The sequence below is a fragment of the Sciurus carolinensis genome, chromosome 7 (assembly GCF_902686445.1).
Source record: "Sciurus carolinensis chromosome 7, mSciCar1.2, whole genome shotgun sequence".
NCBI classification, from domain to species: Eukaryota; Metazoa; Chordata; class Mammalia; order Rodentia; family Sciuridae; genus Sciurus; species Sciurus carolinensis.
In genome coordinates this window covers 114,399,477-114,462,366 of record NC_062219.1, presented here as the reverse complement: position 1 = coordinate 114,462,366, position 62,890 = coordinate 114,399,477, and the positions used below count along the sequence as shown (strand labels likewise).

Sequence of the window (62,890 nt, the reverse complement as noted above, 5' to 3'; positions counted from 1 at the left end):
GCACATTTTTAGCCGAATTCTAAGGATTCTAATATGAAGAAATTGTCTCACCGGGCAACCTGCATTTGTTTTGTATGCATTTCTTATGATAAAATTTAGAAAGTCAGTGTTTGCATCTTAGAAGTTACTTTTATAACTATGGCTGTGGTTGGTATTCATAGACTTCTTACCGTGAGCACTGATGGAATTTATATACAGGCAGTTCCTAACTTACAATGGTTCAAGTTGTGATTTTTCACCCTTGCAATGGTGTAAAAGTGCTACGTATTCAGTAGAAACCATGCATAGAATTTTGAATTTGGATCTTTTCCCAGCCTAGTGATATGCAGGAGATCTTCTCTCATAATCCTGGGTGGTAGCAGTAAGCCACAGCTCCCACTCAGCCCCGAGATCACCTGGGGAAACTACCGATATTCCAGAGAGTACTGTGTTGCCAATGTTTTTAGGTTATTGAGTTTTGAGTTCTCACATCCCATCATGTCTACAAAATACATGTGTGTGTACATGAGATATTTAATACGTTAACATAAAACAGTCTTTGTGTCAGATGATTTTGTACAACAATGAGCTAATGTATTTTGTGAATATTTAAGGTAGTTAGGCAAATGATGTTTGGTAGGTTACTTGTATTAAATGTATTTTATTTACTTTTATTTATTTTTTCATTATATTTTTTGACAGTGGTAAATTTTTTCATATATGTACGTAGGGTAATAATGTCTGTCTCATTCTACCATTCTTCCCATACGCATTGCCCCACCCCTCCCCCCACTCCTTTCTGTATAATCCACAGTTCTTTCATTCTTCCCTACCCACCCCCACTATGGATCAGCATCCACTTATCAGAGAGAAAACATTCAGCCTTTGGTCTTTTGGGATTGGCTTATTTCACTTATTGTGATAGTCTCCAGTTCCATCTATTTACCTGCAAATACCATAATTTCATTCTTCCTTAAGGCTGAGTAATATTCCATTGTATATATGTGCCACATTTTCTTTGTCCATCTGTTGAAGGGCATCTTGGTTGGTTCATAGTTGTGCTATCGTGAATTGAGCTGCTACAAATATTGATGTGGCTACATCACTGTAGAATGCTGATTTTTAGTACTTTCGGGATAAACCTTGGAGTTTATAGCTGAGTCAAATGGTGATTCCATTCCACATTTTCTTAGGAATCTCTATACTGCTTTCCAAAGTGGTTGCACCAATCTACAATCCCATCAACAATGTATGCGTGTATCTTTTCCCCCCACATCCTTGCCAACACACATTATTGCTGGTATTTTTGATAATTGCCATTCTGACTGGAGTGAGATGCAATCTTAAATGCATTTTAACCTATGATATTTTAAACTTAAAATAGGTTTATCAAGACATAATCCCATGGTAAGTAGAGGAGTACTTACTCATATTTCCTCTTCCCCACCATTCAATTAATCATATTATCTTCCTTAGTATTTTCCTTTGTACTGTTGAATATACATTTCTTTCTGCCAGATTCTAAAACATTCTAAATGCATTCAGAGCAGAGTAAGTTTTTCCCACTGGCTGTTTTTAGTCTTCATTCTCTCTTTTGTCTGCTTCCTTTCCCCTCTAGTTTTTAATCATCTTAGCCAGAGAAAATTAGGGCCTAGTCGATTGATGAGTAACCTGACAGTTGCCTCCATAAAGAACAGAAGTTAAATAGGCTCTGTCACAACCTGAGAGTTTCATCACAGGAAACAGAATATCCTGCCCAACCTCCCTGAAAATAGTATCCCTAGGCTTACACAACCTAGAACCTGGAGTGCAGCCCCTGACCTTTGACCTTTGCCTGGGTCAAAGCTTAGGGTTCCTCCAGCTGAGGAAACTGCTTTTGATGTTGTGATTGTTCTTGTTTATAGTACTAGGAACTGAACCCAGAACCTCACACTTGCTAGGCAAGTATTCTATCACTTAGCTACATCTAGGCCTATACCCCTCACCCCACCATTCTTTCTTTTCTCTCTCTCTCTTTCTTTCTCTCTTTTCTTTCTTTTTCTTTCTTTCTCTTCCTCTCTCTCTTTCCTTCTTTTTTAAGACAGTATCTCACCAGTTGACCAGGTTGTCCTTGAACTTGCAGTCCTCCTTCTCAGTCTCCTGAATAGCTGGGATTACAAGTATGTGACACCACACCTGGTCAGGGAAAACCTCTTTATGCTAAATTCTCTGTGATTGTAATATGACCAGGTTCCTGAGTACTTCACCCCCTGTATTTAAGTTGTACATCCTAATTTGGGCAGATGTTTTTAAAAAAAACAGTTTCAAAAGAAATCCTGGCAGAGACCTTAAAGGCCTTTCTGTTTCCAGCCTGGACTAGCTTTCATTCACTCTTGAACATGGCACCCCTCCCCCTCCTGCAGTGCCTTTTCTCCACTGGGCTTTTCCCAGTCTCCACAGTTCAGACCAAAGGAACCAGTGCTACCAGATGACCACAAAACCAAGAGAGCCTGTTCTGGTAAGACTGATGTCTGCAAAGGTCTTTTATGTCCTAATGCTTGAAATTCTTTGTCCTTACAGGGAACAGATTTGGTGTCTATCTTTATTTCTGTCCTTATTCCTGTTCCTCTTCAGTCCCTTCTCCCATATTTCATCTGTCCTGGGTCTCCTTTAACTTATCACTAACTGCCCCACTGTCCCATCATATGCTAGCAACATGATACTTGTTCAAAAGAGGCGAAGCAGAAAGCAAAAGAGCTTCCTTGGCTTAAGCAAATGAATCTACTTTCGGGCCTCAAAGAGGCAGGAAATAGGTTCAGAGGAGTCTTTTTGGTGCCCCTTGACTCAAACTGCACTGCAGTGTTCTGACCAGGGAAGAAACCACTGCAGGACAGACAGGAGATCATGTAGCACAAACTCTGGAACAAAATATTTTTGGTTCATAGACCAAGTGATTGTCAAACTTGTTCCCTTTCCTTCCCAACTCAACCATTAAGTTCACATATCATCATTTAGGGTTTATTTAGCCTGATGTGTAATGGCAGAGGAAGCAGCAGGGGGCAGGGGTCTTCCCCAAGACCCCTTAGTCGTATCTGAATATCACATTCCCTATCAGTAATGTGAGGATATTGGATAATCCCTAGTTGTTCATAGGTTCTGAGAATATAGGGTATGAGCTGGGGGGATGAGTGCACAGAACCCCAGGGTCGGCCCCTGTGTGTGCAGTGTGGTGAGCAATTCAGCTGGGTGGAGTTTGACTGTTAGACAGATCCTGAACTGGCTCACAGGAGGCCCCTCCACTCTTGTCCCCTCCTGGGAAGATAACTGTGGCATATGTCACAGACTCGGAAGAGGGAACCTTAGGAGGCAGAAGGGGTGAGGATGGGGATGGAGGTTTTCCAGGTAGGGGGTCAAGAGGGAAGATGGTGTAGGTGGCATTGTCGAAGGAAGGTGGCGAATCAAGCCCAACATAGGGTGTGTGCAAAGGCAATCCAGCAGCAAGTCCAGAATCATCGATGCGGTGGACTGAGGAGGGCTCCTGCAACAACAGCAGGCGGGTCAGGCAGAGAGGATGCCGCCCGTGTCCAGTTACCTGCAGTGGGAAGCCTGGGAGCACACTGGACATCCAGCTCTCCATCATGCGCACACGCTCTCTCTCTCTGTCTCTCTCTAATCCTAATATGTCTGTCAGTGCAAGAGGGCTTTGCTTTGAATATTTTCAACACCAAGTTACTCCCCAGATGTAGGAAGGTGAGTTACCAGGGTGATCACTGGGGCCAAGTTTACAGCATTTAGGGAGAGGACTGGGCCTTTGACTGGGTCTCTCTCCTTTCTCCACCTTATCATCCTGGGACCTCTCAGTGATTGTGGGAATTTGGCTGTGGACTTGCAGAAGCCTCTTACCATGCCCGAAACTCTCTGGCTCTGGAACTGGTCACAGGTATCAGGCCTGTTCCCTGGCAGGACAGACAACAGCACACAGTCTCTTCCAGGGTTGACCCCATTCCCTCACTCCATTCAGAAGCTCTGAAACTTTTTTCCTAGTGCATATTTGCCTTCCCCACTTCCACCACCAACCCTCTACCCTTCTCCCAGACCCCTCTCCCAGTCTGCCCTGTCTCTCCCCACCCATTTATTGCTTCCATATACAGCCTCCCTCTTAGAACCCTTTCCTACCTATTCCATCCCCTTTCCCCTCATCCCACCCCCATTCCCCAACTCCCCCCCCTTCTTTGCAATCCCATATTTCCCCAGGCCTGCTCCCATTGAATCTCCCTCCCTCCCCTTCATCCCTCAGCTATGGGAATTCTAGGGTGTGGGTCATTAACTAAAGCCCAAACAGGTCTCTCTGTAGGGGAAGGGACCCAGACTCCTGGCCTCATCTGCAAAACCAGTTGACCCATAGAGCCAGCCCAGCAGAGGTGGGTAGACAGCTACTGACCTTTCCTTTTGGCCATGACAGCAAACAGCACCACAGCTGCCACCAGCAGGCCCAGCAGGAACACAGCACACCAGATCAAGGGAATGCTGAGGGACAGAAAGTAATAGGGCTTAATCCTGAGCCCTGTGGGGAGTTGCTAACCAGGAGCCCTGGAAGAGTGAGAGAAGAGCCACATTCTTGGGGAACATGGTTGAGAGGACGTGGAATGGGATGAGGAGGGTAGACTCAGTGGGACAGACACATTATCAGCGTCTCCTGGCTGAAGATCCACTAGGATGAGGGACCCATTGCTGAAGGGTAGAGAGGTTGGTCAGTTAGTTTGTCTGTTGCTCAGAAGTTCCCCAAAGGTGGAAGGAATCTTAAGTTTCCCGCATTTGGGCTGGGGCTATAGCTCAGTTGGTAGAGTGCTTGCCTCGCAAGCACAAAGCCCTGGGTTCAATCCCCAGCACCACCAAAAAAAAAAAAAAGAAGAAAGTTTCCCGCATTCAATTTAATCTAGAGCTCAAAACAAGTCATATCTTCCCCAGTCACCTTCTCCCAGCCACCCCAGTCCAATCTTGCCAGTACCTCTTCTGCTGGCTGAGTTCCCAGGGACTGGCACTGCCTGCAGGGTCCAAGGAGGGGTCCTCGCCCAGACTGCCAGTCTTATGGGTCTCTTCTTCCTCCTCTCCCAGGTCAGGAACTAAGTCAGAAGGAAACATTTGATGAGCATATAGTCATCGTGGGCGGGCTTCCATGCCTTGTTGAGGTCTGAGGGACTAGGAAAACGGAGCCCAGGAAGGAGAAGTCCTGAAAAAGGAACACAAAGAAGATTCTGGGATGTTCCTTAAGGGCCTCTCATTCTGTGGGTCAGGGAATGGTACTAACCCTTTGTATCTGTACCGAGTTGCAAATATATCCATCTTTCCTCTGCCATCAGTCCATGTCCCCCTGAGTCTCTTCTCTGTCTTCTCCATCCCACACCCCTCTACTCTTACCAGTTCTGCTCAGACTATGTAGAAACACCACTGAGTAATCTCTGCCTATCTTTCATTCCCATCCCAGGAAACGTTTCTCCAGCTCTCGTCCTCAATGGTGACCTCGTTCCTGACTCATTAGCCTTAAACAGGGCCTCCCCACATACCTGCGACCCTGTGATCCCACCCGAATGCTGGACGAGCCCCATCACAAGCTCTGCCCTCAGGGTTCCAGGGACTCCAGGTCAGCACTAATGTGAGGCAACACCAGGGGACCCTCTGAGGGCCTTGCTAGTACCCTAGACTCAACTTTGTGGCAAGGCTTCTGTGGTCCCTACAAAGTGCTTGAATTCTGATTACAGGACTCTTCCCAGTGAGGCTTATCACAATTTGTCTTTTAGGAATTTAAAAGAATTCCTCCACCACAGAGTCAAGGAATGAGGAGGACAAAGAATAACTAGGATTGACCGCTGCCTTTGTATTATAGAACAACTCAAGATGAGGGGGTTCCAATGACCATTTAGTCCACTCTCTTATTTGGGGAAGGGAGAATGCATTTTTAAATTTTATTCTTTGGAGATTAGACACAAATTTAGAAAAGGAGGACCAAAAAGTGAAAAAAAAAGAAAAATCAGTATCCATAAGAGAAAAGTAGCAGCAGTCTCTGCTTCAGGTAGCTGACATTTTTCTCTAGGAGAGTTTTTTTTATAGCATTTTATTTTCTGGAAAAAAAATAATATTGACGTGTTTAATAAATTCTTAAATACTAGAAAGATATGGGCCACGCGAATGAAATGTAAAATCAAAGTGTTTTTTATACTGAAATTAGGGTGAGAATTTGGACCTAAATATTAATGACACTTTTTCCATTTTTAGAACTGAATGAGTTGAAGTAGTTCAGTTGTACCCCGCCTGTAGGTCAGGCACCTACTAGATGCTCTGTGAAGACTTGTAAGATTAAGATACGAATTCAGTAAATTTTAAGCCATCAAACTCATTACTAAGAAAGAAAAACCTGAAAGGTCTAAAAATTTTAATTTGTTCGTGCTCAAATTCAATTTTGTTTAAAACATTTCTAAGGAAAAAAAAAGATAGCATTGAGTCTGTGGAAAGTGCTGGAAAAGAGGTAAAAGCCATGGGCTGTGAGGAGGAGCCGCCTTCTGGCAGGGGAAATATCTCAGACTTCCCAGCCAGTTCAGCTTCCGCCCCCTACACAGCTGCCAGGAAGATATCGCCCCCAGTGCCTCCCCACAGGGGCCCTGCCCCTCAAGGCCCCAGAGCCCTGACCGCAGGGGGTGCTGGGAGGGCAGTCAGAGGGTGCAGGTGCGGCCAGGATAACTCACCTGAAGGCAGCACCTCCAGAGAGACCGTGTGCACTGTCTGGGGCCCCATGGCTCCCTCCACCACACAGCCGTACTGCCCTGCGTCCTCCTCCTGCAGCGTGACCATCTCCACCTGCAGCAGACCCCCTCCCAGGTCCGTGAGAAATATGCGCTTGCTTCCTGGGGCCGAGCGATCCACCACTGAGGACACCAGGGGCTGGCAGCCCTCAGGCGAGAACCGGCACCACACCTTCCGAGCTCTGAGGTCCTGGAGCCGGTAGTGGCACTGCACCAGAATGGAGCCCCCCACAGGCACCTGCAGTACCTCGGGGAGACTGCCAGCCGAACCCAGAACTAGGGAAGGAAAGGAGGTGGGAATGATGTCAGTCAGGAGCTGGGCCACCTCCCAGCCCACCCTCTAGCGTGGGATAGAGAATCTGCAGTAACCCGTTGTCCCTGGACAGGGAAGGAGTGCAGTGCTGTCTGAGACTCACCTGCTTGTCCCAGGAGCAGCAGCAGGAGGAGGCTGGGACCCATGACTGGGCAGGCAGATGCCAGTTCTGGGCTTCGCCTGGTCACTGACACAGCATTCCCCTGAGGGAAGGAAGCATCTGTCTCAGCTGGTCACATGGGGCTCTCCGTGACCACAGAGTGGGAGGTGGGGACGGGTGGGCACCTCCAGGGCTGGGGATGGGGAGCTCTTCCAGACCCTGGTTGGCTCCGAGCTCAGGAACTGCCCCTGTGAGGAGGGGCAGGCAAGGCTGGCGAGAAGAAGGGCAGAACCTCGAGCAGGGGCCAGCCCCGGGTGAGGTGAGGGCAGGTCGGCAACTGCAGGGCAAGGGAAGGAGGGAGGTGGTCTCCGGGGTCTTCCGAATCCGAGGATGCAGAGCTATAAAGGAGGACAGGAAAGTGCCCTACTGATGGCCCAAGGCCATCCGGTTTTAAATTCTTCACAGATGGCCCCTCACCACCCAGACCCTCAGGACGCAGGCCCTCCTGCAGTGCAACCTCCCAGCGGAAAACTCCACCTCTGGCGCACCTGGATGGGGCTCGCTTCCCGTCTTGCCTGGACGCGCAGGGCCTTTCCTTCTGGATCCATGTCCTCAGTTCTGGAAAACAGATTATTTCTTTGACAGTTACTTCTCTCTGTTCTTTTTCCTCCCTCCAGTTTTCTATGACTTATTAATAAGTCGCATATGGAATCATCTGTATTCATCTCATTTTCCCATCTCTGCTCATTTCCATCTTTGTGTCCACATTGTTCTGCCTTTTAGGAGATTTCCTCATATTTTCCTCTATCCCTTCTTTTGCTAGCATTTGAATGTTCATTCTTTAATATTTTTAATTTACAAGATCTCTTTTTTTATTCTCCAGACATTCTTTATTTATGGCATACCACTTTTGTTTCATGAATGTTTTGTCCTCTCAGCTGGGAGACAATTTTCAATCCTTCACCTTTCTGCAAAGAGGCGTATTGAGTGAGGGACACTGACCATGCTTTGCTGGAGCGTGATGAGCAGCCATCTTGCCTTGGGACGGCGTCACCTGCAGAGAGATTTGTATCCTTCCCCTTCCTCCCTGGAGAAGATTTATTCACGTTGGAGAATAAGGTTCTCTCTCTCTTTCCCTCTCTCTCTCTCTCTCTCTCTCTCTCTCTCTCTCTCTCTCTCTCTCTCTTTCCCTCCCCCTCCCTCCTTCCCTCCTGCTCTCTCTCAAGATGGACTCACATGCCAGATACTCTATATAATAAACTGCAAATCTCATAATTTGGGGGTCCTGTCCTGTGATGCAAACCCACTGCCTGCACAGGACACACAGGTGTTCATTCATGCTGCCCAGCCCCTGGGCTGAGGAACAAGGGCAGAAGGTGACTAACAAACTGGCCCTGGGCACCAGGGTGGACAGCGGCTGTCACGGAGATGAGAGCTACCTGCCGGGATGCCTGGGTTGGGGCACGCTGCCCCGATCTCCAGGGTGAGGCCTAGAAAGGACTGGAAAAGCCTCTTCCCTCCCCTCCCTCCCCTCTCTTGTCCTTCTTTCCTTCAGGCACAGGGGAGTCCAGAAAGGGAACTGGCCCTGGGAGCCTGAGACAGCCAACTGGGGTCAGCTGAGCCTAGTGAGGCAGGTAAATTGGTGCCCCACCAGCCCTGCCATCTAGGGCTGAGGGTTTCCCTGGGACCTGGCAGAAAGTTCCAAGCAAACCAGCTATTTTTCTGTTCTGCCAACACATGTCAGGTTTTCTGTAATTTCCTCGCACAAAAGTTATTTTCACACCTAATAAGCCACCTGGGGTGTTTTGTAATCTTAGCAGGATTGTGTTCAACATTTAACTGAATTCCTCACATGAATATGTTCCACTGCTGGGACGGAGGTGGCCTCATGTTGCTGGGCATGACAGGGAGGAAGGTAGTGTTTATTGAGGATGTACTATGTGCCGATGCCTGGCCAGGGATTCTCACAAATGTAATTACTTTTAAGCTCGCAACCCCGTGAAGTAGGTCAGGAGTGGGAGTGGGGAGTATTTGTTTATTTATTTGTGTTTGTGGGTGAGGACACGGGCTCAGAGGGTTGAGGAACTTGCTTAAGATGTCTTGTTAGGAGGCAGAGATCAACTGAGACGCCACGATCCTGTTCCCTCAGTCCAGTGTGCTCCTGAGCCCCAGGCTGGGGTTCCAATGGTGATCCCAGTCCAGAGGTGGGTGACAACGTGGCAAAGCAGGAAGGAGGAAAGGCCAAGTTCTCTGAGCACCGCGCTCGAGTGCCAGGCACGCTCCAAGGGCTCCCAGGCCGATTTTGTCAGCATGGTGCCCACAGAGGGAGCAGGCACAGAGGACCCAGCTCAGTCGTGGCCCTTAGAGTTTGTCCAGAATCTGTGGGGATGAGGCAACCGGCCCAAGGTGAACTGATGAAGTTTGATGTGCCGCCAAGCCAGAGAAGCCAAAAAATCACAGTGTGGCCCAGAGTGCTGGCGCTCCCTGGCAGGGGCTGGGGGCAGCCTGAGGCGGGCAGGCGAGGCAGGGCTGGGGTCCATCTGGGACCAGGGGAGCGACAGGAGGCTAGAACATGAGCTCTGGACTGGGCACCTTCTCAGTGAGTCCCCGTCCAGCCTCAGGAGGCCGCGGCCAGAGTTGGGGCCCACCCTCAGGGAACCTCACCCCACTTCCCCCTCACACCTGCATGTCGCAGAGGGAGGTGGGGCTGCTCCCCCTGCCTGGAACACCTCCGTCGTGCGCGCCTGGTCCACTTCCTCCCCTCCTTCACGGACACCTCAGTGGTGCCTTCTGACGGCCATCCCCAGCCCTCCCGCAGGCCAGTACTCTCCCCCCGCTTTGGTCTAATGTTTGTCCCTGGCACTCTGTGCCCTGGGCAGGCCGTCCAGTTCCTGCTGTATGGTGCTGTTGTCTTTCTCCCCTTCTCCCACTGGACAGTGAGCGCCATGTGTCTAGGACCCTCGACCTTTGTCTTTGTCGTTCACTGTTGTCGCTCCTCAGAATGGTGCCTGGCCTGGACCACTAGGCACTGAAGGTGTTCTGGATGAATTAATGGATGGATGAGGGACTGAGCGAGGGGCAGGGTCCCTTGAATGCCAAGTGAGATTTGGATTCCTGGGCAATCCTGGGAAACTCGGAGAAGCCACGGCCCCTCTTGGAGCCTCGGTTTCTTTTTAATAGGATGAGGGGCTTGGACCACGTCCCCAACTCTCAGGGGCTGCACTGACCCAGCCCTTGGCATTTGCCTGGAGGGGAAGTAGTAGCCCGAGGGACGCAAACTCCAGCGGGAAAGGATGAGTCAGTGGGTTGCATGGCCTTGGGGGCAGGGGCAGTGGAGGGCGCCTGGGGCTGGGAGGGAGCTGGCAATAGGCCAAGGAAGCCAAGGAGCAAATGAACGCAGAGGGTGGCGGGAGAGATTTTAGAGAAGAGGGCAGGACTCAGTGACTGGGTCCAGGGAAGGAGAGAGGAAGAGAAAGGTGGGCCAGGTTGGAGCCTGTGAGACTAGAGGGACGTGGTTCCCTTGGACCCCAGGTCCCCAGCATGAGATCTTTTCGCTTTCCCTCATCCAAATTCATTCTCCTACCGTGAAGCAAGAGAAGACCTTCTCGAAGCCCCAAATCCAGTAAAATAGGACAGTCTTGGATTGATTTCTGAAAGTTTAGTATGAAAAGCCCAGAAGTTGACAAGTGACCTGCCTCCCAACACACACACACACACACACACACACACACACACACACACGTCCCTGCTTCCGGGCCCCAGGGAGAGCAGGGTGCAGACTGAGTGGCGTCTTGCCAGAGCAGAAACAGGAGTCTTGGTGGCCAAGGGGCATACAGGCAGGCTGGGGCAGCCCCTGGCGGGCCTCTCCCCGCTTCTCCTCCGCCGGGGTCCTCTTGCCTCAGGGGCTCCTCAGGCCTGCAACGGATGGTGCGCTCAGCCCCTCCACCCGCCAGTCCCCCAGCCACTGCCACGCTCCCGGCTCACCTGTCAGGGTCTGCAGCTGGTGGTCTGTGTCGTAGCCACTGTCCAGCCCACTGGCCAGCAAAGTCCCCAGCTTCTGCCAACGCCAGGCTGCAACCCAGAGAGCACTGGCTGCTAGAAGCTTGCTGAGAAAGATGAAGGCCAGGAGCAGAAGGACGGAAGTAGGTGGAAAAGAGGTCTCCCTCGAGAGGCTCCTTGGGAAGAGGGGACAGAGGGGAGGCTTGAGGTGACCTGCAAACTGGAATCTCCTCAGAGCTTCAGGAAAGCTCCCTGCCCAGCACATCCCCGGAAGGGGCTTCGTGGGGCTCAGGGGAGCCTGCAGTCAGTTCTAGGCAAGGGTCCCCACTAACCTGCTAAGCACGCCACCTTCCCCTGCGAGAGCCTTCTGAGGTCCACGTGGTATTCTAAGGTGTGTGAGTGTGTGTGCACACGCGTGCACTCAGTGGTTACATGGATTTTTGACACCAATACACAGGCGTAGACCAGTCGGAAAAGATTCTGGTTGTGCCAAAGGGGCAGGGATCCAGGCGTCCCAGGTTGCTGAGGCGTGGGGCTGTCGGGCTGCCAGGGGAAGGGTGGGGGGCTGCCCACTGGGGAGTCTTAGGGCCGCACTCTCGACAAAGGGTGACAGAAGGATTTCAATCTCCTGTCAGCTGGCACGAACCAGCTGGTTGGAAGGGTGAACCTGGCCAGGACTTCCTGCTCTAGTGGTCCCGGGACCGCCACTCCACCTGGTGATGGGCTCTGTGGCGTGGGAGTCCGCAGGGTCTGGGAAAGGGCTGCCCACTCACCTGGAGAAGCTGCGCTCCACTGAGACACCCTCCGAGCTCCCGGACTCCTCAGGGACCCAGAGACCTTCAGTGTCCTGGTGATCCTGGGGGTCTGCGGGAGACAGCTGTGAGTTGGTGGCCCTGTCCTCCTTCAGGCCAGCTGCCTTGGTGGGGAGAACCCACAGGGGTTGGGGAGGCGCTCGGGGTTCCCGTCCTGCACGGATCGAGTCAGGAGCGTCTCAGCTTCAATAGCCTCACCTACACCTTGGGCAAGTAGGATCGCCTCCTTGCTAACGATGGCAGGATTCAGCAGGGGCAGCCCTGCGGAGCGTCTGGCGTCACACGGGAGCTCAGGGGCTGCCCTCCCTCCCGCCATCACACGTCCCTCCCTCCTTCCACGTGGAAAACCCTGTGTACCTATGGAGCTGTCTGCACCAGCAACGGGTTATTATGACTATGTCATTTCCTGCCACCCCTTGAGAGTTGGCTGAGCCTTTGACCCTGATGGGGCTGGAAACGCATGTCTCTGTGCCCCGCTTCGCAGAAGAGAGGTGGGGTCTCCCTGGCTTCCGCTCCTTAAGAAGATGCATCTGACCCTCACCGATGATAAAGGACCACACTGGATGTTGTGGTTTGGATGTGAGGATGTGAGGTGTCCCCCAAAAGCTCAAGTGTGAGACAATGCAGGAAGGTTCAGAGAAGTGATTGGGTTGTGAGCGGCTTAACCCAGTCAGTGAGTTAATCCCCCTGACAGGATGAACTGAGTGGTCACTGAAGTGTAGGTGTGCTGGAGGAGGTGGGCACTGGGGTGTGGCCTTGGGTCTATATTTGTATCTGGCAAGTGGAGTCTCTCTCTGCTTCCTGATCACTGTGAAGCCAGCTGCTTCCCTCTGCCACACTCTCCCACCATGATGTCCTGCCTCACCTCGAGCCCTGGGAAAGGGAGCCGGCCTTCTGTGAACTAAGACCTCTGAAACCCTGAGCCCTCAAATAAACCCTTCCTCTTCTATAGTTGTGCTGGTCGGGTCATTTAGCCACAGCAGCACAACAGCTGACTAAAATACTGGGCGTCACTGGAAAAGAGGAGAGACAGAAGGGGCTCTGGAACCCCCGTCGCCCTCCTCTGGGACACAGCTGTCCGCTAGAGACAGGCAGAAGGCTCTCCTGGAGGGTGGTCCCAGTGCAAAGCTCGGGGGTGTCCCCCCTCCTCAAGCCAGGCTTGCTGATCCCAGGTCAGTTCAGTGACAGGAGGTCTGCACCAGTGTCCCCCCTCCCCTGCTCCCAAGCATCACAGAAACCCTGGGACCACCAGGACAAACACCATCATCTCCATTTAAACCATTTTTCCTCTTTTTTTTTTTTTTCATACTGGGGGGAAAATCCAGGGGCTTCTGATGTGCTAAGCAAGAGCGCTACCACTGAGCTTCACTCCCAGCCCAACATCTCCATTGCAGGATGAGGAAACGGAGGACCGGAGAAGCGAAGCACAGTGCGCAGCTCGAGCAAGCATCCTCTCAGGGTTGCTTTTCTGCACCGAAAACTTAACCTGTGTTGGGAGGTTCACTGGCTGATTGGGTGAGTGAAGAGATTAACCTGCTGCCCCATAAAGACCACCTGTCGTGCTCACATACTAAGCGGATGTTAAATGCATAAAGCAATTCGAGGAAGTAGGGCCAAAGCTAACTCAGACAATGTTTCAATGCAAATAGAGAAAGACACCCTGCCTACAGGTAATACAGCCCTGCACCAGGGAGCTCAAGAGGAGTCCAGCCTGCACGTTGGCTCCCTTGCACAGTGAGCAACCTGCAAAACCATCCATGGGATCCACACGTGGGTTTCCGCAGGATCCATAGGAGGCCAGAGTGTGGTCCTACACACAGATGCCCAGAACATGAGGCCTGGCCCGAACACAGACCGGGGACACACCAGCCACTCACCTGCCAGCACCTCCACCAGAACCTTCTGGAGCGTGTCAGCCTCACTGCCCCGGAGGCTCTGGCACTGGTAGAAGCCAGCATCACGGTCTTGAAGGTTCCGCAGTGTGACAGTGAGCGTGCCGCCCAGGGCGTCATCCGTGATGGCCGTGCTCCCATTCCACTTCTTGAGGAAGGCCAGCAGCCACAGGCTGTGCGTGCTGACGACTCGCTGGCACGGACCCTCCTCGTCCCGCTGGCGGCACCAGGCCTTGCGCCGCGCCCAGTGCTTGGTGGAGTCGTAGGGGCAGGAGACCTGCAGGGACTGGCCCGCCACGCCCTGGAACACCGTGGTGTTGTGGGCTCGGGTTGACTCTGCAGAAGAGACATTCGTTGTCTCTTTATTTGCCGAATATTTATTGAATAGCTACTATGTGCAGTGAGCCAAACAGATAAAAATTCTGCCCTTCAGGAGCTTATACAAATTGGAAGAAAGAAACACCTATGTGGCACAGCCCAGACATGATTTTGTGGGGAACTGGGAACCAGGAAACTTAGTCTGGTTTTCGCACTTTTTGCCTTGCTGGGTATCCTTAGAGAAGAAACTGGCCCTCTCTGGGCCCTCTTTCCAGAGATGCATAGTTTTAAAGCCCCTCCGGTTCTCTTCTGCACATCTTTCTCCTGTCTTATGGGATGAGGACCCCTCCTCTCTTGTCCTCATTTCAAGAGAGCAGGGTCACTGGCCCCTCAGGCCTGGAGCTGGTTCCAGGAGGCTGGGCCAGGCCTCCTCCCTGCCCTGGCCACCCTCGCCTCTCTGTGGCTGTCCACGCTGGTCCTCCTGCACATTCTCCTCTCTCCTGACCGTGAGCTTCCAGCTTCCCTATTTCTGTGACTTTGTTCCCCTTTCAGGAAGGACTTGTTTCAGAACTATTTTGGGGGAGACATGAGGCTGCTATTTTAGGGATCCTCTTTGGGGTGAAGGAGACAGACTTGGAGCCCCGGCTTCTCGCCAGGCAGGGGCTACTAGGGAGTCACCAGAACCTTCTGCCTTGGCCTCTTTCTTGCCCAGCCCCCACCTCTAACCATCATTGTGCCAGAAACTTGAAAGATAGGACCAAGAAGCTGGCGACCTGCCTTTTCTGGAACCAGAGACCCCGATGCACAGTGGTCCTCCCTCGCACCCCTTTCCGTCCATTCCTCTGCCTCCACTGGGCCAGCATGCCCCACCTCTCTCCCTCCACCTCCACGGGAGCTTCCGGGACACTGTCCATGGCTGTGAGCTCTCCTCTCGCCCAGGTTTGCCTGCTGCTTTGGGAAGAGGCTATCATATGCAAGAATTGGGGTGTCAATGCCCCCAACTCGGTGGCCAAAACCTCCAGTCCAAACCTCCCATCAAGAGCTGAGGCCGAGAGCACCTTCCAAGCATGAGAGGGTCCTCTCAAAGATGCAGGCCACAGTTCCGAGTCTTTCCTCCTTCCTTCCCTCTCTCCCTGCCATTCCCTGGAGGCTGGTCTTGTGCTTAAGTGGTTCATAATTTTAGGGGCGCCTATCAGTGCCCCAAACTTCCCCTGACTGCCAGCTGGTGCCTAAGATACCCCCATCAGCCTCTCCTTCCCATATGAATGGAGGCCCGCAGCTCCTTAAACCTCCATCACATCACCATCGGCCTGTGTGGGTTTGGATGCTGGGGAGGGGCAGGGTGGGGACAGCTGGGCAGAGCAGGTGGCTTGGCCTTCAACCTCCCTCTGGGTTCAGCTCAGTGCCCACCTCCCCGCCTCCACCTAGTCATGCTCAGGGAAGGGAGGCAAAGGAGGCTTGCACGGGGCCTACCTGTGACAAGGAGCAGGACCACCAGCCAGAGAGGCCCCATGCCGCCTGTCCCTGGCCAAGGACAGATGTGCCTTGTGCAAGATCTTGTCTTTCTCTTGAGCTGCAGAAAAGAGAGGGACAGCCACGTCAGGCGCTGCCCACAGGAACTGGGCTTCTGGTCATTGAGCAAGAGTCAGGACTGGGGTCTGACTTCGTGATTCAGAGGGGTGCGTGGGAGGAGGCGCGAGGAGGAGCCGGCGCTGCAGCCTGGCTGGGGGAGGCTGGGCATCCCGGACCTCTGAGAGGCCAGTCGCCCTCCTGCCAGCACCCGCCCGGGGCCCCGCCAGGCTGGGGCTGCTCAGCCATCTCCCGGCCGAGCCCGGCCTAGGGGTCCCTGTGCCCACAGCTGCAGTGCCAGCCACCGCCTGGTGCTGGCCTCCTCTGGGAGCTCGTGACCCACATTCGGCCCGTCTCGTCCTTCCCCTGGGCTGGCACGCCCAGAGTGTGGCAGCAGCTAGGAACCTGCTCCGGGCCCAGACCTCCTCCTCCAGGTCGGCCCTTCCTTGCTTCTCGAGTCTGTCTGTAACTCACACCCAGAGCCCCTCCGAGTCCCATGATGCTCACGTGTGGCGCTATCGGGAGGATGCCAGGGACGCTTGCAAGTGAAGGGCTTGCCACGTTCCGGAGGCGCCGCCAAGCACTGACGTCCTGTCACCCCAGCGAGCAGGAGCAGGGGAAAACGGGTCGCCCGTGAGAGGAAGAAATCTCTCTCCCAACTGAAATGTCCCCCAGTCTGGTCTCCTTTGACCAGCTGGTGTTTCCTGAGTGACATGCTCACAGTGACATTTATTTTATGCATAGGGCACGACTTGAACTCCTGACCACCCAATGGGACAGAGTAGGACATGGCACTTCCCAGAGTCCTTGGGTAGGGTGTTTTCCCACAGGTTCCCATGAAGGGTGACCCAGGCACAGGGACCCACATGTGCAGTGCACAAAGGTGAGAAGTGGCCCCGTGAGCCTGGGATGGGTGGGGGAGGCGTGAAGCATTATCCAGGGTCAGGAATTGAGTCATGCTGGGGGTCACGGCGGGAGAGGCTGGGCACTGTGGAGGCTGCACATGACCAGGCTCTAGTCTCCTGCAGGCACTCATCTATTTGGTTGGGTTTTGTTTGTTTATTTGGTACAGGGACTGAATCCAGGGGCTTAATCCCTGAGCCTCATTCCCAGTCCTTTTTATATTTTATTTAGAGACAGCATCCCACTAAGTTGCTTAGGGCCTCCCTAAGTTGCTGAGGCTGGCCTTGAACTTGAGATCCTCCTGCCTCAGCCTCCGAGCTGCTAGGATTACAGGTGTACACCACTGTGCCTGGCTTATTTGTTCCTTATTCACATATTTACTCAGGTCTATCGTGCCTTGGCCATGAGGACAAGAAGTGCATTTGGAGATAGGAGTTCAACTGCCCACCTTTGACCTGAAACCTCAGGGTCACTGGCTCCCTCTATTTGTACCCTTCTGGAGTTTTTCCCTAAAAGTTACGTTTATGGGTAAATAATTCACATGAAAAAAAACTTGTCACTTTTGGGCATCCAGTTCTATGAATTTTGACCACCTCATACATCCATGCGACAACTACCCCATCGCCAAGTCTACCAACACACACAATAGTGGAGAGCCCTTCCATCAGCCAAGCTCCCTGTGCCCCGCATAGCCAATCTCTTCCTGTCTGATTCTCAGTCCTGGCAACTACCCGCCCGACTTCTGTTCCTGCAACCTCTGGCCCTTTCTAGAGGGTCCTCTACGTGGACCACACAGCGCGGAGGCTGTTGAGTCTGTCTTCTCTCACACATCGTAAGCACTCGACAGGTGTGAAGCTGTGTTTCTCAGTCATTTATTGCAGAACATTATTTTGTTGTATGACTAGACCACAGGTAGTTCAGCCATCTGCTGGCTCAGGGACATGTGGTGTGTTTCCGGTTTGGGAAAATTGTGAAAAAAGTCATGACCTTCATGTTTATAAACATTTCTGCATCTAAACCTTCATGTATATAGACATTCACATGTATAAGCATGCATGTATTTATCTTTTGTGTGCACATATTTTTCATTTCTCTTAGATAAAACCCTAGAAGTAGGGGTTCCAGGTCAAATATAAGTGTTTACCTCTTTAAAGGCCATATTGTCAGAATTTTTAAAAAAAATTTTTTTCCTCTCTCTCTCTCTCAGTACTTGGAATTGAACCCAGGGCCTCCTGCATGCTAGACAAGCACTCTACCACTGAGCTACATCACCCAGTCCCACCAAATTTTTTAAAAAGCCTTTTTATACGTTTATGGTGATATCTCATTATGGTTTTAATTTGCATTTTCCTAATGACTAGTGATGTTGAACATCTTTTTATTGTTATCTGTATATCTTTGACAAAGTATTAGTTCAACTCTTTTGTCCTTTTATTGTTTATTATTAACATAGTTATTAAATTGTGAGAATTTTTTTATATTCTGGATACCAGTCCTTTATTGGATATGTGATTTGTAGAGACTTGCTGGACAAGTTTCTCAACACTGAATTTCACTATTTGGGTTTGTGAAGCTATGGCAAAAATAAAAAATAAAAGAAGGAATAACAACAACCACAAAGACCAGGTGTGGTGTAATCCTAGCAACTTGGGAGGCTGAGGCAGGAGGATGGAAATTTTAAGGCCAGCCTGGGCAACTTAGTGAGAGCCTGTCTCAAAGTGAAATGAAAAAGGCAGGCTGTAGCTCAGTGGTAGAGCACCCAGGGTTCCATTCCTTAATACCCTAATAATAATATAAAAGTAATAATAATAGCTGTTACCATTTTCCTTCCACCTAAATATATTTCTCTCTAAAATTCTCCCTCCATCCTTGTCCATTTTCCTCTTCCAAAATACGGTTCCCTCTGCCCCAATGTCCCTAGCCACACACTCCCTCACCTATGCCTTCTCCTCCAGGGTCTCCCAGTTCTCCCATCCCCACTCCCCAACTTTACCTCCACCTTCAAAGGATCTGGTCTCCTCCGTCCTAAAATCTCCGCGTGTGCCTCTGCCTCCCCGCTGGGGACTGCCCTCTCATGCTCTGCTCCCATGGGTGCTTGCAGCCCCATCTCCACTCCTCCCACCCACACACTGCTTTTAAAAATATTTTTCAACTTTTTTTAATTATGCAGCATTTAAAATATATACAAACATAGACTGAATGGTATCATAAACCCCATCTGCCAATCACCCATCTTCAACAGGGCAACGACTTAAGGCGGATCTCACGGGATCTACCTCCCTTCCTCATGTATTATTTGGAAGCAAATACCATCCCTCATGGCGTTTCATCCACATTATCATCGTTATGGATGAAATGCTAAAATGACTCTTTAAAGTATTGCCATAAATCTTAAAGAACTTCCAATTGTTCCAACAATATCATGTATTTCACAGGTTTAAAAAGAATCAGGATTCTAATAAGTCTATGCATCCAGTTGGCTAATATGATATGTCTTTAATGTCTCTATAAAGTTTCCCTCCGCCTTTTCCTTCCCTTGCAGTTTATTTGTTAAAGAAGCCAGATGGTTGGTCCTGTAGAATTTCCCAGAGCGTTGATGGTGTTGCCTAACTTTCTCCTTGGTCTCTGCATTTTCTATTATTGATGCTTAGCGATAAAGCTTCTTCTAGATTTTTTTTCCTGCTTTAGCAAATACTTCGTAGGTGGGGGTGTGTTCGTCTAGCAGCGAGTTCCTGTGGAGAGAGGGCTTCTTTTTGTGATGTTAGCAGCTTTCTTGCTCAACACCCAGATTCATCAATTCGTTGGAGGCCACCAAAGGGATCATTTCTGTGTGAGAGTGACACTCCTGTCCTGTGCTTGGCTTGTATAAGAGAGGTGGGCTTTATTCTTTGTTTTATTAGCATGCTTTAAAAAGAGAGCACGTCTTGGTTCAGCACCACTCTGCAATTGTGACTGGTTAGATTTTAAGCCTGGGTATAACTATAAATGAGTTATTTAAACAGATTGGAACCGTTTCTATCCTTTGTCATGGTTATCATTACTGATGTTCAGATTATTATATCTTTGACCGGTGGTTAGTTTCTGAGTCCTTTGAGCTGATCCAAGTTGTCTGTGACAGCTTCTTCACCATCTGGTGTGACAAGATGTTCCAGACTTAGCTTGTAAATTTCTTGCTAGACTTGGGTCAATCATTTTTTGGGTGGGGCTGGCTCCTTTTGAGTAAACACTGGTATTTTAAGACCTACAAGCGGGGCACTATGGGTGTCTATTGCTACTGGTTTGCTCATTGTATTTAGGCTTTATTACTGGACAAAGTCATAAAATATGTTACCTTTTAAACTAGTTCTTCAAGAGTTTATGCTGATACTTTTAATACAGTATTAGGACAATAACCAGGTGCAGTGATCCATGCCTATAATCCCAGCAATGTGGGAGGCTGAGGCAAGAGGATTACAAATTCAAGGCCAGCCTCAGCAACTTAGTAAGGCCCTGTGCAACTTAGAGAGATCCTGTCTCAAAATAAAAAACAAAAGGGGCTGGGGATGTAGCTCTGTGGTAAAGCACCCCCAAGTTAAATCTCCAGTACAAAAAAAATAAATAAATAAAATAAAAGCAGGGCTACAGATCAAGTTACTATCTAATGCCTTTTGTCTTGCATCTTTATCTTCTTTCTCTCACATTTAGAATTCTACCCCCAAATGGTAGAATTAGAGTATCACATAGTTACTCATTTGCTTTATTTCACCTATGGTTCAAGAGTCACAGAATAATACCACCAGTCTAGTCTGCTCACCAACAGTATGCTTACTGAGAACAGCTAAACCTTTTATTTGGCTATTATTTTTATTCTTAGGGTTTACCCTGCTGGAGATATATAATTAATATACCGTGTAAAGTTGTTCCTCTCTGTGTGTTATGACCCCAACTTGAAATTAGCTGGGTTCATACATTTCTTTTCTTTTTCCTGGTTCTTTATTTATTTTGCTATTCTTAAAGGGGAATGTCTTTTATGACATTGTGATCTAGTATGAAATATATATTTGGTCTCCATCCTGGGTTCCTGAGACAGAGCTCCCAATCTCCTTGTGGATGAGGGTGCTAGGAGAATCTTTAGTTCTAATAGTTGGTCTTTGAGCTCTGACTAATGTCACAGAGCTCCTAAGATCTTTGTAATATCCTGAATAATGGGAATATCTGACACAGAGCTCCTAAATCCCTTGGAATTTCCTGAGCAATAGGAGCCTCTTTTGTTGTAAATAAATGAGTAAATGTAAGTAAAGTGATTCCCTGCATTCTGTGAGCCTCTCTAGGAAATTAATCAAACCCGAGGAGGAGATCCTGAGAACCTCCAATTTCACAGTCAGATGATCAGACGTACAAGTCACCCTGGGACATGCAACTGGCATCTCACTAGAGTCGTCTCATGGACCTGAGCCCTTCCTGCCTAAGAATTAAATTGAGTTGTAGGACACCCAGCTGGTGGCCAGTGGAGTCTTGCTCAATATGTGGGGGAAACCCACACCCATTTTGTTGATCGTAGAAGTATTCCCTATTGAGTGTTGAGCATGAGAGTAGGAAGCCCTTGTTTTGTCTGTTTTCCTACCTTAGACAGCATTTTATTCAAGTTTTTCCTCAGGAATGGCTTCCTCCCAGCCCTTACCCTCCTTGGCTTTTCCATTGTCTTTGACCTTCTTGACCACATGCTAGTTATTCTCCATGCCTGCCCCTACCCTGACCCACGCTCCCCCGTATTCAGCCCTGCTTGTCGCTGGGAGACTAGCCTCCCCTATCCCTGGTCACTCTGTCCAAGCTCCCAGTCCTCTGACTTGATACTGAGTCTGGTCAAAGGGAGCCTCTGGCCAGAGTGAAGAGAAGAAGTGATTTCCCCTCCTGCCCCTGCCCGTGGCCACCCCTCTCACTCACTGCAGCAAGATGGTTCTTTCTTCTTGCTCTTCCCAGCCAGGGGACCTAACAGCTCCCCGTCTTGGATGCATGACCATGCCTTATCTTTTCCCACTCCTCAGTGAAGAACCTCGTTCTTCGATCAGCAACCGAACCCTGTGTGTGCATCTGTTCCTGGGAGGGAACTTGACCTACGACGACCCTCTTCTTCTTGGTGCTCCTTTCACTCCAGGAGAAACTGGAGAGCTCGGAGAGCCAGGGGCAGCTCTTCCCCAGGGGCGTGTTTGTTTATTGCACAAATACTTTCCAAGCAAAACCAGTGCCAGGGCACAGGTAGGGTGCTGCCTCTCTCTTGCTGATCTGGAAGGGATGTCGATGGGAATCTGTAGGGACAGATTCTAGAAGGTCAACACCTTGGGTTGAGGGAGTGCAGGCAGGCCCTCAAATGAATCACCACGGAAAATGTGGAACATGTGACCAACGCCATCTCAGCCAGAAAGGCATATTTTTGGGCTCCTGGTCTGAGAGTAAGCTGAGAAGTTAGGCAGACAATCAGCGTGGAAAACGGAACCCAAGTTTTGACCACAGAGGTCTAACAACCGAGGACTCATCCTGCGGTGCTGGGAGAGGGTTATTGGAGAAGTGCTGACTTTCTGAAGGAAGCCGGTTCCTCCAGAGAGGGGCTGATTCCCACTGGTAGCACTGACGGAACCGCCCACCACCAGACGGTGGCGCTGTTCCCCCGTAACACCCTGGTCCCAGCCAGGTTGGGAGTCCTTTCCCTTTAAGCCCATAGTACAACAGCCTACGGATCAAACAAGGTAATCCACCCAGAGACCAGTGACTTCCTAACTTTGTCTAACCTGGAAGCCCTGCTAACAGTATTCTAAATTTTTGGGACATTAGCCAGAGTTCTGGAGTTGATATATGAACCTGAGTTAGAGTAGAAAGAAAAATAAAATAAAATTCTTAAATCAGTTTCTCCAAAATTTAATTGATCCTCCAAGACTTCAGAATTTTTAAAATTAGAAATTTAAAAAAATTAATTCATAAAAATCTATTTGTTGAAATTATGACTCAAGACCTAACAGCACATATAAAGTAGATGTCATTACATAAATAATATCAATAATTCCATGGTAAATACTTCTTATGTAATCAAAACACTATATATTTAACTGACAGGCAGCTTCTCCCAGGCCACCTGCCATACTTAAATGGGATACATCTTTATTAGTATACTGTCTACATAAAATATGTTATATATTTTTGAAATCTTTTAAAGACCCTATGTAATGACTTTTTATGTAAAAAATACATAAAAATTCATCTAAAAAAGTAAAAGTTGTCCCTAATTCCATCACTTAAAACATGATCATTTATTGAGTGAATAATAGGTGCTAGGCAATGTTCTAAATAATTTACATGTTTAGAACATCATTATGTATTAACATTAATTATATTGCACATTAACATAATACAATGCATTATATTACTCTGCATGAATGTATTAACAGGCACTCTGCTTCATCATTAGCTATGAGGTAGGTAATATAATTGCTCCAGGTAACTGAGATTCTAGGATCACAGAGTTTGTAAAAGATGGAACTTGGATTTAAACCTGGGTAGTCTGTCTCCAGATCCAGTCCTCCATAATTGTATTGGGTGGAATTTTTCTCCACTCCTCTAATCCCATTATGCAGAGGTAATTGCTATTAACATTGTTTCATTTGTTCATCTAGTCCTTTTTCTGTGGTTACACACAGAGGAGCTCATGCTAGATGTGTTATTTGGAGTTTGCATTTTTTTTCAGTTAATATACCTGAGTCATCTTTCCACATCAACAGAGACAGTTTTACTTTATTATTTATAATGTCTGTATAATATGGTGTGGATATAGCATAATTTATTTAAGTAGGCTCTTATTAATAGATATTAAGCAAGTTTCTAGTTGGCTCTTGCCAACTTTTTCTTTACATTATACCACAATATAATATTATAACATAATATGATAATATTTGGAGAAAATATACAATCAGCATGGACTTCTGAATATATATTTTTAGTAGTAGATGGACACAATACCTTTATTTTATTTATTTATTTTTATGTGGTGCTGAGGATCGAACCCAGTTCCTCACACGTGCTAGGCAAGTGCTCTACCACACTCAGCCAGCATGGATTATTTTCTCATGATACTAATGTCTCTTTTTTATTTGTTTTATTTTGCTTCATATTTTCTTGGTACATTACAGTTGCATGCTACTGTCTCTTAAGAGATTCATGTTTTGTGGAGCATTGGGATTCTAGTTTAAATACTCGAATAGATAGAGAGTAAGCTGCAGTAAGCTTGCGATTCACCTCTTTTGTGGTCTGAGGCTACTGTCCTGCAGCAGAACTCCTCTTTAGACAATTCCTGCCCCAAGTCTCCAAAGCATTGCCTCAACCTCAAATATTGCAACCTCAAAAACACCAGACCAGGGAGCTCTGGAGGATCCACCCTGTCACCCACCCAAGGACCAGCATGTTGATGTCTAAGCTTGTGACAGAGGAGACCTGTTTTCTCTTGCAAAGGCATTATTGACCTACCAGCGGGTTGCAAAGGAGTGAAGAGCCAGGAAAACAGGAGAGATTTGATTGAGAACTGTGAGACAGTACTGCCAGGTATTGACAGCAAGATAAATAAGGACTTTGAAAATGTTTGTGTGTGTGTGTTTCCTTGAAGAACAGATTAAATTTTAGTTTATTTTGAATTTTTTTTTGTGTGTGTGTGTGGTGTCAGTCAGTTTCCTAGAATAAAATCCCAAGAAAGCCAGGCCCATCATGAAGCCTGGCTTGTGACAGCTTTCACGCATGACAGTTGCAGTGGACAGAGGCAGGGGCTTATTTTGAGAAAGCACAAGGATTCCCACAAGGAACAAAGTCAGGCAGGAAAAGAGGTAAGTGCAGTTAGGAAAGAGAAGACAGGCCAAATTTCTGAACCCTGTGGAGGTTTCCCCAAGAAATTTAAAATTTAAATGATTTCAAAATGTCTTGGAAGAGACTGCATAGTTGTTCACTGAACTATTTCCTCCGGAGAACACATCTAAACTACATCTTCCAGCCTCTTGCAGCCAGAGGTGGCCAGACTGGGTTCTGGAAGAAATGACATTTGCTACTTTCAGGCCTGGCGCACAGAACCTCCTGGGCAATCTTCCAAGTTGTCTCTTTTCTCTCATTTGCTGCCCAGGAGTAGAGGGTTTCATGGCCTCCCTGATACTTAGAGGTAATAGATCCACTACTGGGAATTAACCTGGGTCCCTGAATGACTGTGTGGAGCAGAATCTTCTCGTTGACCCACACTGAGCTGGAACAGAAGTGAGAATAAACTTGAGTTGGGGTTTCTGTTACTGCAGCTGGCTCACACTTTGGAACACCATGGGTATTTCTACTGCCCCCTGGCAACTTCTCTCTCTTCTTCCTTGAATCCTCTCCTTTCTTTCCTCACCTAAACAAAAGCGCCTGCCAAGAGTCAGAGCTCTTCTGTCCACTTTCCCCAGGTCAGCAAATGACCTTCCTGATTTCTCCCTTGACTTCCTTACTTGGCCACCCAGCCATCATACATACATGCAAATGCCTCTGAGCCTGAACTCCTTAGTTTCTTCCCAAAGTGCTTCTCTCTTCCGGTCTATCTTTTGCTGTCACTCCCTGGCACCAAGCTTTCCTTGTCCAACTGGCTGCACATCTGTATGTGTTTTCCATCCCCCACCCCTTCGTCGTCTGCACCAGACTGAAAGCAGTCACTCCTTCTCCACTACCCCTCCCCCACCTTCCTCTCAACTCTGAGGCCTCCAGGCTTCAATTCTGTCCTCAAGCTGGGTGGTGGCTGTGCCAACCCTTACCTTCCCATTACAGAACCCGGGGCTACGACCACATCAGTTCTTGCTTGGACTGTTGCAATAGCTATGTTCAAAAAGTGAGGCAGTGGCGCATGCCTGTAATCTCAGTGACTTGGGAGGCTGCGACAGGAGGGTCTCAAGTTCAAGGCCAACCTCAGCGATGGTGAGGTGCTAAGCAACTGAGTGAGACTCTGTCTCTAAATAAAATCCAAACAAGGACTGAGGATGTGGCTCAGTGGTTGAGTGCCCCTGAGTTCAATCCCTGATACCCAAAAAATAAAAATTAAAATTACAAAATTAAAAGTAAGACACGTTTTGAGCATACAGAAATGTATAGAGAATAATATAACTAACATTTGTACCAATCACCCAACTTTGTACAGCAATATTTGGCTCTACTTGAAAATGAAGGGAGAAACGAGGGGAAAATGGTTTAAATCTAGGAAATGAAAGGCTGTTTTCTCTTACATTGTATTAAGTGAAATTTTACAGTAAAATTTCACACTACAGCTATGCATTTTGTTATATCTGGTTTGTTTTCCATTTGCATGTTTAAATGTTGTTCCCTCTGTTACATCAAAGGTTGTGCATAAACCTTTGGTGTAACAGAGACCTGATGTCAGCTCATACCCAAAATGATTTTATACGCATTTTTACAGGGAAAAAAAAGCCATTTGGGTTGCTCAAATTCATACATGGAACTAAATATTTTTCTATGATTATTATCATCAACTCTAAGAATTAGAAAATGTGAGGTCATCTATCCATCTTCCTATGAACATCTATGTGTGTATAAATGAATAAATACATGTATTTTTAAATAAATTATTACAGATATGTGTGAAGCCCCTGACTAATCTGCTAGAGATACATATCTAGGTAAAAATTGAGTTTTTCTGATTGTTGTTGAAGTTCAATGTTATTAAATGCCTTTTTTTTAAATGTTCTCATCTGCTTTGTTTTTTACCTATATGCCAAATGAAAATGGCTTGATCCTTTTAGATTGATCTGAATGATCTATTTACAAATCGTGGCCTCTAACCCTTTATCAGTTATCTGCAGGGTAATGACAGTTCCAAGTTACAGCTCGCCCTGATTCCTTACTCCCAGGATCTTCTTTTGTGGTTTGGGCCTCTGATGTCCTGCTTAAGAAATCTGTAGCCTGAAGTGTAAAAACTTGTATATTTTTGTCTAAACATTGTATTGCTCAGCTATTCATGTTGAGGTCTCAGCCCCACAGGAACTTATTTTTGTGTGAGACATAAGGTAGGCGCCTAATTTTATCTCCCCCAGATGGAGAGCTAGCTGTGTTCATGGTGCTCACGCCGTGGAACGCCACACTTCCATCCGTCCACAGGCGTTTCTCGCCTCAATCCTGTCGCCTTGGCCACCTTCCTGTGGAAGGATGGCACAGTGATCATTGCCGCATCACTGCAAGTCTTGATCTCTGGTGGGGTAAGGCCAGGCCGCTCCCCGTGACCCTGTTCTTCTCCAGATCTGTCTCGGCTGTTTGTTTGGATTTCTTGTTGTTGCGTAACAGACTATCTCAAAACACAGAGGCTTGAAACACCCCTGAAAAATAAAACATCGTCGCATACGGCGACACCTGCCTGAAGAGCAGGGGCGGCAAGGGGAAGGGAGGGCCCACTGTGCGGCTGCTCACAGACCTCAGGGACGCTGCCCCTGGGGTGGGAAGCTTGGCCGTGTGCAATGACCTAAAACCTCCTAGGCTCCAAAGGTCAAGGATCAGCAATCCTTTCCTACTGGAACGACCATGGGGCCTGAGTACTGAGAAAGGGCAAGGCCACACACAACTCTGGAAAGTGACTCCCGGGCCTTTGGTGGTCACAGGGGCAGCCCCCTCCCTGGGGATGGGCAGGAGGGCTCAAGTCCTGGGGTCTAATGGTGGACTTGGAATCTCTCCCTTTGAACTTCCCAGCTGCACCGCTGTTGTCCCCTCCCATCCCCAGGAGGCTTTATCACAAAAGCCCACGTTCCTTCATCCTTCCCCTGTAGCATTCCTCTAGCTGTATCAATGCCTGTTTGTATTGTCACTATTTTCACATACACACACACACACACACACACACACCTTCTTAAGTAAACAGTGCCCCAGAAACATAGTGGTTAAACTTCAAGGTCTAGGATCCACCATTTACTTTCTGTGTAATTTGGGGAAGTTACTTAGCCTCCCTGTGCCTCAATTTTTCCATCTATAAAACAGGAGAAAGTACTTCTCTTATTGGGATATTTGAACCATTAATCCACATGGAGGAATCTGGCACATTCATGCTCTCTCCATGTTGGCGTACTGAAATTAACCTCTGGCTCCTCCACCCTGAGCAAGTGACTGTCTGTCCGAGGCACCCGTAAGTATTTCTCTGATGAATGCAGGTCAGTCAGCTCCAGGAGCCCCAGTCCAAGTAAATCCTTCAGTTTGTGAAGAAACCAGCCAGTCTTTTGCAAGCAGGAGACCCAAGCTGGGGAGTATGTGCTGAAGATGGGCCACCCAGTCTAAAATATGGACCAAGAGCAGAAGTGCTATCAGGAGCCATGAAGGACCAGAGATCACCTGCAGGCCAATGCTGATGACCCTCTCAGAGCACAGCCGGGTCAGGAAGAAGCCAGGGTGCTGCAATCATCCACCCTCTAGTAGTCAGATCCGGATTGCAGGAGGAGGATGGGGCAAGCAGGGCAGGGCAGAGACCCCCGGAGCCAGGGTGACACTCAGAGACCCCAACTCCCTCCCTCTGCCCACCTCCCTCAACCTGAGTGCCTGGCCCCACAGGTCTGCAGTCTGTCCCACGGTGCCACAGACTGAGCACAGACCACAGCAACACTGGGACCCTGCCATCAACACTGCAGACGATGGCAGCACAGTTGTCACAGTCAGAGGTGACAGGAGCTTACCTGCCTTCCTCCCAGAGGAAGACCTCGTCCTCAAAAACCAGCCCACCAGACCCCAAACCTCCCACCCTTCACAAACCCACTGCCTGAGCAGGAAGTGCTGAGCTCCCTGCGTGGAGAGACAAGGCCAGGCTGAGACCATGGGACTCTACTGAGGGGTGCAGAGGGGGGTTGTCTCCCAGGGGCAGCCAGGTCCAGTGACTCGAGAAGTGACAAATCTGCAAATCCCAGCAAGCTTCCCCGAGACAGCAGACCACCACCCTACTGCCCCCCTGGCTTAGAGTCCTCCAAGTTCAGAGTTCAGAGTCACTCTTTGAGGGCACATAATGAGAAAGAGACCCTGTCTCCAGCAGGGCCCTGTGGATCCACAGGCTGAGCGGAGGCCTGCCCCAGCCTGGTCTGCCTGACTGAGACGCAGGTATAGAGGGAATAATGGCTTCCATGGAAGGCGGAGGAGCGCGAATCAATTCAGATGGAGTTGTGCGAATGGCCACAGGGAAAGAAGCCCCTCCGACCCTCACTGCCTGGCCAGAGCAAGGGCTCAGAGAGACTCTGGAGTGGTGGGCACTGCCCACATCCCAGTGTTCTTCCTGGCAGAGTGGAAGGATCCCAAGGGTGGGAATGGAGGTGGAATCAGGAGGCCAGGAGCGAGGAGAGAGCTGACTGGGCAGAGCTCCCCAGGCTGGCCTAGAGACCCTGAGAGATACCAATGGGGGAACTTGCACAATTGGCAGGATTTCGTGGCCCCTGGTCAGGAAGGAAGTGAAAGTCATACAGGGAGGCAAGATTGGGTTACTCAGAGGCCCTGGCCTCAGGTCCTAGCTGGACTCTGTTGGTAGCACTCTTGTCAGACCCTGGGAAGGGGACAGAGGAGGATCCAGAAACCCCTCTGTTAGGCCCACAGCTTGCCCATGGTGGCTCTCTGGGTTGACAAGATTCCTTCTCTTCCTTCCCTTACAGAAGGGCATGGCCCCGGACAGCGTGTGGCCATCTTTGCTGCACGAAGTCCTCTTGTGGCTGATAGAGTAGCTTCGTACCCAGCAAGCATTTTGGTAGGTGGTCACTGCCTAGTGAATTCTGCTTCAGTTCCCAGGTTCCCATCTAGAGCATCCAGCGTGGAGGGGGCGGGTCTCTTTCCAGCGATGCTGGCATATTCCACAGACTGAAAGGGGTCAGGCCTGGGCTTCAGCTGGGGGTTGGGGTGAGTGTTAATGTAGATGGAGTCCTCAGGGCCACAGTGGTTTAGATGGATGAGTGACACATAGCAGATGGCCCCAGTGTCCTCATCAGAGATGGACTGCCGATGGAAGCCCTGGAAATCAAAAAAGACAGATGTCCATCAGCTGGATCACAGCTGGAGCAGTCAGGGGCCCTCCGGGTGCCCCCGACTGAGTGGAGGACAGAGAGAAGGTGTGGGACGAGGCAGAGCCTTTGGCCGTGATGGCTGGAAGGATTGCTTCCAGCGTTGCCTTGCACGGGTGAGAAGGCTACACAGGGTGATCTGCGAGGCAGCTGTGCCAGCCTCACAGTGCAGAAGCAGGCCCCTCCAGATCCATGGCACCAAGTCCCTGGGGATGGGGCTGGAATGCTGGGTCAGGGTGTTATTGGTAGAATTGACTCCAGCGTTACAGAAGGGCTGGACCAGATGACTTTAGGTCCTTCACGTCCTGTGTTTCTGTGACTCCAAGAATCTCAGCTATGGAAACAGGACAGACCTACCCAAGAGAACCTGCCCAATCCTCAGCCCCTGATGAGAGCCCCCAGGGATGCCATGCTGTTTCCTGTGTTGGCACCACAGCGGTTGGACCCAGGGCAGCCAATCCATAGGCAGACCCGGCCTGAACTCTGAGATGGGAGAAGCTGCCTTCAGTGTAAAGGCCGGGGGTGGAGGTCAAGAGCTGGGTCAACCAATTCTCTCTACAGAGTTGAATTGAGAAGTACGGGAAAGGAAGCGTGTCGATAGGCCACGATGTGGCGGGCGAGACCCGGGGCCCAGGGTTACGCCACATGCATCCAAAGATGGCGACTGGCAGAGAGCCAAAGGGCGTGCTGAATGCGCCTTGAGAAAAACAGGAAGCGTTTGCCATTGGCTGTATGATAATTAGTCCAGCCGCCTAGCGAGGACAGATATGTCTTACATGTGTGCTTGAGCTCGTGATCGCTTGACCTGTAATAGGATTGGATGGACATATCTGGTTACAATTGCTTATGCATGAGACTGCTTATATAGTGAGGGTGTCAGCTGAATAAAGCGGAAGCTGCTTCATGAACCTCTGAGATGTACGTGTCGTTTGTCCCGCTGGTCGGCGGCAAGCAGCAAGCGGCGGCAAGCAACACCACGAGGCAGTGGGGACATGAGCAGTCACGAATGAGTGTGTCAAGGTCTGGGGTGAGCAGAAACTCTGAGTAAGCACAGGCTGGGAAGTTAAGAAAAACAACCAAGGATGTGGGGAAGCTGTGGGTCTCTGTCGCAGGGGAGGGCCATCCTACTCACGGAGGCCTTCTGCTTCTGGTCTGCAGTGTCCTCATAGATGTCGTGGGATTCCTTCTCACCTGTGAAGAAGACTCACTCTTAGGGGAAGGACCCTCCTACCCACCTCCCGTGGGAATAAGGTGATGGGGGTCCTGGCTGGGTGGAAGGGACTCTGACGGGGAGAGGCCAGAGCTTGATTCCAGCCTGGGAAGGTCTCAGGTGCCCTGCACAGAGTAGTGTCCAGGGACACTAAGGAGCAAGACAAACCAGCTGCCCGTGGCTGACCAGCACAAGCCAGGTAAACTTAATTATCAATTCCAGTTCACAGAGAATTCCAAATTCAAACATCAAATTTAAGTACACTCTATTTGCTGACAAAATTACACATAGTAATGTCTTTCAAAATTTTTGAACCGGGAAGCCCAGTGAGAAATAGCTTTTATCCACGAACCCACGCTCTCGCACCTGTGCACACACTTTTAAAAATTCAGTGAGAAAATCTGCAAAGCATTTTGACATTTTGCTTTTCTATTTTGCTTTATAAAAATGCTGTTGTAACCCACTAAACTGATTTTATACAGTTTGAAAAATATACTTCTAAAATTTCCCGGTCCTCTCTTCCCCTGAGGATTTGTACTTGAAAGATTCATATCCACGAGTTCCAATATACTTCTAACCCACGCATACATTTTAATCTTGTTGTCAACAGAACCGTCTCCAAGGCATACAATTAACAGGTGCATAATTTTATGTGCTAAAGAAATAAACCCACAAAAAATAAGCAAGAAAAGCGGTAAAAGTCATCAAAGTGCTTCAGACTTCACTTGTGACTGATGCTAGGAACTTAAAACTTTGAAGATTAAAGTCCTAGAAGTGCTTTTAGGAAGGCAAAAAAAAAAAAAAAAATTCCCCTCTGTTCCCCTTCCATTTATTTGTTTTGAAATTTTATTGTGGACTGAGGGTGTAGCTCAGTGGTAGAGTATGTGTTTAGCACGCCTGAGGTCATGGGTTCTGTCTCCGGTCCCAGGAGAAAAACTTATTGGGTATATTTAAGGTATACAACATGACGTCACAAAACATGTAACCATAGTGTAATGGTTGCCATAGTAGCAGAAATTAACATATTTGTCATCTCATCATTACCCGTAATCCTCCCCGTGGCAAGAGCAACTGTAATTTCCTGGTTTTGCAGAAATCCTACATAGACTATGCTATTTTTAACACAGTCCTCATGTTGACATTAGGTCTTTTGACTCATTCATCCTGGACATGGGCTTCTTTGTGTCTTTTGGCCTCCATCTCCCCATTTCTTTCCCTACCATGAGGAAGATGAAATTTAAAAATGATAGCAACACATTTTTAAAAGTCATTAGCCAGAAAGTTGTTTACATAGACTTGTTAAAAAGTTCTTAAACATAAAGATGGTAAAAGTCTATGGTCCCAAGATTCAGGCAAATGGGCATAGAGTTGAATTGGCTTCCAATGAGCTGACCTTGAGCTTCTGAGGAGGACCGGTTAACCCTCGAGATCACGGAGCCTGCTATCTGGCAAAGGGAAGGAGAGCCACTTGGACACTTCACCTCTTATCAGTTTCCTTGTTGGTAAAATGAGCATGATAAGCCTTGTCCCCATCACTAGGGGACAAGGTTGAGCAGTCAGTTGTCCACTCAGAGACAGTGACAGGGTCTCACCTTTCCTGTCTCTTCCTTGGGCTTTCCTGAGATAGAGGACCAGGAGGACAATAAGCCCCAGCAACAGGACAGCCACCACCAGGCCCGAGGAGATGAATGTCCACTTCCAGTTGCCTGGAGGGCTTAGGAACAAGAACCAGCCAGGTGAGGGCAGTTGGAGTCCAGCTTTGCCTTCTGCCAGAAAACCGTCCCTCCCCCATGCCTGTGGCCACCGCAGGCCCTCCTGAGCTTCCCTTCTGTTTCTCCTGAGGTCCCTGCTGCTGGACTGAGCAGGAGATGGCCATACTGGCAGGGCTCTGCCCTGCAAGCCACGCTGTCTCAGGTAAGCCATCCCATCTCTGTAAGGTAAGAATGCTGGTACTGTCACAGGATTCCGTTCCTTTTCTTTCTGACTTTTTTACCGTAACTTTCCTTCCAAGCTCTGGTTGGAGATCTGAACTGAACTGTCCCTGCTACTTCACCTCAACCTTTCTCTGTGAGATGCTGTTGGCTCTCAGAGTACAGTGGGGTCCTCGGACTACAGCTCTCCAGCTCGTAAACACATTCCCATAGGTCCTGTCCTAAGTCAAAGGAAGGGCACAGGGGTAGACATTCTTACACTGGAGCAGGCTCCTAGGGAAAGTGACTGGGTGTCAGGTTCAGAGAGGGCAAGGGAATGGTCCCAGGGACATCTCTCAGCTCTGCTGATAGGCACCTGGTTTCTGGTTTAATCTCTTGACATGGGATGGTTTATAAGAGCCCAGGTGCACAGTCTGCAGGAGAGTGGGTAGAGGGTAGGGGACAGAGACTCACTGTCTGGGGTGGGGGCAAAAGAAAATCAGGGTACAGTTTAGTAACTACAGACCATGCCTGTTCCCAGACCCACTGCAGGGCTCCCTGCTCTTGATGGAAGATGGAAAAGGTTGGGGAGAGGGCAGAGGCAGAAGTCACAGCCACGGTCTTGGCCTGGCACCGGCTTAGTCCCTGGAATCTACACCCTCATTTAATGTTCATGACTATCTACAAGATGGTGGTTCTAAACTGGGGTATTTATGTCCCCCAAGTCAGCCCTGGCAGTCTGGAGAATTCTGTGGTGGCCACATCAGCACAGTCAGTAGTTGGCGCTCCTGGCATGGCATCCAAGGGTAAAGGCCAAGGATGCTGCCAACCATCCTACCGCACTCGGAACAGCCTCACACCACAAAGAATGAGCTGATTCCAAATGTCAGTGATGCCAAGAACCACAGACCTTGATGGAAGGTGGAAATGTCGTGGGTGTCTGTCAGAGTAGTAGAGGGGACACCGGCATAGTCCACCAAGGGTGGGAGGAAACAGGGCTAAGAGGTTGGTGGAGGGGGTCAGCAGTACCTGCCAATGTCAGGGCTGGTGGCAGAGGCCAGGGCTGTGGTCATTCTGGTGCTCCGGGTGGTGGGAGGGGTTGAAGCTATAAGAGATGACGGTCAGTGGAGCGCCCATCTGCTCTCCCTGCACTCCAGGTCTCCCGCGCCCAGTCCCTAGCCTCGGGCAGAGAAGCCCACACATGGCCTTAGAGCAAGCGAGGACACAGAGAGCACCACCTGCCCCGCGCAGAGTGGAGGGTTAGGCTGTGTGGTGTTGGATGTCCCTCATCAGGAAGAGCCATGGTGCGAGCAGCCTTAGTGTCACTTGTACATCGGATATATTCTGGGGTGTCTCTGTATTTGCTCTTTTTGACCATGTCTTGCTCTTTTAACCACTAATGCCTCCCCCCCACACACCCCTTTTGTCTCCCCTAAACAAATCCCTGCTCATTCAGCAAGGCCTCAGTGGTTAGGGGCAGGTCCAGGGCGAGGATCCTCCCAGTCTCAGCCCTGAGTCTCCTGTCTGCCTCCCTGTCCAGCAGCCTCTTGTCTGTTCACACTGCTCCACAACCCACCCCACCCGACTCCCAGAGTTGCCCTGTGGTCTTTCTGTGCCATGGACCCCACGGCCCTCTGAGAGAACACTGGTGTTAGGATCAGGGGTAGGGATGGCCAAGAAAGGACCATTACCCGGCCATGCTCAGGCTTGGTAAAGCTTTAAGGTCCTTCCAAATGAATGGCAGAACCCTGTGAGTGGCAGCAAAAACGTTAAGAGAAAGACATGAAGGAAGAATGGACTGGAAGCCAGGAGTCCTGAGTTTCTAGTGCCAGGTCAGCCCTTGACCACTGGGTGACCTTGAGCAAGGGGTTTTTCTTCTCTGTGCCCTAGCTGTCAGGCATGAGAAGGTTGGAGAAAATGATTTCTGGGTCCTCTCCAGCTCTGACAGCCTGAGATTCTGGAAGGCTGAGAGCCACATATTTTAGAAGCTGGGGGGCTCACCTTTAGACACCACCAACTGGATGATTCTGAGAACATAGATCCTGGGATATTCAGAGACTCCACAATAATAGACTCCTGAGTCGTTTACCCTGAGTCCAGTCACAGTGACATTGAAGTAGCCAGATGCGTGATGATCCTGGATGGAGTAGCGGGGCACTGTCCTGTAACTGTCCACTAATACTGCACACCAATTGGCGGACATTTTCCGACACCAGCTTTTCACCTTTGAGCGTTGGTGATGGCTGTACTGGCATCTCAACACGATTGTCTCGCCCTCCAGTTTCTGCAGGAACTCTCTGTCCTGTGCCCAGGAGCCTGAGAATACCCCCTCAAGTCAGAGAGCCCCCTCACGGCCACGGCAGGACTAGAAAGGGGGTTTCCCTCCTCAGAGAGCAACACTTTCTGTGGCTACACTCAGAAAGGGCCCCAGAGCCAGCCTCTGGCCACAGCACCCCTGTTCCTGGCCCTCCCCCACACATAGCCCCCTTCCCACCCACCTCACCTCTCCAGCTTCCCCTCCCCTCCCCCATGCCCTTCCCTTGGCCCTCCTCCCCCTCCCTTACCTGAGGCCAGGAGCACCAGCAGGATGGGGGGGATCAGGTAGGTGGCCTCCTGGGCCATGGGTCTTCTTGAATTGTAGTGGGGGGAGGCAGGGAGGGGGCAGGGAAGCCCTGAGATCAGGGCACGGGAGCTGGGTGGGATTTCAGCCCAGTCACCCAGCCTGAGCAGGGTGAGTTACTGAAGACGCAGAGGCCTTGAAGGGAAGCAGGAAGCCTGGGCAGGATTACAGGGGCCTTGGCCTTTATGGGTCCTCCAGCCCTCGGCTCTACCTTTGGGCTTGGAAAGGTCAGAGCCGTGAGACTGATGGTGGCTCAGGGGACTCTAGGCTCCCCAGGGCCAGCCTCTTCCCCTTTGTCAGGCCACCTCCCTGGGGTGGGGGATGAGAGAAGGAAACTATGGTGAAACAAGAGCCTATTGCTCTTCCCTCCCCCAAGTAAAGCAGATGCTGCAGGTGGGTGACAGAGTTAGGGGACCTTTTGGAGGTCTGGCCAGACCCCTAAGTCCCACTGGTCCCCAGCGGTTGGAGACGTGGCGTCCGAGTCTTCCTGGAAAGTGGGAAGCTCTGGGACTGGAGGAGAAGAGGAGGAAGAAGATGGAGACTCGTTTCCAGGAAGTCAGGGACAGGAGGTTCCTGGAAGGGGTGGGAAAGAACAAAGCTGGGGGAGCGGGGGAGGTAAATTCAGAAGGAGGGGAGAGAAGGGGAGGAGGAAAGGGGGTCTCAGCTCCATGTCGCCCCCACACACCAGCCCCTAGCCTGCCATCCGAGCTCCATTAAGCCTCTGCTGAAAAACTGCACCAGTAGAGAACATTTTTAAACAATCGTCATCAGATGAGCCGTGGAAACAATCGCAGGGCAGGCGGGGTTCCAGAGCACACTGCACCAGCGCAGGGAGGGTAGAGGGCTCTGGGAAGGAAGCCAGGGAGCAGCGCAGGGCAGGAGGAGTGGGCGCAGGCCCTCCCTAGGCCCTCCATGGTGGCCAGCCCTGGAGGCAGGATAAGCCAGAGGTGCACAGGTTGGGAAAGGGGAGCCGGGCCCTTAGACCCCATGCCAGTCAGCTGAGAGGCAGGGCGTCCTGGGAGGGAGGTCTGGCCTGGGCAAGGTGACTTTCTGCAGCAGAAGCCAGCAGAGGAAACGTCTGCCCTCACCACTCCCAGTCACAAGCCCATCAGCCCTGAGAGGAGCAGGCACCTGCACCTCTGTGTGATCCACCTTGAAAACCCCATTTACAGCCCTTTGGGAGAGCTTACACCTAACACTTGCTCTTCAGACCCCGCAGAGGGAGTGTATGCACCCTGTGGGTGCTGGAGTTACTTTATTGGTTCCTTCCTGTGGTGGCAACGCTAAGCCCTTCATGGGGTGACTGGTCTCAGGAGTCCTGCTCTCTCCCCAAGGTCAGCAGCATCCCTGGCCTATCTGGAACCCTGCCAGCCCCTGCCTGACCCGTGGAGCTGGCTCCCACCCCCAAGCTCGTATGAGAGGGTAAGAACAGGAAGGAGACAGAGGCTGGGGATTTGAGGGGACAGTCCAGGAGGCCACCCAGGCACACAGGAGCTGGCAAGATGGAACATAGTTCTGTAGTTCCTTCTCAGTACGCCACATTCCTACCAAGGAATTCCCATGGGAGCGAGCTCCCAGAGCGAACAGCTCATGCAGGTTCACCCAGTGCCATCTAGTAAGACAGGGACAATTGGTCGTCCCTGCACAACCATGCCTGAACTCAGGGGGCATCTAAAGACTTCCGCCGATATCTAGCACTCATCTGCTGGCACCTCCCTAGATCACTTCTATCCCTCCATAGCCAGTTCCAGCAAGCCTGCCCACAGTTTCCAGCTGCCAGGGCCTGTCTGGCCTCTGCGTCCCACTCCTGGGATCCCCTGCAGACATCACTTACCTCCCATTGCAACCTGTGCTATGGGGCTCACTTTCTGTGAAGCTTGCATGGCTGGCCTGAGACCCTTGGATCCCCAGGTCTCCCATCTCTGAAGGGCTCCAGCCTTTCTGTCTCCTGCACAGTGGCATCTGGCCCTGAGTAAAGGCCACACCATGTCGCCACTCTCCTTGAGGCCACAGGCTGATGGAGGCCAGGGCTGACTACCCCTCCCCCAAGCTCCCTGTCTCCCCCAGGATGAGTCATGTACACAAAATGGAACTGCACATGCCTTTGACCTAGGAAGTGATACAAAGGGTCTTCAAAGCTCAACTCCGTCCTCCTTTTCCAGATAAGGAAACAGGATCAGCAAGGCCTAGTGACATGCCACGGACCTGGGATGGGAACTGCACTGGGAATTTGGACCCAGCTTGATTCAGTGTCACTGCCTCCCTAGGCCCTGTCCCTTCACTCCTCACCACGGGGCTGCATCCCAGGCCCCAGCACCCGCGCAGCAAGGAGACTTGGGGAGAGTACGAAAGGGAGAACGAGCATCCCAAGGCCTTAAATGCAGCATGTGAGAAGCAAGAGAACCGGCGGAGAACCCGAGGAACCGGAAGGACGGACGGGGCATCACGCGTTTGCCGTGTTCATGTCATTTCACGGTATTCTGAAAACAATCTTGAGAGGTAGGATTTATTGTCCCCTTTCATAAGAGAGGAAAAACGAGGCCCAGATAGGGTTAGTGACTTGCTCAGGGTCACACAGTGACAGTGGTATGACTGGTCCCCATCCCTGACTCCTTCTCCAGGACCCTTCCCATTGGGCCTCTCACTCTGGGAGATGGTGTCATCGGGGCTGTCGATGGTGGTGGCACAGGGTCACCAGTGGTGGTGGGGGTCTCGGGAAGCCATTTCCCCCAGATGAATTAAGCCCCTCCTAGGCATATGCCAGGGTGGTGGCTCTTAGCAGGTTGTTTGCTGACCAGATTGAGGTCATCGTATGTGTGTGTGTGTGTGTGTGTGTGTGTGTGTCTGTCTGTCTGTCTGTCTGCCTGCCTGCCTGCCTGCCTGCCTGCCTGCCTGTCCTGGGACCAGGTCTGTCAGTTGCTCAGCCTGGGTCTTCCTTCTCCGCCCTCTGCTACACATATGGAAGGTGCCTCCTGGCTGTCTCTTCCTCTCTCCCTACAGCCATTCTGTAGTGCTCCCCAGCTGCCACCAAGGCCCCAGCTCAGTCGCCCTCCTGACCATGACGCTCGCTCTCCCACCAGGAGCTCCTGAGCCAAGGCCAAGCGTAGAGATGTCACACTTGTCCCTCGCGCCCTTCCAGTCACTGCAGGCTGGTAGAGCCCCCTCATCCTCCAGCCAGGACTCCAGGCCAGGGGTCTAGACAGTAGAGACCACCTCTGAGCTGCCAGTGGGGAAGCAGACTCTGCAGGCCAAGGGACCCTGGCCTGAGGCTTCCTGGGTCCCATTCTCCCTGGGCCTTCCTGGGCCACTTCTCCAGGCTGTGGGTAGCTCCAAGTTGTCTTCACTGTGTCAGAAGTGGGTTATTTTTTCTAAGGGGCTCCTGTGATGAGGGTGTGACCCCTTACTCTAAACCATGGTCTCTCCACCAGTGCCGTGGGGTGAGCACCAGACAGAGCTGGGGTCTCAAGCATCCCAGGCTGGAGGATGGAGACCCTGGGTGCCAGTACCATCCAGACGCTCAGACCTGAAACCCAGGTGCAGGAACTTGGGGATAGAGTCTTGAGTTCGGCTTCTGCAGAGGCTGGCCCTCAGCCAGGGGCTCTTGGCTTGCCCAAGAGGGATCAGTGGCAGGAGGCAGTGATAGGGTGAGGACTCTGCAGGCTTCTGGGGTGGCAGGGCAGGCAGAGGCCCCATGGCAGGACACAAGGCCAGATGGGGGAGCTCTGGACGATTCTGGGATCCCCGAATGCTGACCCCTTTGTGGCCCCATCTCTGAGTCACTATTCCTTCTCCTCTTCCAGGGTGGGGCTCTTGGAACATCAACTGCCTCAGGGTTCATGAGCCCCAACTCTTGTCCCCATGTGTTGGTAGAAGTTTGATGGGAGTAGAGGAAACTGAGAACGCAGTGGCCTCCTCATCTGGCCTCCTTAGTGTCCGCCTGGGAGAAGATTCCCACCCCATCATTAATGGTCTCCAACTAAGCCGGCTTCCACAGGGGCTCTGGTCTTCTTGGTGGCTCTGCCCAGGGTCTAGCAGAATCACTGCACAGGCTGTAACCTACAAGAAACGAGAGGTGACGGCCCGCCCCTGCCCAGGGCCCTGTGCCCCGGACTTCCGGCTCTGCCTCGTTCCTGCAAGGCCGTCCCCTTAGGGCGATGCTAGGCCACCTCCACCCTTGCCAGGTGCCTCACGGTCCTCATGACTAAGCAGAGGATGAGGGACCCCCTCCCGGGACTCGGCGTCACAGCCTTGGTACAGTTAGGTAGTGCTCTGCCCTCAGGTGGCTGGGAGGTGGCTCCACTCACTGCCCATGTGTCTCTTCTTCCAAAACCCATAGACCACGGCCAACATCACGGGCACTGGGAGGAAGGTCAGCACTGCCACCAGCACAGTGAGGTCAGAGTCCTGGGGCCTGTGGAGGCAGGACAGAGGGCAGGGGTGAGACCGGCTCCCTCCTGTGTGCCTGCTGCACAAGAGCGGTCGGACCAGGGAGAAAGCACTTGCATCCGCCTCCCGGCAGACAGCCTCCCTTCATGGGGACCAGCAGGCAGAAGCAAGCGAGGCACTCGGTGTTCCTGGGGGCGTCCCTAGGCGGGGGGCGGGAGCATCTCTCCACCTTGATGCCTCTCCTCCACCGTGCCCCCAATCTGACCATCTGTGAGGACGAGGACTCCCAGTCGTGACTGAAGATATCAGCATCCTTGCTCTCCTCAGTGACGGAGAATGTCTCGTCCCTTTTGTCCTCTGGGTGAGGGCCGGCCTGCACCCCCTTGCCTGTAACACCTCATTTTTTTTTTTTTGACCTTTGTTTTTAGATTTTCTTGGTCACCAGAGCTCTCTATGCCACCCCCATTGAGCAACTCTGCTGCTGACGAACAGGAGCTGGTGTATAATGCTCCAGCTCCCTTGACCTTCCCCTGAGGGTCTGACGCTGGGTCAGGAGGCCCCCTGGGATTGAGGTTCTCTGAGCACGGGGGTAACTGGAGCCTTCCCTTCCCTGTTCCACTTCCCCACCCGGATTCCAGTGTTCCAAACAAGATGTCATTCTTTATCTCAGAATCAGCTTCTGGGGGAACCAAATTAAAGTATCCCCCATTTCCCACTTTCTACCCCTTTACTGGCACAGGGGGATATGACCTGTAATCACAGTGACTCAGGAGGCTGGAGCAGGAGGATCACAAGTGTGAGGCCAGCCTTAGTCACTTAGCAAGACCCTCAGCAATTTAATGAGACCCTGTCTCAAAATTTAAAATTTAAAAAGACTGGGGACACAGGTCAGTGGCAGAGCATCTCTGGGTTCAATCTGCAGTCCCTGCTACCACCACCAAAAAGAAAAAAAAAAAAACCTACTCCCTTCCTCTGTACTTTCCCTTTCCTCTCCATCCACAGACTCTTCAGGAGACTCAGTCCTGCCGCTCATTCCCCAGCCTTCCTTTATGTCCCCTCCAGTCACCCACCTCCCATAATTGTGGCAATCCACACTGAGTTCCTGAGGAGCACAAGGGAAAGGTCAGACACAAGAGCTGCCCCCGAGGTCAGTTCAGGGCCCATGAGCTGGGGTCGCATGCGGTGAAATGTCACCCGACAGGTACCTGAATGAGGGTAACTGGTTGTGGCACATTCCTGTGGTGGGCGAGTGGCTGCTGAGGCGCCCGGACGTGGTGGAGATGGATGTGGGGCTGGCAGGGGAGACTCTGGCATCACTGGGAGATACGGTCACCGACTGGGATCTTGTGATCCTCCTGGGTCCCTTGGTGGTGGCACTGGTACTGGTGAAGCTGTAGCTGGTCACAGAGGCTGGCCTGCGGGTCCCTGAGGCAGTGGAGGGCAGGGGTCTGGCCAAGGTGAGGGGTCCAGGTGGGAACAGAGTCGTACCGGAAGTGGAAGGGGCATCAGGACCTGAGGTAGGTGCTGGTCCTGTCGTGACCGTCCTACTTTTGAGGACTTTGTCCAGACAGGTGTGAGGAGAGCTCCTCTGAGTCGTGGAGGCTGAGGGACCAGAAAGGGAGGAGCGTGAGGCCTAGCCCAGGCCTTGGTGCAGGGAGCAGATCTCGGCAGCCCACACAGCTGTCCGGTGCTGTCCTCCTTGACCTTGGACCTAGGACTCTGAGTGGCCAGGTGTGCATTTGCTCAGAGAGTGGTGTCCGGAGGGAGGCAGAGTAAAGAAGGGAGAGACTCATGTGATCTCTTTGGCCTCCCCTGTCAGGTCACCTGTTCCCACAGGACAGCCTCACCGTTCCCACCTCGCCTGTCACTTTCCTCGCCCCTCATTCCTGGGGTTAGAGATTTCTATAACAGGCTGTTGAACAGGGACTATTCCAGCTGCCCCATAAGCGGCCAGAGATGAGGCAGGGAGGCATCGAGGGCCTCAAGTTCCAGAGAAAGCCACCAACAGCCAATGCCTGTGAGGACTTAACACACATCCTGCTGCCCTCGTCCATCAACGCAGACCTGCCCCACCCACTTTCCAGAAGAAATCTGCATCTAGTGGGGCTTGTTGGATCTGCCTCATCAGGGACCCAGACATCAGAGAGAGGCTGCTGTGCCACCGTGGTGCACAGAACGGATGCTTTCACGAAGGCCATGGTCACTGGGCAAGAGGGCTGAGCTTGAGCCATTTTTCTGGGCAAAGGGACCAGAACAAGCCGTGTTGTTGAGAGTGGCACAGAAGAGACCAACCTGGAACCAGGTGTCCCACAGTAGGGCTCATCAGTAAGATATCCCCAAAGAACCTCCAAAAAGCTCCCACGTTGGGAGAGCCAGCATGTGGACCCCAGCTTGCAGAGGGTCTTAAAGGGTGGTGGAAAAATGACCAACAGCCAGCAGAGAGGACTTGTATGATGACCTATTAAGTGTCACCAATTCCCTCTCCCTCGTTCCTGCTGCAATACACCAAGTTTCCTCCAGGAGGAGCCCCACCTTCCCGCTCTCCCAAGATGAGGCAGAGAGGAGAAGAGAGCCCGTTTTCCCTAATAGGAGGTGGGGACACCACTGAGTTTGGGGACCAGGTAAGGGGATGGTAAATTTCAAGACTGGCTCTTCTCTCCGGGCTCTTTGGCAGGCTCCTCACCCTTTCCTATCTTAGACACGTGGGGGACTCGCAGCTTGGTTCACATTCCATGCAATATGCCCATTCCATCATTTTTAGTGTATTCGCATAGTTATATGGCCGTCACCACAGTTGGTTTTAGAACATTCTCTTCATCTCAGACAGAAACCCCTCACTCTTGAGCTATCCCCCATCCCCCTTTCTTTCCCAAGTCCTATGTGGCCACTGATCAACCTCCCTCTCTGTGGCTTTCTTCAATCCTCTCAACTTTAAACACTGTCTTTATAGGGACGCTTTCAACATACACCCCAGCTCTGACCTGTCGCTAGTGCCAGGCTGACAGGTCACTGCCTGCTCCATATCTGCACCTAGGCTTCTAGGAGGTAAGTATCTTAAACGTGCTATGACAAAATAGAGCTCTTGGGTTTTCTCCTCCAAAGTAATTCCTCTTTCAGATTTACCCTACCCAATAGCTGACTCCTTCTTCCAACTACTGATGAAACAGAAAAACTTGGAGTCATCCTTGATTTCTCTCTCTCTCTCTCTCTCTCTCTCTCTCTCTCTCTCTCTCTCTCTCTCTGTACCAGGGATTGAACTGAAGGGTTCTTTACCACTGAGCACTGAGCACATCCCCAGTCTTTTTATTTTTTATTTGAGGTTCTTGCTAAGATGCTGAGTCTGTCCTCGAACTCGTGATCCTCCAGCCTCAGCCTCCAGAGTGGCTGGGATTACAGGTGCACCACTGTGCCTGGCTCCATGCTTCTCTTTGCCTCACCTCCCACTTGAGCAAGTCCTGTCCTGCCTCCAAACAGTACATGGTGGGCAAAGAGTTTTAAAAACATAGATGTGAGCTCATCCACTTCTCTCACCTCCAGCGCCCACATCCCACTCTGGGCCACTGTGGTTTCCAGTCAGACATCAGCATGCTCTCTCTGGCCCTGCTCATACCCTTCCATCCTCCAAAAGCAGCCATCGTAATCTTAAAAACAAGCCACAATGCACTGCTCTCAACTCTCTACTAGCTCCCTATTGTACTTAGAATAATCCCAACTCCATGTCACGGAATTCATGCTACTTGACTCTGCAACTTCAGATCCTGAATAAAAGCAGCCAGTAGAAAAGCAGCACCCCTCCTTGCTCCTCTGACCCAACTGCCCCATGATTAGTGTAGACCAGTCACACAGGCCACCCTCCTCACCTCAGGGACTTTGCTCATGCTTCTCTCCCCAGAATACACCCTTCCAAGCACTCAGATTTCAGCAGCCTGGAGGACCCCCATCATTCAGGGCTCTGCTTGGTGGCGTCTGCTCAGGGAGGTGTCCTCTGGTCCTCAGTATAGCCCCCATCACTGAGTTACTTTCTAGTCCATCACATTCCTTAAGGACATTCATTGTTATCTGCGATCATGTATCTGATGATGTAGTGTTACCTGGCATCTCTCCTAGGGCACCTAGAACATTGCCTGGCACATCATAGGGGCTCGGTGAATAGCTGTTGAACAGAAGCCTGAAGAAAACAAGGCAGAGTCCTGGGTTCGAATCTCCTCTCTGCTGCCTGCTAACTCTGTATCCCAGGGCAAGGTCAGAGTCAGAGAGTTTTTCAGATCTCATCTTCTTCATCTGTAAAATGGTGACAATACCAGGTATGGTGCACATGCCTATAATCCCAGGTACACAGGAAGCCAAAGCAGGAGGATTGGCAAATTAGCAAGACCATCTCAAAATAAAAAAATTTTTAATGTTGTCAGGGATGTAGGTCAGTGGTAGAGCACTTGCCTAGCATGTGTGAGGCCCTGGGTTCAATCCCCGGTGCCATAAAAAAAGAATGGTAATAATAATGCCCATAATCTGTTAATGAATTATGATTCTGATTCTGTCTGATGTTAGTTAGTGGAGGACACACACACGCACACACATGCCATCCCAGTGTCCCGGAAGGCCTGCTCACCTGGAGACACTTCCAGCTGGATGCCCATCATGGGGTAGAGGATCCCAGAGCTGTTGCGCATGCACCAATATCGGCCCGAGTCCTGGCGCTTCAGGGCCCCCATGGTGATGTTGATCACCTTGGCCTGGACGTCGTCCTGCAGCAGGTAACGGGGCCCCTTCACCCAGACCCGGGCAAACCCAGGCTCACACTTCCTCTTCCTGACCTTGCACCAAACCTTGCCCTCCACGCGGTTTTTGCGGCCCTTGTAGGAGCACTGCACGGACAGAGTCTCCCCTTCCTGGTGCTGCACTCTGTTGTACACGCTCTCGGCAGGGAGACCTGGGGAGACACAACCCACTGAGCAAGGTCTGGAGAGAAGAGGCAGATGCACCTTGAAACTTGACGTCCTGGCCTCAGGCAGAGCAGTTGGATCTCTCCCCGCTGCCATGATGCTGGCAGGGTGAGGGGAAAGCACAGCCCTACCCCCCACCCCAGGAGCTCCCCGAGTCTGACACAGGAGATGCACAGGCCTGTGGACAGCTAGCTCCCAGTCTGATGGTGGAGGCCGACATGTCCTTCAGAGAGTCCCCAGTCTAATGGAGGAAACTCAGCCCTAATGTTTGGAACTCCATCAGACACATCCCCTTCTTCATGGTGTTTTCTAGTCTTCAGGGATTCCTAGTCTTGTGGGAAAGATCCAGATCCAGCCTTCCATGAGACAGATACTCATGCACAGAGACAAGTCATTAAGTCTGGAATTTCAGAACACAAACCATTGAAGTAGGTAAGAAAGTCCAATATTTGGGGGAAAAAAGATGAGTAGCTATTTATCAAATTGGTTTGCTTTAATCTTGGGGGGTGGCATTGGACATTGCACCCAGGGCCTCATGCATGCCAGGCAAGCGCTGTACCGCTGAGCTACAGCCCCACTCCCCTCCTGAAGTTACCTTTTAAATAGCTTGCTATCTTAGTTTATTCTAGGTGGTGTTTAATTTTTAAATATCATAGTTACATAAAACCTATAGGTCAAATATGCCCAGATATGCATATAAATTCCCATGGATTCTGCAATTATTCACTGCTTGTTTACAATATCTTGCACGCTGTGCCTGGAGATAAAATGGTCTGAGTTCTTCATAATGCAGGGTATGGTGGAGAGGCTGGGGAGTGGCGTGAGGACCCGAGACACAGGGAGGCCGGGGGTAAGTTCAGCATTTTGTCCTCAAACAGTACCCCAAAGCCTTACACAGACACACACACACACACAAGTTTCTACAGTAAGATAGAATAGAGAGTCAAAATGAGACATGGGTTAAGACCCTATTTCAACCACTTAACTCTGTAAGCAGTTCATTGAACATCTATCTGTTTCTTCATCTGTCAACTGAGAATAATGTTTCTCCCCTGGCAGCTGCTGTAAGAATGATGCCCCACGAGAGTGCCTTGAGCGCATGCTCAATGCACGCATGCTTCCTTTTCCCAAACGCAGGTTGCTCCAGCCTTCCACAGAGGAGCCCAGAGCATGATGGTTAAGAGTCCAGAAACCCAGACATCTGTTCTGGTTTCCAGCCCAACTGTGGTTACAGCTGAGGCTCTGAGTAAATGAGCACTTTCTCCAAACAACACTTGTCCCTTGAAAGCTAAACACAATGATCCACTCAATTATTCAGTAGGTGAGCCCAGGATTTCTTAGCTGGGAGACACACCCTTCTACCCTGGGCCTTTGCGCCTACACCTCCATGCCTCTCACAGGTGGTGAGGGTAGACTTTGCCAACCCTCCCCATGCCCAGAACAGAACAGGAAGTGGTAATTTGGTTGCCTTGGCAGCAAGGGAGGCAGGAATGAGTGAGGCCCCTTCAAAGAGCATCAGTAGCTGTGGCTGGGCAAGGCCTTCAGGGATTGGCTCCCTTCAGGACAGCGGGCAGGGACCGGATGCCACATCAGCATTCCGAGAAAGAGTGAGTTCAAAGAAGTATATGAAGCAATGACTCCTGTCAATACCAGTCACAACTTTCCTCACAGGGCTTTCCTGACAGAGGCCAAGCAAAGGTCAGAGAACCAAGTGCCCCTCGTTCTAGGCCCAGGGGAGCCTAGCAGACCCAGGGGCTGATGCAGAGGGTCCAAAGCTACATCTTGGCTCCCGTGTGAGGCCTGAGCTTCGCTCTGCTGGGTCCAGATATTCAGATGGAACATTCTCACCAGTCTGCTAAGGACCTACTAAGTCAGCCCCACCTCCTCCCCTCCCCCAATTCGCAAAACATTAAGATAATTGGGCAAGGACAAGCAGAGCTGAAGGGGACAGGAAAAGTGCAGCACCCCCCTCCGGTTGGCGCCCCTCTCCTCTCACCTGAGACGCAGCCCTGTAGCCATAGCAGCAGCAGTAGCAGGAACATGGGGGCCATGGCTCCATCCAGATGGGGCAGTCACAGGCCCAGCAAGGGGCCAGGGCACCTGGGGGATCCAAGGTTAGGACCCAGGCTGACGCAGGACCTGCCACCTGGGTCTACCAGGAAAGGACCATGGGTTCTAAAAGTGAAGTTGCCCATTTAGGGAAGTGAGGCAGTGGGGGACTCACTGCCACCAGCAGACCGCAGGGCCCAGAGAGCCTATCGCAAGAGCAGCACTGGAGGCTGTTTCCGCCCTCTTCCTCAGAACTTCAAGCAGGTGTGGCTGCTCCACCCAGTTAGGGGCCCCCAGCCCATGAGGGCTCACAGAGTCAGAGGGCTCGCCCGCCCTCCCCGGCCCTCCCCAGCTCTCCGGGAAACCGGTCCACTAGTGTATCTCCTAACCAGAGGCAGGAGATCCACCTAGAGGGCTGGTGCAAGGGTTCTGGAACCTCTGGTGCAGACTTTCCCGGAACCCTGCAGGCTCAGGGACCCAGGGCAGAGGCTCTCAGACTGAACCGTAGACACGGGTTCATGAGGGAGCTCTTGCACACTCTCACGCACTCACTCATTCATTGCACAAGCCTCTCCTCCCAGACTCCTCGGTGCATTCTGTTCACTGGTGTAAATAACCTCTCCCAGCTCACGTGCCGACTTATTTTTGTCATGGGGAGAAATGATGCAAATTGTAAGATTCAGAGCAAAACATTTGGGTTCAGAGAGGTTTCTGTGCTCTGATGCATGAACACACATGTGAGTGCGCATGCATACACACACACAAACACACACACACACACACACACACACACACACACACACACACATGCTGCCTCTCCTCTCATGGTCTCCTCTCAGGGTCCTGTCTCTCTTCCTCTCTGCCTCTGCCACAGTCGTCTCTACTCACCCATCAGCTCTCTAGACTCCACGCCCTCTTGCAGGCTTCCTAAAGCTACCACAAGGCTTCCCCTCGCCCACCTCCTCTCCAGATATCCCGCCCACAGCCCCTTCCTCCCCTGTCCTCGCCCTGCCCGCACACAGGCTGGCCCCCGGGGCTTCCTCCCCCAGCCCTATCTCGCCTCCACAGGCACCCAGCTCCAGCTGAAATGACCCAGCATCTGACCCACGACCCCACCCTTCACTAAAAGGATCAGCTTCCGACACCCTGTCGCCATGTCATCTGCTCTTCTGGGTTGCAGGGACCAAGGCGGACCCCCAGGATTAGGTGTGCTCCCCCTACCCACCTGGGTCACCTTGCTTCTCTTTATATGGGACTCAGCAACACGTTCTCCAGCTTGCACGGCCACCGTCTTAAACTGACTTGAACCCCCAAATCCCAAACCAAAGAAGTTCTTTTCTTTGCTGACTCCAAACTGCTACTGTCTCTTAACTCACTCACTCCTTTATTCTTACACCTTGCTGCCTGGCGCGAGGCACGGGGGTGATGCGGTGGTCACTTCAAACCTCCTGGCTACAGGAGGTGTGTTCCATTTTCCTCACGCCCTACCCTTGTCAATGCCTTTCGCTGGGTCCTCAGACCCCTGGTTCAGAGGCTGTCTTCCTGTCCCACACACGTGCTTCTTCCCTCCCTCAGAACAGCAAGTGGCTTCAGGAGTGGGGGTCTTACCTCTCGTTCCAGGGATGTCATGTGCCTGCAATCGATGCTCCTACTAAGGCCCCTCAGTAAGTCCTGCTCTGTGGGGAACATTGTGTGTGACCCTGGGTGAAGTTGTAGGTATTTACCAAAATCTCTAGAAGTTTGTATATGTTAGATGTCTGTCTACAAAATAATTCAACACAGCATTATTTTTTCTTTACCTTTATTTTTCGAATCGAAAAAAATTAAGATCTGATTTATATACAGTAATATTCACCCATTTCAATGGACACTTCTTGGAATTGGACAAACCCTTAAGGACTTATATCTACTACCATATTTGAGATAGAGAAGAGTTCTATTACCCCCAAAAGTTTCCCCGTGCCCCTTGAAAGTAAGCCCCTCAGTCCCTGGTCAACACCCATCTGGTGGATTTTTTTTTTTCTTATAGTTTTTTCCCTCTGTGGAATGAAAATCTTACAGTATGTCGCATGTTATGTTGTTTTCTTTAGATGAAATCCTATATAACACAAATGGTATGCCTTTATGCCATGTACAAACAGAGAAACAACATATATCCCATTTGTTTACAATAAAAAAAAAGTTAAACAGAGTTACTGTATGACCTAGTAATTGCACTTGTAAGTATATACCCAAAAGAAATGGCAACATATGTTCATACAAAATTTGTATATGAATGTTCATAGCAGTGTTATTCATAATAGCCCAAGTTGGGAAATAATCCAAATGTCCATGAACTGATTAATGAATAAACAGAATGTGTTATATCTAAAAAAAAAAAAAAACCTATATATAATTTGTAGGGATCACATTTTTGTCATAGCAAAGAAATCTTTATTTAACCCAAGGTCACCAAGTCTTTCAACAGCTTTATGAGATAAAATTCATATAATATGAAATCGACTTATTAAAATGTAAAATTCTGATTTTTCAGGGACTTCTGGCAAGATGGCTTACCAGAGGTGCCAGACATGCTTCTCTTGCACAAAAAGGGATCACAGCAAAGAACAGACAGCTGCTATTTGACAAGAACATTTAGAGGAGAATGCAGCAGTGTAGAGCCGACAAAATGGAGACGCGTGGAACGCGGACTTCAGGTGGCCTTGTAAAGAAGGGATGAAATGCCTGTGTCTTCCCATGATAGGGAAAAGGTGAGCCGGAGGACCCTGGCGGTCCCCACTGACACCACAGACACCTGAGATTTTACCCCTGGGGAATCCTGCAGCCCGAGCCCAGCTGGGGAGCTGGTGTCCACCTCCACGTTGCCCCAGTGAGGGAGCCCAGTCCATGCTGCACCTTCTTCCAACCAGGCTGAAGCTGCTGGGCACCCTTTTGAGGCCAAACCCACCCACGGCCCTATCCCGGCTGCTACATGCGCCACACCACGCCCAGCCCGGCCTGCTGGAGAAGCTCCACCCCCAAGAACCCTCAGGATCTGAGAGGTGCCCTGTCTCCACTGCTCTGCCAACTGCTTGGGCCCACCAGGGTGGCTCTGACCCCACCCACTCCCAGAAACTGATGGATGCCCTGTACCCACAGCCACAGGCACCACTGACACTGATATAGCGGGAGAAGCTATAGGAGGACTGTCCTATAACGCCCACCCAGAACTGACCCAAAAGTAACCTCCTCAACCAACACCTAAGACACATCTCCAAGAAATAGTCTTTTACTACATCCTGCGGTTTGGATAAAGGTTCAGATGTTAAGGCTTGATCTCCAGCCTGGTGGAACCTCTAAGAGGTGGAGCCTCGTAGGAGGGAGTTAGGTCACTGGGACATACTCTCAAAGGGATACTAAGACCCAGGCCTTTCCTCTGTTTTTTCCCTTCCCAGACACCATGCTTTTTCTGCCACATACTCTCCACATGATGCACTGCCCAAAGGCAACAGGGACAAGTGACCAAGTTTCAAATCCTCTGAAACTGTGAGGCAAAATAAACCTTTCCTCCTTCTAAATTGTTTACCTCAGGTGTTTTGTCACAGTGATGGAATACTGACTAATGTGTGCGCTCGTGCGCGCGCACACACACACACACACACACACACGCACCAATAAAACTGGTAGAGACAACTGAGCTACCACATGTGCAAATATCAACTAAGGGATATCCAAATTAAGAAAAAGCAAGCCTACATGACTCCTCCAAAGGAAGAAAATAATTCTCTAGCAACTGATCTTGAATAAAAAGAAATTGAAAAATGTTTCAAAAAGAATTCAAAATAATAAGTACAAGGACATGCAACAAGATACAAGAGAATACAATTCAATAAAATTAGTAAAACAGTTCATGATCAAAATGAAAAATTCAGTAAAGACATATGTATTATAAAAATGAACTAGACAAATCTTGGAGCTGCAGAACTCAAAAAGTGAAATAAAAGTATGATTGAAAGTTTCAACAGGAGACTACATCAAGTAAAAGTAAGAATTTCTGAACTTGAAGAATGGTCTTTTAAAATAACCCCAGCCAGATCCAAAAAAAACAAAAACAAAGAATAAAGAAAGTCTACAAAATATCTATAATACTATTAAGCAAACAAATATTCATGTTATAGGAGTAGCCACAGAATTATAGGAAAAAGGCTTGGAAATTGTTGAGGCTTATTTTCTGACCTAACTTTAGGGAAAAGACATAGAAAACTTATTTAACAAAATAATGATTGAAATTTTCCCAAATCCTGGGAGAAATAGAGAAATTCAGATCCAAGGAGCCCAAAGGACCCCAAATAAATTTGATCAAGAAATATTCTCTCCAAGGCATATTATCATCAAACTGTCAAAATTCCAGAACAAAGAGATTCTAAAAACAAAGCCAAAATAATCGGAGTTAAAATTATACATTAAACCAAAAGGACCTAACAGACACTTATAGAACATTTCATCCAATGGCTATAGAATACACATTTTTCTTATCAGTACATGGAATATTATCCAGAAAATATATATATTTATAGATATACTAATTTTGTGACTTAATTCATACATATATATGTATACACATATATATGTATGTGTGTAATATATATGTATATATATTATTTTGAAATATATGTATATATTAGGGCACAAAATTAGTCTCAACATATTTTTTGAAAAATTGAAATCATACCCTGTATCTTCTCTGAAAACAGGAACAAAGCTAGAAATCAACAACTAGAAGAACTTGAAATTGTATAAATATATAGAAATTGTTCTTGAATGATCAATAGATCAACAAAGAAAAGGGAAATTTAAACTGTCTTGAAATAAAATAGAAACACAACATACCAAAACCTATGGGACACAGCAAAAGCAACACTATGTGGGAAGTTTATAGCAATAAGCACTCACATCAAAAAACTAAAAATAAAAAGATCTCAAATAAGCAACCTAACAATGCAACTCAAGGAACTAGAAAAGTAAAAACAGAACAAAATTAAAATTAGTATCAGAAAAGGAACAATGATCAGAGCAGAAATAAATGAAATAGAGACTTTAAAACAATGCAAAAGACCAACAAGAAGAGTTGATTTTTCTTGAGAAAGATAAAATTTTAAAATCTTTTGCTAAACTCACCAAGAAATAAAGACCAGACCCAAACAGATAAAATCAGAGATGAAAAAGAAGACGTTACAACTGATACCACAGAAATATCAAGGACCATTAGAGATTGTTATGAACAACCATAATCCAAAAAATTAGAAAACCTAGACGAAATGGGTAAGTCTCAGACACATGCCTTCCAAACTGGACCATAAAGGTATAGAAAACCTGAACAGGCCAATGACGAGTAAGAAGGAAGAAACAAGATTGAATCAGTAATAAAAAGGCTCTCAATAGGATGTGGAGAAAAAGAAACAAGCTTCTACTATTGGGATTGCAAACTAGGGCAACCACTCTAGAAATCAGAATGGAGGGTCCTCACAAGACTACGCATGGAACCACCAGGTGGCCCAGCTATCCCACTCCTTGGTACTTATCCTGAAGAATTAAGGTCATTACACTCCAGGGATTCCTGCATAGCCGTGTTTATAGCAGCACGTCCAAGCTATGGAACCAGCCTACACGTCCATCAACAGATGAATAGATAAAGAAAATGTGGGAATTTTATTCAACCATAAAGAAAAATGAAATTATGTCATTTGCAGGAAAATGGATGGAACTAGAGACCATTATGTTAAGGGAAATATGCCAAACTCAGAAGGTCAAGGGTCCTATGTTTTCTCTCACATGTGGAAGCTAGAGAGGAAAAGGAAAAGAGGTGGGGGTGGGGTGTCCCATGAAAATCAAAGGGAAAGTCAGCCAGTCCCAGACAACCAAAGGCCGAATGTCTTCTCTGACATTTGGATGTCGATTCACAATAAGGGAGGGGTGGTAGGGAAGAATAGAAGCCCTTTGGATTAGACAAAGGGGAATGAAGGGAAGGGAGGGGGATGGGAATAGGAAAGATTGTAGAATGAATCGGACATTATTGTCCTATGTGCATACGTGATTACAAGACCAATGTAATTCTACCTCCTGTACAACCAGAAGATTGAGAAGCTATACTCCATATGTGTATAACATGTCAAAACACACTCTACTATCATGTATAACTAATTAGAATGAATTTTTAAAATAAAAGAAAAAGAAAATCAAGGTGAGATTAGTAGAGGAAAGGGATCAAATGTCGGGGGGAGGTGGGGAGGGAGGCAGGAAAGGGACCAGAGGTGGGGTGGAGGTGGGGTGGAGGTGGGGAGGGAGGCAGGAAGCAAGTGATATTGGCCAAATTATATTGTTATATTGTGTACTGTGTGCATGTACAAATATGTCAAAACAAATCCCATCAGTATATACAAATATAACGCACCAATAAAAACATGTGAAGCCGGGCATGGTGGCGCACACCTGTAATCCTGGCAACTTGGGAGGCTGAGGCAGGAGGATCATGAGTTCAAAGCCAGCCTCAGCAACCGAGAGGCGCTAAGCAACTCAATGAGATCCTATCTGTAAATGAAATATAAAAAGGGTTGGGGATGTGACTCAGTGGTTAAAGGCCCCTGGGTTCTATCCCTGGTTCCTCCCCTGCACCCAAAAATGTGGAGAAAAGTCTCTCAACAAATCGTATGAGTCAGTGGTTCTTGGTATATCCCTGACATGTACAACCATCACCATGATCCAATAGTATTTTTTTTTTTTGCATGTTTTTGGAACTGGGGATGGAACCCAGGGGCCCTTAGCCACTGAGTCACATTCCCAGCCCTTTTTTATTTTTTGAGATGGTGTCTCATCAGATTGCTTAGAGCCTCATGAAGTTGCTGAGGCTGGCTTTGAACTGAAGATCCTCCTGCCTCAGCCTCCCAAGCTGCTAGGATTACAGACATGAGCCACCACACCAACTCTCCAATTTTAGGATATCTTTATCACCCATGCCTATTAGTAGTAACACTGTGTATTGGTTTCCTATTCCTGAGAACGTGATGGCATGAAACTAATTTATGATCTGAAAGTTCTGGAGGCACTAAATCTAAAACCAGTATCCCCTGTACCAAGATTAAAGTGTCAGGTGGGCGGTCCTTCCAGAGCTCTAGGAGAGAACTATTCCTTGCCTCCTCTGGCTTCAGTGGCTGCAGGCACTCCTCAGCAGGGGACTCTGTGATCTTCAAAGCCCGCAGCTTCACACGTCTGCCCCATCTTCAAGTCCCTTCTCTGACTGTGCAAACCTCCCTCTGCCTCCTCTTAGAAGGACAAACGTGATTGCATTTATTTCCCATCCTCATAATCCAGAATAATCTCCCCACCTCAAGATCTGTAACTTGCCCAGAGCAGTGGCATCCCTGTAATCACAGAGGCTGAAGCTGGAGGATTGCAAGTTCAAAGCCAGCCTCAGCAATTTAGTGAGACCCAGTTTTTTAAAATAAAAGCAATTTTAAAAGGGCTGGGGATGTGACTCAGTGGTAAAGTGCCCCTGGGTAAGATCCTTAATGACATCAGCATGTGATATATACAGGTGATATTCACAGGCTCCAGAGATGAGGACATGGATAAAGCTGGAGGGCCATTTTTCTGTTTATAACATTCTCCACTCCTGCAGACCCGGGCAGCCACCAATCTTTCTTTCTTTCTTTCTTTCTTTCTTTCTTTCTTTCTTTCTTTCTTTCTTTCTTTCTTTCTTTCTTTCTTTTTTTCTTTCTTATACATTCACCTATTCTTAACATTTCATGAAAACTTAATGTAACAATATATGTTCCTTGTGACTGGCTTCTCTCATTGAGCATAATGTTTTTAAGGTTCCTCTATTTGCTGGAGCAGTTATATAAACACTTCATTCCTTTTCATGGCTGGATCATAGTCCACTATATGGAAATATTTGGTTTGTTTATTCATTTTTTTAGTTGCTGGACATTTGATTTCGTTCCACTTGAGCTATATGAGCACGTGCTACTATAAGCATTTGTGAACAAGTTTTTGTGCGGACATACATTTTCATTTCTCTTTGTTGTATAACCAAGAGTCACATGCCAACTCTATGTTTACCATTTTGAATAAGAGAAAAATAGCTTTCCAAAGTGACTGCACTGCTTTACGCTCTGACCAGCAACGTCTGAGGAGTCTAATTTCTCCACGACCTTTCCAACTCGTGTATTGGCTGTGCTTTTGCTTACCGCAATCCTGGAAGATGTGCAATACCATCTTTTTGTTTTCATTTGCCCTCATTTAATGGGTACTGATGCTGAATATTGGTTATTTGTATATCTTTGGAAAAATCTCTATTCAAATTTATTGCTCCCCCTACTGGTGTTGAACCCACACCCTCCAACATGGTAGGCAAGTCCCCTACGACTGAGCTACATCCCCAACCTTGTTAAATTTTATTTTGAGACAAGGTCCTGCCAAGCTTCCCCTGCTGGCCTGGAACCGTGCTTCTCCTGCCTCAGCCTCCAGAATAGCTGGGATTGCAAACCTGGACTACCACGCTGGGTCCATGGCTCATTTTTAAACCAGGTTGTTTTTATTTTCGGCCTTTGCAAAAAAGGGATTCCACATGCTTCTGGCTTCCATTCTTTCAGGTGGGAAATTCACTGTAGTTCACATCAGTGCTATTTTTAAGATATTTTTGAAAGGAACAAGGCTGCAACCATTTCTCCCCTGATTCTGCCCCCTCCCCACACACTATTTTTCAGTCTAGATTGTTAACTTCCTCATTAGTCATTGGTCCAATTAGCCCTTGGCCTTCCACTACTTAAGTGTGGTTCCCCTGCTATTAGAGTTCTTTCTTTCTCTCGCCCTTAAAGGCGGACACCCTGTTCATCTGCTTATTAAAATCTCTTGTGAGTTCCCAGGTCCGCGGTGGTTTTCTGGGTGCCGTGACTCAGATGGGCTCTTCTACTACCACTTGGGTGCGTGGGATCCCACCTGTCGCCCCAGTCCCCCGGATGCTGCTCTCGCCTTCCATTCGCCTGGTTGCTGGTTGCACATCTACCACTGGCTTCAGATTGGTCAGTTTTCCCTAGGTGGACTTAAACACTCCTCCGCTGACCTGAGATGTGACCATTGATCATCCAGTGCCCTTGAGGTGGTGGAGGAGTGGGGTTTCCCCAGCCATGACTTTTACAGTTACGGCTGGCCCCTTAGTTGACCTTATCTGACAGGTGGGTCCCTGATCTTTATGGTGGAGATTCTCTCTTTGGGTTGAGGTTCCTCTTCACTTTCCCTCTCAAAATTTCTGGCACCAGGTCTTCAACCCTCTCGGTTTTTGCCAGGCACACACTGATGGGGTGATGGCTCCCCTCGTTGTGCTGCCTTCTCATCTCCAGTCAATTAGTCTGTGACCTCGGGATGCCTTGGACACCCACTTGGCTGTTTCTCAGTCTCCACTATAGGATCTAGGTCTTCCATTCTGGCAGACTCACCCTTTGGGACGTTTACTAGAAAATTTTAAATCCCTTCACCTGATCCCTGACCTGAAGCCACCAAAACATATTTGCTTGTGTAATGATATTTGGCCACAGTATCCTTTGGATAATCAATCTAGGTGGTCGGTTAATGGCACTTTGGATACTAATTAGTTTTACGGGACTTATACAACTTCTGTGAGTGAGCGGGCAAGTGGAAAGAAATTCTTTAAGCTTTCTCTTTCTTGCGCACTAAACCTGATCTTTGCTCTTCCTGCAAACCCGGACACCTCCTTTTGGCTTCTCCCCCTCCTAATCCCTCCTCCTTCTCCAACTTCCACCCAGCTAACAAACCACCCCATACTGGTCTCCTGGGGCAGAAGCCTTTCCTGCCCTGGCTCCTCCATCTCCTTTGCCCCACTCCGTTTCTGCTTCCCCACCGCCATCCCCACCCCTGCCAGCCTGCCTAGTCCTCCTGTCACGGGGTCTTGCGCACATGTTCTAGCTCCCCCATGGAGGGAGTGATCAGAGTCCGTGTTCCTTTTTCACTTTCTGATCTTTCCCAGATAGAGAAGTGGCTAGGCTCCTTCACCTCCAACGCTGCAAACTTCATAAAGGAATTCCAGTATCTTACTTAGTCTTATGATCTTACTTGGCATGATATTTATATGAACATGTCCAACACCTTGACCCCCGAGGAGCGCAGGAGAGTCTGGGAACAGGTGTGCAGTTATGCAGATGAGGTTCACCAACAGACCCGACCCATCCCACTGGGGTGAAAGCAGTACCAGATAGGGAGCCCCGATGGGACTATAACACAGGGATCGGGTGTCTGCAGCGGGACGAGTTCCAAACTTGTGTCCTTGAAGGCCTTTGAAAGGCCACCACCAAGCCTATTACCTGTGATAAACTTCAGGAAGTAAAACAGGACAAGACTGAAAACCCATCTGCCTTTCTGAGTCACCGCACAGAGGCCATGCTCAGGTATACTAACCAGGACCTTGAAACTCCAGAGGGACAACAGCTACTCATGACTTATTTTTTTCTCAAAGTTACCCAGACATAAAGGTTAAATTGAGGTGGTTGGACAGGGGGCCCTTTACCCCACAGCGAGAGGTTCTAGCTGGGGCATTCAGGGTGTATAACAGAAAGGGAGAAAACAAACAAAAACTAAAATACCTAATGTGAGTCAAAGTCTTTCAGCCAGCTAGACCTGCCCAACTGGCCATCTCTAGGTGCACCCCAGCTCCCAGAAGACCTCCAGGCTCATGCCTCAAGTGTGGAAAAGAGGGTCACTGGGCAAGAGTCTGCCCCAACCTCCAGTAGCCCCCAGGTCCTTGTCCAAAATGCCATCAACAGGGACTTTGGGCAGTGGATTGCCCTGGTACTCAGAAGTGCCAGGTCACCCTCACCCCCTTCCCCCAGTGACTTACTGGGATTGGCAATGGATGACTGACGGGGCCCGGGACTTCTACACCCAAACCACCACCACCACTCAGGAGCCCCAGCTGACCCTTACGGTGGCAGGCAGGCAGCTCCCTTTCCTTATAGACACTGGAGCCACCTTCTCAGTCCTGCAGGATTTTGGGGGACCCACTTCTTCTGCCAGGTCTTCTATTACCTGGGTAGAGGGAAAACCATACCACTCCCTACAAACCCCTCCAATAAGTTGACATATTGGACAAATTGGCTTCATTCATTCCTTTTGGATAATTCCTATGTGTCCCATTTCCCTCCTGGGAAGGGACATTCTAAGCAAATTGGGTGCCTCTATTTCCTTCTCACCCACCATGTGCCTCCACCTAGACTCCTCTGCTTTTCCTCTCCTCATGACCTTGCAGGAACATACAACCCAACCTGAGTCTTCATGTACCCTTCCTCCCTCCCTTGTTGACCCCAAGGTCTGGGACACCCACACACCCTCTGTAGCTACTTGCTCACCTGCACTCATTCGCTTGAAGGGCCCTATCATGCACACCAGCCCCCACTATGACTCTCCATAATCCCTCACCTCCACCGCCTCCCAACAGGGAGATACTTTCATACTCCACCTTTTATTTCACCCCAACCTTCGTTCACTCTCACAATTCACTAAGACTCATTTGCAACTATCCTCTTCTGACATCTCATTTCTGAAAGAACTCTTGTCCACATGTGAAGTTTATCTACTAACTAATCCTACAGCCGTCAGACCCCCTACTTTTTTTACTCACCAGGTCCAAGGTGCTATTCCAGGGGTAGACTGGCAACTTGATTTCACTCTATGCCCACAGTAAGAAAATCTAAATACCTTTTGGTTATGGTAGACACCTTCTCGGGATGGGTTGAAGCCATCCCCATTTCCAGCAAAAGGGCACCAACTGTCTCTACCTCTATTCTTCATGAAATCATTCCTTGTTTTGGAGTGCTTACCTCCTTTCAATCAGGTAATAGGCCTGAATTCATTTCCCAAGTTTCCCAACAACATACCAAGGCTCTTGGAGTCCCTTTGCATTTCTGTATTCCTTGTCACCCAAAGTCATCAGGTAAAGTGAAAAAATAAACTGAACTCTTAAAAATGTTGTAACCAAACTTTCTTTAGAACTTCACCTTGACTGGGTTAAACTCCTGCCGCTTGCTCTTCTGCATCCTCATTCGCTCCCAAAGAAACCTACCAACATCTCCCCTTTTGAGCCGATGTACGGTCGTCCCACCTTCCCCCAGGGTTATTTCCCTTTCCTTCCCCTCTTCCTTCTCATAGATTTATTCCTCTCCTAAACCACATCTGGGCATTCCTATGTGGTTACGCCGATTCCTCCCTGCCTAGACCTTTGTCTGGCCTCCTGGCTCAACCTCTTCAAATAGAGACCAAGTTCTTATCTCTCCTCCTCAGGAAGTCACAGCCCCTCTCTCCCAAATGACAGGGATCCCATACAGTGATCTTAGCTATGCCAACAGCTGTCAAGGAGCGAGGTTTACCAGGGTGCCTACACATTTCTCTGGTTAAGCCCTGCTCTCCACAAACTCCTGTCCAGCTTCTAACACTCAGGCTTCTTCCAACCAATACTCTGCCGCCCCAGTGGGACCTTCTCCACCTCAGGCTGAAGACCATCAAGTCCTCTACCCTTCTTCCCATTCCAGAGGCCAAGGACCAGAACACTGAGGCACCAGACAACTACACCCAGCCATCAGGACTGGACTGCCAGCTACATTTTTGCCTTTCCTGCTGTTCATTCTGTCTGCCATTTTCCTAAGTATTGGAATTTTTCCCCAATAGATCTGTCCAGTTTGTATTACAGGACTATCAGGACCTTATAAAGGATGAGTTGGAACCTGGCTACAAGTGCACTCCCAGCCCCCACCTACTGCAACGACATCTCCCTCCGCTGAATCAGTTCTATGCCCATTTCCAGCAGGAAGCAGTCATTGAAGATGGATCTTAGCCCATACGCCAAAAGAGATTTTCTTATAAAAACGAAAATGGGGGAATGAAAGGAACAAGGCTACAGGTCATTTCTCCCCTGACTCTGCCCCCTCCCCACACACTATTTTCAATCTAGATTGTTAACTTCCTCGTTAGACATTGGTTCAATTAGCCCATGGGCTTCCACTACTTAAGGGTGGTTCCCCTGCTATTAGCCCTCTTTTTCTCTCTTTCACCCTTGACACTCTGTTCGTCTGCTTATTAAAATCTCTTGTGTGAGTTCCCCATCCAGAGTGGTTTTCTGGGTGCTTTGAATTTTCTGTCTTCAGTTCTCAGGAGTTTAATTATAGAGTGTGCTTTTGTGGATTTATTTGGGCTTATTCTACTTGGGGCTAAACCAGGGTCTTAAATGAGTAAGTATCTATCTTTTGCCAAATGTGGGAAGTTTTGAGGTATTTCTTCAAGTGTTTTCCAGTCCTACCCTCACACCTTTCTTTCTGGAAGCCTCATTACTGTCGTACAAATGGCTAAGTTTATGTTCATTTTTTTCCTCTCCCTCTACTTTTTCTCTCTTGTTTCAGGTTGGGCTGATTTTATTGGTCTGTCTTCAAGTTCACTAATTCTATCGTCTGTCATTTCCACTCTCCTCTGAACTCCATCTAGTAAGCTTCTGAATTTCGTTTATATATTTTTAATCCCCCGATTTCCTTTTTACTGTAATTGATTTCTAATTTTATTCTAAAAACCTCTTTGCAACTTTTCTTTGTTCTGGTTTTGGTTTGGGTTTCTTCTTCCTTTATGATGTTTTATGACACAGAATTTTTAGAGTTTGGATTTTCGCAAATCTCTCGACCTTTTCTCTCTGTGGTTCCTGCCTCTCTGCTAAGTGCTAATGCCCTTATACGGTTATTTCTTACTTCTTTGATATCTTCTTATCTAACTTGCACCTCTTTAATCCACTTAAAGTTTATTTTATATTAGAGAGTGAAAAGAGATAAAATTTAATTTTTTTTCCAAATAGTTAAACATGCTCTCTTTTCATTTATTAAGTAAAGTCAATGCTTCCTATGGCTGTCTTTTTGAATGTATCTACAAATTTGGACTACTTCTGGCAGACTGTTCGTTCACCTTTATTCATTTCTGTGGCTTCCTTAGGCAGTGAAATCTTTTTTCTTTTTGTACTGGGGACTGACTCCAGGGGGTGGTTTACTGTACCACTGAGTTATTTCCCCAGTCCTTTTTAAAATTTTTCAATGTTATTTTAAGATGGGGTCTTGCTATGCTGGTGAGGCTAGCCTCCAATTTATGATTCTCCTTCCTCAACTTCCTGAACTGCTGGCATGACAAGTATGTTCCACCACACCTGGCTGGCAAGGCGGTGAAATCTATAGTGATTCACTGATCCTCACAAAAAGAAGGAAAACTTGAGAAAAACTACCAAGTGCTATAAAAAAGAAACAAGGTGAACAAATACCTTTTTTCTTTTTTTCAATACCAGGAATTGAACCTAAGGCCTATGCATGCTAGGCAAGCAAATATCTTATGGAGAAACAAATTGAGTGGTCTATTACAGAGGAAACTGAAGTAATGAGAAAATAATAAAGTAAGCATGTTAAATAGTCTCAGAGAAAAAGAACAAACATGAACAAGAAATTATGAAAAAGAGCAAATTAGAGATATTGATTATGAAAAGGAAAATTGTGGAAATAAGGAAATTCATGAATGCAATAAGTAGCAGGAGGAAAAATTGGTGATGGAAGCAGAGAGTCAAGGAGCACTCCCCAGAGACATTGGGAAGGAATAAAGTGATGGAAAATGAAGGGAAAATTAAAATTATGGAGGATAGAATCAGAAATGTCAGTATCTCCTCAAAGAAGTTCCAGAGAAAGAAAAAAAGAATACCTGAAGGGAAGGAGCTACTTCACAAATAATACTGAAATTAATAATACAGAATTAAAGAAATATATGACATTTAATGTATAATCTATTCAATGTATTCAGAGAATTCCAAATAGAATGAATAATTAAATACCCCACACTAAGACACTTTGTAATAATAATTTCAGAGGAAAAAAATTATAAAAGTTTCTAGAGAGAGAAAATGGGTTAATTAAGATCAAGAAAAATAAAATGGGTATCAGAGTTTTCCCTAACAACATTGGAGCTGAGAAGAAAATACATAAAAGAAGTAATAATATGTTGAGAGTTTTAGATGAAAATAACACTTTTAAATGTTAAGACATAGAATTTACCACAAATTTGAAAATGGCGGTGAAAAGGTGGCAATTTTGAGGCCACAGATGGTAAGGTAAAATGTTAAAAAGTTACAAGGTAAGTGTATCTCTTAGCATCTGAATCAAGAAAGGTATGTTTTTGTTTATTTCCTTATCCCTTTGCTAAAGTTCTTTAAATGATTCTCGGTATTTCTGTACTGTGTGAATTTGTCCCGATCCACTGTACTTGTATAAATTTAATAAATCAAGGAAGGATTAGATTCCACAATATACAACTGAAACCCAGAGTGGTGGATTTAATACAAGTGCTTATGTTTGTGTATTACTTTTATTATAAAATTTCCAATAAAGCACAGAAATAGAGATTGCATACATCTAACCCCCATGTACCACCACTAGCTACATGTATTCTCATTTTCCACTTATTCTTCCCCTGCAAGATCAAACCATAGGTGGTGCTGGGTACTTCACAGACTCACAAGAAGCACATAATCTCCTAGTTGCCTAGATCTGTGGTTCAGGCAAAAAAGCTGGCAGCATTAATTAGAGGTCTGAGATCCTGCTCTCTGGTTGGTGACCTTTTTCATGACTGGCTTTCAGCTGGCATGCACTAACTTCATGGTGGGCTGCAGAAAGCCACCCATGATTTGCATGAGAACCAAGCATAGTTGGGTCATTAACCAGGAAAATCTGGTCCCAGGACTTTCAGTTATTAACTGATCCAGACTGCCCGAGTCAAGTGGTTATCCTGTGTTAGTTCATGGCTGAAGTTCAAATACAAGCACTGGAGGTGGGAGAGACCCGCTAGAGCCAAATGGCTTGCTTACCTCCAACCCTACCCTGTTTTTCGGGAAGAAGCTGCTACTGGTCCCTTTTGATCTGTACCACTATAAATAAAGCAAGCTCCAGCTCCTTCCCTTGTTGGAGCCAGACCCTTCTGGACAGCTCACTCAGTCATGCTCCTGCTCTT

The 62,890-nt window shown here is 48.9% G+C and overlaps 4 protein-coding genes across 8 annotated transcripts; all 4 read right to left on the bottom strand.

Moving 5' to 3' along the window:
* Nucleotides 1-2,207: 2,207 nt before the first annotated feature.
* Treml1 (triggering receptor expressed on myeloid cells like 1) lies at nt 2,208-7,266 on the bottom strand. Its single transcript, XM_047558886.1, has 6 exons — nt 7,172-7,266; nt 6,699-7,031; nt 4,967-5,081; nt 4,400-4,485; nt 3,862-3,914; nt 2,208-3,496 (listed from the first exon to the last, which is right to left on the bottom strand). The coding sequence occupies exons 1-6, from the start codon at nt 7,212-7,214 to the stop codon at nt 3,197-3,199; spliced, it is 930 nt and encodes a 309-aa protein (XP_047414842.1). The 5' UTR covers nt 7,215-7,266; the 3' UTR covers nt 2,208-3,196.
* A 1,996-nt stretch (nt 7,267-9,262) lies between these two features.
* On the bottom strand, nt 9,263-15,982 carry Trem2 (triggering receptor expressed on myeloid cells 2). 2 transcript variants are annotated; one of them, XM_047558708.1, is made up of 5 exons: nt 15,663-15,982; nt 13,857-14,207; nt 11,941-12,031; nt 11,153-11,340; nt 9,263-11,083 (listed from the first exon to the last, which is right to left on the bottom strand). In XM_047558708.1, the coding sequence occupies exons 1-5, from the start codon at nt 15,700-15,702 to the stop codon at nt 11,067-11,069; spliced, it is 687 nt and encodes a 228-aa protein (XP_047414664.1). In that variant the 5' UTR covers nt 15,703-15,982; the 3' UTR covers nt 9,263-11,066. The 2 variants fall into 2 exon arrangements, with proteins under 2 accessions (XP_047414664.1, XP_047414663.1); XM_047558707.1 differs by having other exon boundaries at nt 9,265-11,083; nt 11,153-11,343; nt 15,663-15,972.
* A 9,875-nt stretch (nt 15,983-25,857) lies between these two features.
* On the bottom strand, nt 25,858-35,957 carry Treml4 (triggering receptor expressed on myeloid cells like 4). 2 transcript variants are annotated; one of them, XM_047557685.1, is made up of 6 exons: nt 35,395-35,957; nt 34,832-35,146; nt 33,860-33,935; nt 32,513-32,634; nt 30,843-30,901; nt 25,858-29,660 (listed from the first exon to the last, which is right to left on the bottom strand). In XM_047557685.1, the coding sequence occupies exons 1-6, from the start codon at nt 35,450-35,452 to the stop codon at nt 29,409-29,411; spliced, it is 882 nt and encodes a 293-aa protein (XP_047413641.1). In that variant the 5' UTR covers nt 35,453-35,957; the 3' UTR covers nt 25,858-29,408. The 2 variants fall into 2 exon arrangements, with proteins under 2 accessions (XP_047413641.1, XP_047413642.1); XM_047557686.1 differs by lacking the exon at nt 34,832-35,146.
* Nucleotides 35,958-37,807: 1,850 nt separating this feature from the next.
* Nucleotides 37,808-47,029, bottom strand: Treml2 (triggering receptor expressed on myeloid cells like 2). Of its 3 annotated transcripts, XM_047557683.1 has the most exons (5): nt 46,776-47,029; nt 44,446-44,766; nt 41,042-41,438; nt 39,755-39,861; nt 37,808-39,506 (listed from the first exon to the last, which is right to left on the bottom strand). In XM_047557683.1, the coding sequence occupies exons 1-5, from the start codon at nt 46,828-46,830 to the stop codon at nt 39,427-39,429; spliced, it is 960 nt and encodes a 319-aa protein (XP_047413639.1). In that variant the 5' UTR covers nt 46,831-47,029; the 3' UTR covers nt 37,808-39,426. The 3 variants fall into 3 exon arrangements, with proteins under 3 accessions (XP_047413639.1, XP_047413638.1, XP_047413640.1); XM_047557682.1 differs by lacking the exon at nt 46,776-47,029 and having other exon boundaries at nt 44,446-45,103; XM_047557684.1 differs by lacking the exons at nt 39,755-39,861; nt 46,776-47,029 and having other exon boundaries at nt 44,446-45,103.
* Nucleotides 47,030-62,890: the final 15,861 nt, after the last annotated feature.

What these genes read in the sequence shown, in the direction of transcription:
- Treml1 (XM_047558886.1), bottom strand. Translation starts at nt 7,214, where the DNA reads ATGGGTCCCAGCCTCCTCCTGCTGCTGCTCCTGGGACAAGCAG. An exon ending in TCTGGAGGTGCTGCCTTCAG is followed by an intron (nt 5,082 to 6,698) that starts GTGAGTTATCCT and finishes CTTCTGACTTAG; the next exon opens with TTCCTGACCTGGGAGAGGAG. An exon ending in GCCAGAGAGTTTCGGGCATG is followed by an intron (nt 3,497 to 3,861) that starts GTAAGAGGCTTC and finishes CTGTTGTTGCAG; the next exon opens with GAGCCCTCCTCAGTCCACCG.
- Trem2 (XM_047558707.1), bottom strand. Translation starts at nt 15,702, where the DNA reads ATGGGGCCTCTCTGGCTGGTGGTCCTGCTCCTTGTCACAG. An exon ending in GGTCCTGCTCCTTGTCACAG is followed by an intron (nt 14,208 to 15,662) that starts GTAGGCCCCGTG and finishes TCTCTTCTGCAG; the next exon opens with AGTCAACCCGAGCCCACAAC. An exon ending in GTGGAGCGCAGCTTCTCCAG is followed by an intron (nt 11,344 to 11,940) that starts GTGAGTGGGCAG and finishes CCTCTTCCCAAG; the next exon opens with GAGCCTCTCGAGGGAGACCT.
- Treml4 (XM_047557685.1), bottom strand. Translation starts at nt 35,452, where the DNA reads ATGGCCCAGGAGGCCACCTACCTGATCCCCCCCATCCTGCTGGTGCTC. An exon ending in ACCAGCCCTGACATTGGCAG is followed by an intron (nt 32,635 to 33,859) that starts GTACTGCTGACC and finishes CTTGTTCCTAAG; the next exon opens with CCCTCCAGGCAACTGGAAGT. An exon ending in ACCAGAAGCAGAAGGCCTCC is followed by an intron (nt 29,661 to 30,842) that starts GTGAGTAGGATG and finishes TTTGATTTCCAG; the next exon opens with GGCTTCCATCGGCAGTCCAT.
- Treml2 (XM_047557682.1), bottom strand. Translation starts at nt 44,875, where the DNA reads ATGGCAGCGGGGAGAGATCCAACTGCTCTGCCTGAGGCCAGGACGTCA. An exon ending in AACCAGTTACCCTCATTCAG is followed by an intron (nt 39,862 to 41,041) that starts GTACCTGTCGGG and finishes CTGCCTCCACAG; the next exon opens with GCCCCAGGACTCTGACCTCA. An exon ending in GAAGAAGAGACACATGGGCA is followed by an intron (nt 39,507 to 39,754) that starts GTGAGTGGAGCC and finishes CGTTTCTTGTAG; the next exon opens with GTTACAGCCTGTGCAGTGAT.